The sequence below is a fragment of the Bombina bombina genome, chromosome 1, assembly GCF_027579735.1.
Source record: "Bombina bombina isolate aBomBom1 chromosome 1, aBomBom1.pri, whole genome shotgun sequence".
In the NCBI taxonomy this organism is placed as follows: domain Eukaryota; kingdom Metazoa; phylum Chordata; class Amphibia; order Anura; family Bombinatoridae; genus Bombina; species Bombina bombina.
Genome location: NC_069499.1, coordinates 705349247 through 705421335, shown reverse-complemented (window position 1 = coordinate 705421335; position 72089 = coordinate 705349247). Strand labels below are relative to the sequence as shown.

General features: G+C 38.0%; 1 non-coding gene across 1 annotated transcript; it reads right to left on the bottom strand.

Moving 5' to 3' along the window:
* Nucleotides 1-43156: 43156 nt before the first annotated feature.
* On the bottom strand, nt 43157-43297 carry LOC128646326 (U4 spliceosomal RNA). The gene has a single exon (XR_008400273.1). It is a non-coding gene; the product is annotated as a U4 spliceosomal RNA (small nuclear RNA).
* Between the last annotated feature and the right edge of the window lie 28792 nt (nt 43298-72089).

Genomic DNA, 72089 nt, shown 5'->3' with positions numbered 1-72089 from the left:
TATTATGCCCAGCAGTGAAGGGGTTAATTAGGGAGCTTGTATGGTTAATTTTACCTTTAGTGTAGAGATCAGCCTCCAACCTGACACATCCCACCCCCTGATCATTCCCAAACAGCTCTCTTCCCTCCCCCCAACCCACAATTGTCCCACAATCTTAAGTACTGGCAGAAAGTCTGCCAGTACTAAAATAAAAGGCTTTTTTTTTTTTAAATACATTCTGCTGTGTAGAATCCCCCCTTAGCCCCCAATCTCCCTGATTCCCCCCAAAGAGCTCTCTAACCCTCCCCCTCTCACTATTTCCTGCCATTTTGGGTACTGGCAGCTGTCTGCTAGTACCTGCTTTTAAATAAATTGTTTTATTGCTTTTCAATAAATTATATTTTTTTCTGTAGTGTAGCTGCCCCCCCGGCTCAATACCCTACCCCCCTCCCAGATCTCTTTCCCAACATTATTTCCTTCCTCCCTCTCCCACCACCCTCTCCCATCACCCTCTTCCATTACATTTTTATGCACATATGTGAAGATCGCACGCGCCCCCACCCACCGCGCGCACTCCTGCGCGCAACGGCAAGTCTTTCCACACAGCTGTTTGGAAGTTCTCCAGTGATGGGCTGCCCACCCGCCTCCCAGCAATTGCTCCCACCAACGTTCGGCAACACAGAGTGGACCTCTCTGCATCGACAACTCTGCACATCTTTTTCTGCAGTGCCCCACTCGTTGGGCATGCAGATATAGCGCAATCTTGCTCTTTTGAGCGAGATCGCGGCAAAGAGAAGTCCAGGACTGTAGCGATGTACAGGGTACGTCGCTGGCCTTAAGGCTACAACGTTGGTTGTTAAGGGGTTAAGCATTTGCACATATTTAGACTAAAAGAGCAGCACATACAGACCATCAGGTACACATTAGATACTTGTAAATCCATGCCCAGAATAAGCAGAGACTGCATAAACTTACAAAGTAAATACGCAATGTACATAGTTTATGAAAATGTTCATGAATAATGCTCAGTGTCTGCATGATAAATGTATGTGAATAAATATAAATCACTCATACTATGGTATACAAGAGATATCAATAGATCTTATCTCTAAAGGATCTCTACAAATAGTGAAAATATGACCAATGTTCAGTATCTGCATGAAATAACCATTGTGCATGTAAATTACACGTAACATAGGTATAAAGATACCAATAGATCTTATCTGTAAAGGATCTCCACTATTGTATTATAATACAGATAAATCCTGCAGGACTGCATTTGGCATTAAACATGTATATTACAGCAGATGAAAGGTATATACCTAGAAGGGCATATACTATAGAATTGTGGACACTAATAGCATAGAACATAAAGGGCTAAATTACAAGTGAGGCAAAAACTGTTTTGCGCAAGCGATATCATCTTTTCACAAGCCTTTTTCATTGCCCTGATATTACAAATTGAGTGAAATTACGCTTCAATCCTTACCGCAATCTCAGAGCTGTGGTTAACTGTTACCCGAAACAAAAAAAGTTGCGCAAAGCACATACAAAATACATTACAAAGTACAATTACACTCATATTAACACTTTCTAATAAAAAAATATTTTAAAAATAATATTGCACAAAAAGGTTATAAGGGCTCAAAGATATGAGATCTTGGGTGTTAGTGAATTTATATGTGCATATATGTATTTACAGTCATATTAACACATATAAAAACATTAATATATATGTACACACATATAGACATATATAAGTGCATTAGAGCCCTTTGCCATTTAAGGGACATCAAACACTAAATAAATGCTAGATAGAATAATGCATTCAAAGAAAAGATTATTCTGAGAATAAGATATAGACGTATTTTTTAAAGTCTCAGCTATTTAAATATTAACAAAATAAGTGTAAAGTTTTAGTGTCTATAAAACAATGGGAACTGCCATTTTGTAACCTAAGTTACCTTTTCTGCTGTGGCCAATTAGAGACTTTTATAAATAGGTCACTAGCGTGTGCAGTCTATGCAGAATATAACAGTGTTCTACACTTCCATTTCTAACAGTAAATGAAAAGCTCACAATTTCAGAATGGAATTAGAGGAAAGGGGGAACAAATAAATAATCAAAGTATATTGCAGAGTTTTTTTCATATACAATTTATCATTTTATACTATTAGACATGTGCAATTCGTTTTTTGGCTGATTCAGAGATTCGGATCAATCCGAATTTCTGAATCAGCACCATAACGAAAATACAGAAAAATACAGAAAACTAATAAATTAGTTTCAGAATTTTCAGATCCATTCTTTATTCATATTCATTCTAATCTAAACCGCTGTCCCCCCACATCGTCAACACTAAATAAAAACTATTAACCCCTAAACCGTCATTATTATTATTCCTATTCTAATACCCCCATTTAAAATAAAAACACCCCAAAATCAAAATAACCCTAATCTATAAATAAACTACCCAATAGCCCTTAAAAGGGCCTTTTGTAGGGCATTGCCCTAAAGTTATCAGCTCTTTTGCCAATAACATAAACCAAATACCCCCTAACATTATAACCCTCCACCCCCAACCCCCCAAAATAAAAAAAACCTAACTAAAAAAACTAATCTACCCATTGCCCCAAAGAGGGCATTTGAACAGCCTATAGGATTTAAGCAGCTCTTATCCTATTGGCTGATTTGAATTTTTTAGCTAATAGGAATGCAAGGATACCCCAATATAAAAGGGGTACCTTGCATTCAATCTTCAGTGTGCGGCAGACGATCGCATGAAGAGGACCTCCGTGTCGGACCGATAGACCTCCGCCTTTGCTCCTCCTACTCGCATCCACCGACTGCTCTGCCTCCGCCAAGAAGATAGAAGATGGAACCGTGATGGATGAAGATGGAGCCGCCTGGATGAAGATGTTTGGCCGCTAGGATGAAAATGGATCGCCGGACTTCATCAATGGTTAGTACCGATTTTGTGGTTACTGTTAGTTTTTTCATTTTTTTGGGGGTGTTTTTTTTAGATTAGGGCTTTTTTTATTTTTAATGGGCTGAAAAAGAGCTGAGTGTCCTTTTACGGGCAATGCCCATACAAATACCCTTTTCATTTTTGGTAAAGTAAAGAATATAACGAAAATGCCATTTATGTTGTTTTCTTTGATTCTTCCAAAAACGAATAAGCATGTCTAGTAAACACAGAAGTAAACAGTTCATTAATATAACAGTGTTGGTACTGAGAATAGCTATGTTGCATATAATTTTACACATGGAGATCAAATGACTGTCCAAAGAGGATGGTTGTATTTAGGGTTGCCAGGTGTCCAGAATCTGACCGGACAGTCCTGTTTTTCCACCAGCTGTCCGGTAAAAGTTGAAGAAAAAAATGGACACAGCAGACATTACAGATACATGCAGATGCAGTTCCAAAAGCTGACGATAGGTGTCACTCAAAGTAGAACAGATGCTAGTTCTGATTGCACTTAACACTGCCAGCCACTTGTAATAAAAAACAGATCAGGTTGTGTAGTGTGTAGTAGAGAGCGGCTGTGGAGCAGCATGTGAGGTATGTAAATAAAGAGCAACAAATTGTCAGTGGGGTTTTGCTGTTTTTTAATGGAAAAAAATCATATAAAGGTGAACTATTCCAACATTACTGTAAAGGCTGTTTAACAGTATGTCTAGCTGCATGTATGCTATTTGGTTCTAGTGACAGCCCTTTGTTTTTATTAAGGTAGATAAAAGAATCAAATTAAGAATCTGCATCCCAGTACTATTTTTAATTATTAGTCCTTTCCTTGCGGCTACAACTTTCAGAAGTACTTTTAGAAGAATGCTAGAGGATTACATATGAGTGTGTATAAAGTGCATTTAAAGATAATACTTTGATTTTAGACTTTACCAGACATCCCAACTCTCCCGCATTTAAATAGCGGCTCCATGACACCCGCAAATTAAACACTATATCCCGGAAAGAGCAGTGCAGGAGAAAATCCAATTTGTGCCTGCACTTTTCATTTCTACCTGTAAGTGTCACTGTTCCATTATAGCTCAATGTAAACAGTTTCTGCGTTGCTCTCTGGACTTTTCTCCCCCTTCCTGAACTCTAGTGTGGTGCGAGACATAGCAGACCTGATATAGGTGAGTTGTGTAGACTCCCATACCCTCTATATTGTGCAGACTCCAATACTTTATATTGTGCACACTCCCATACTGTATATTGTGCAGACTCCCATACTGTATATTGTGCAGACTCCCATACTTTATACAGGGGTCAAGTCCTACAAAAAAAAGTGTGGTAACTCGCCAATACTTTCATCCCCCTCACAATTAATATTGTTTTATATACACAAACACATATACACTGTATTTATATGTATATAATCTATACACTTTGGTTAATGAAAGCAAATTAAATCCAATAAAGGGTTGAATGGTTGCCTTTGGGCCTGAGAATCCTCCTCTGTCACAGAGTCTCACCCACTTAAGGTGTAATAGTCCTATTTATGCTGAGGGAAGCTAAATAACCCCAGAGCAAGCCACACACAAATGTAAGCACCACAGTGCAGTGATCACACAGAAGAACCGCATTTAGTGTATTGTAAGAAGTGTTACTGCCCATTACTAGAGGATCTCACAATCCCTTTAACCAGACTGTGCTCCAGCTTCTCCTACCAGCAGCAGCAGTGTTTACTGTAGCATTTCTGTTCTCTGTCCAGAGGGAATTTAGTTCCTCCTGCAAAAATAGTGCAAGAACTCTGTTTCCATGCATTCCCGCTCGACTTCACCAATGACTTTATAACTATAAAATGGTTTACATATATATTTATACATGCAAGGTTCATCTTGTCTTTTTTTTAATTATATGGGTATTTTTTTTCCTCACATACTTTTTGTGATAACATTTTATACTATTTCATAATCAGAGCAGTAAGGAATTCTGAATTGGGGCACGGGGTGTGGGGGGGGGGGGGGACCTCCCTGAAATGAGTTTTTGCAGGATGGGATGTCTGCTTTACAGATTAAATTAATAGACTGTAAGGTAGCTGCAACTGACAACAGTGCAAGATGATTCTTAATACATGATTTTATAAAGTATTGCAAGACTCTTTAGGGGTATTGAACACTGCTATCAATCCTATAAATAATAATTTTATACTCTCTACTATCAAGCTGCCAGCCTTCTATTTTACATCAAACAATATATAAAAATATAAATGAATAGTCACATTCTATAAGCAAAGTTAGCAGCTGCAAGCTACTGCTTTCATCCCAGTGTTCTGTACACTTGGTCACTCTATAAAACAAATCCAAAGCCATAAAAGGTAATGCATGTTGTATTTTTTTTTAAAGATATTCAGTTAAAATGGGTAATCATTTTAACTAAATATCCTTTAAAAAAAAAAAAATACATCATGCATTCCGCTTTATGGATTTGGATTTGTTTAATGAAATGTGTAAACCTTTGGAATGTTCTTTTATGATTTAATTTGACAGATTTTTCATGTAATTTAACTATTTTGCCTTCCCAATGACCCTGAGAGGCTGAAGGGTATACTTCAGAATCTAGAACTCTCACCCCACAACATTTTACTCAGTGATTTCTTGATCACTTTGGAAGCTTATTTATGTCTGTCAATAATTGGCCACAGAAAAATATTTCCGTTAGAAGTGAGGGGCAGTCAAGCGGGTCAATTCAATTCTGTTTGCATGTGTTCATGTCAGTCACTGGTAAAATTATTTATTTGTTTGTTACTGGTAGCCAAGGGGTAGAATGACTGCTCACTTTTGAATAAATATAGATGGCGGGATCAAGAGTAAGGGCTATGGTAGAGCTTTTTTTTTGGGGGGGGGGGGGGCGGGGATTGTGCCCAGTGACTGGCAGAGTGTCCCGTATTTTTGTGGAAGACAACTGGCAACCCTAGTTGTATTTAATATTAAAATAAATTACACTAGTCTGAGAATTCACCTTCTATAGTAGTTATGGGTCAACTGGAAATGTGCATACATATAGCAATTCATGTTCTTCTTAATAATATATAGATTTGTCAAACATTGAGATAAATATCATTGCTCTAATAACCAATGTAAATAAGATCACCATAATTTGTCAATGAGTGCTGTTATAACCATTGCCTGAGTGTCACATACTTAAAGGGACAGTAAAGTTAAAATTAAATGGTCTATCTACTTGTTTTCTCTGTATCCTTTGTTAAAAAGCATACTGCGACAGGCACAGGAGCAGCAATGAACTACTGGGAGCTAGCTGCTGATTGGTGGCTGCACATATATGTCTCTAGCTATTGGCTCACCCAAGGTGTTCATCTAGCTCCCAGTTTAAACTGATAGCAAAACTAACACAAAGTGAGTGTTTTGTGCAGGACCAGTTTCTAAGAAATAAGTTGATTGATCAGGAATCCCTCAGTTCTACTGATAGATGATGACATTGTATGCTTAGAAACAAACAAGGTTTACTTTCTGTCTCTCTCTTCTCCTCCTTTTTCTTTTAAAACAAAATAATTGTTAATGATTATACAGTATACCTTAATTTTGGATTCTTTATTATTCGAATTGTAAAATAAAATATATATTTAAATTTTTTTTATAAACTATTTCTGAGTTATAGATATTAATTATTATTAAGTGGTATTTGTAGTATTTAAGATTAATTTGATAGTTATGGATTTAAATAATTACTAATTGTTGTTTGATGTTAAGCCTCTTTTTTCGGTCATTCTTTTCCTATCTCTGTATTTTTTTTATATGTATATTTTTTTATAAGTATAAACATATGCATGATGCATTTATGTGCGATTTTTTTTAAAATTAAATAAAAAACCAGGGAAATTATTGGCAACAAACCTACATTAATGCCTATGGTTTAAGTCCTCAATCAAATGTTAAAAAGCAAGGAAATTCCGAACTTAAACTGCCGCTGCCCTGGGTGCTTTGCATGACATCATCACTAGTGACATTACCTATTACATCATCAATGGCATCACTAGTGTCATAACCCATGACATTATCCTACAAATCAGAGAAATTAAAATTTCTAAATCATCAGTGACCTCACTAGTGACATCAATATTAAGCCTTAAACACTGGGGCCCCCGAAGCTGCTTTTGCAGCTTGATATATGGGACCAAATGTCTTTATTTATTAATTGCCAGTATTTTATAAAACCATATAGAAAGCTGCAGAAAACAGGAAATATGTACCAGCTCATAATTTTTTTTTTATTAAAAATGATTTATTTCCCCTTCCTATAAGTCACAGTCTTCTCTGCTTGTGTCTTTGTTTTTTTTTTTTGTTCTAAAATGCAAATAATAGACTATATATATTTAAAACTATGATAGTACTGTGTATACAAAAGTATTAAAAATAATATAAAACTGCTTATGTTGCATGTATAAGCTGTTCTATGACACGTAAATATTGCCTAAATTACATCAGATATTGTTGTTTACACAAGTTTCCATCTCCTCTCCAAGATGTCCCATTTTATAGATGCAAATATTCCAAAATCCAAACTATTCCAAAATCCAAACCTTAGCAGTCTAGATAAAGGGTTTTCTACTTGTGTGTGTGTGTATATGTATATATATATATATATATATATATATATATATATATATATATATATATATACTGTATATACTGTATACGTATATATATATACTATATATATATATATATATATATATATATATATATATATATATATATATATATATTATATATAGGGTTTTATATATATATTATATATAGGGTTTTAATGATGCTGTGCAGCATATCACATAAAAACACATATATGACTTTAAGAAAAATGCCTTTAAGAAATGTTACACTTGTATTATTTCAATCTGCTGTTCTGTTCTCAAGAAGAGTTATTAACTAGAAAGAGTGGGATGTCACATTCCAAAAGATATAGTGCTACCGCATTAGTGTGAGAATATTCCATTATTATGAGAAAATTCTTAGACCTAGATTTGGAGTTTGGCGTTAGCCGTGAAAACCAGCGTTAGAGGCTCCTAACGCTGGTTTTAGGCTACCGCCGGTATTTGGAATCACTCAAAATAGGGTCTAACGCTCACTTTTCAGCCGCGACTTTTCCATACCGCAGATCCCCTTACGTCAATTGCGTATCCTATCTTTTCAATGGGATTTTTCTAACTCCGGTATTTAGAGTCGTTTCTGAAGTGAGCGTTAGACATCTAAAAGTCAGTAGTTAAGAGCTTTCTGGGCTAACTCCGGTTTCTAAAGCTCTTAACTACTGTACTCTAAAGTACACTAACACCCATAAACTACCTATGTACCCCTAAACAGAGGTCCCCCCACATCGCCGACACTCGAATAAAATTTTTTAACCCCTAATCTGCCGACCGCCACCTACGTTATCCTTATGTACCCCTAATCTGCTGCCCCTAACACCGCCGACCCCTGTATTATATTTATTAACCCCTAATCTGCCCCCCTCAATGTCGCCTCCATCTGCCTACACTTATTAACCCCTAATCTGCCGACCGCAAAGCGCCGCCACCTATGTTATCCTTATGTACCCCTAATCTGCTGCCCCTAACACCGCCGACCCCTATATTATATTTATTAACCCCTAATCTGCCCCCCTCAATGTCGCCTCCACCTGCCTACACTTATTAACCCCTAATCTGCCGAGCGGACCTGAGCGCTACTATAATAAAGTTATTAACCCCTAATCCGCCTCACTAACCCTAAAATAAATAGTATTAACCCCTAATCTGCCCTCCCTAACATCGCCGACACCTAACTTCAATTATTAACCCCTAATCTGCCGACCGGAGCTCACCGTTATTCTAATAAATGGATTAACCCCTAAAGCTAAGTCTAACCCTAACACTAACACCCCCCTAAATTAAATATAATTTTAATCTAACGAAATTAATTAACTCTTATTAAATAAATTATTCCTATTTAAAGCTAAATATTTACCTGTAAAATAAACCCTAATATAGCTACAATATAAATTATAATTACATTGTAGCTATTTTAGAATTAATATTTATTTTACAGGCAACTTTGTAATTATTTTAACCAGGTACAATAGCTATTAAATAGTTAAGAACTATTTAATCGTTACCTAGTTAAAATAATTACAAAATTACCTGTAAAATAAATCCTAACCTAAGTTACAATTAAACCTAACACTATACTATCATTAAATTAATTAAATAAACTACCTACAATTACCTACAATTAAACCTAACACTACACTATCAATACATTAATTAAATACAATATCTACAAATAACTACAATGAAATAAACTAACTAAAGTACAAAAAATAAAAAAGAACTAAGTTACAAAAAATAAAAAAATATCTACAAACATAAGAAAAATATTACAACAATTTTAAACTAATTACACCTACTCTAAGCCCCCTAATAAAACAACAAAGCCCCCCAAAATAAAAAATGCCCTACCCTATTCTAAATTACTAAAGTTAAAAGCTCTTTTACCTTACCAGCCCTGAACAGGGCCCTTTGCGGGGCATGCCCCAAGAAGTTCAGCTCTTTTGCCTGTAAAAAAAAACATACAATACCCCCCCCAACATTACAACCCACCACCCACATACCCCTAATCTAACCCAAACCCCCCTTAAATAAACCTAACACTAAGCCCCTGAAGATCATCCTACCTTGTCTTCACCTCACCAGGTATCACGATCCATCCTGGCTCCAAAATCTTCATCCAACCCAAGCGGGGGTTGGCGATCCATCATCCGGTGGCTGAAGAGGTCCAGAAGAGGCTCCAAAGTCTTCATCCTATCCGGGAAGAAGAGGCGATCCGGACCGGCAACCATCTTGACCCAAGCGGCATCTTCTATCTTCATCCGATGACGACCGGCTCCATCCTGAAGACCTCCACCACGGACCCATCTTCTTCCGGTGACGTCCAACTGAAGAATGACGGTTCCTTTAAGGGACGTCATCCAAGATGGCGACCCTCGAATTCCGATTGGCTGATAGGATTCTATCAGCCAATCGGAATTAAGGTAGGAATATTCTGATTGGCTGATGGAATCAGCCAATCAGAATCAAGTTCAATCCGATTGGCTGATCCAATCAGCCAATCAGATTGAGCTCGCATTCTATTGGCTGATCGGAACATTAAAACCCACCACCCACACAACCAACCCTACTCTAAAAGCCACCCAATCCCCCCTTAAAAAAAACCTAACACTACCCCCTTAAAGATCACCCTACCTTGAGACGTCTTCACCCGACCGGGCACAAGTGGACCTCCAGAGGGGCAGAAGTCTTCATCCGATCCCGGCAGAAGAGGTCATCAAAGCGGCAGAAGTCTTAAACCAGACGGCATCTTCTATCTTCATCCATCCGGAGCGGGTCCATCTTCAATCCAGCCGATGCGGAGCATCCTCTTCAAACGAAGTCCAAGCGAAGAATGACGGTTCCTTTAAATGACATCATCCAAGATGGCGTCCCTTGAATTCCGATTGGCTGATAGGATTCTATCAGCCAATCGGAATTAAGGTAGGAAAAATCCTATTGGCTGATCCAAACAGCCAATAGGATTGAAGTTCAATCCTATTGGCTGATCCAATAAGCCAATAGGATTGAGCTCGCATTCTATTGGCTTAATTTATTTAATTATAGTGTATTGTTAGGTGTTAGTGTAACTTAGGTTAGGTTTTATTTTACAGGTACTTTTGTATTTATTTTAGCTAGGTAATTATGAAATAGTTAATAACTATTTAATAACTATTCTACCTAGTTAAAATAAATACAAACTTGCCTGTAAAATAAAAATAAAACTTAAGCTAGCTACAATGTAACTATTAGTTATATTGTAGCTAGCTTAGGGTTTATTTTATAGGTAAGTATTTAGTTTTAAATAGGAATAATTTAGGTAATGATAGGAATTTTTATTTAGATTTATTGTAATTATATTTAAGTTAGGGGGTGTTAGGGTTAGGGTTAGACTTAGGTTTAGGGGTTAATAAATGTAGTATAGTGGCGGCGACATTGGGGGTGGCAGATTAGGGGTTAATAAGTGTAGGTAGGTGGCGCCGATGTTAGGGATGGCAGATTAGTGGTTAATAATATTTAACTAATTTTTTCGAGGCGGGAGTGCGGCTGTTTAGAGGTTAATATGTTTATTATAGTGGCGGCGACGTTGGGGGGCAACAGATTAGGGGTTAATAAGTGTAGGTAGGTTGCGGCAACATTGGGAGCGGCAGATTAGGGGTTAATAAATATAATGTAGGTGGCCGCGGTGTCCGGAGCGGCAGATTAGGGGTTACAAATTTAATTTTAGTGTTTGCGATGTGGGAGGGCCTCGGTTTAGGGGTTAACAGGTAGTTTATGGGTGTTAGTGTACTTTTTAGCACTTTAGTTATGAGTTTTATGTTACGGCGTTGTACCATAAAACTACTTACTTTTAATGCGTTAGGACTCTTGACAGGGTAGGGTGTACCGCTTACTTTTTTGCCTCCCAGAACAGACTCGTAATACCAGCGCTATGGAAGTCCCATAGAAAAAAGAATTTACAAAGTTTACGTAAGTCGTTTTGCGGTAAGGCCAAAGAAGTGTGCGGTACACCTATACCTGCAAGACTCGTAATAGCAGCGGGCGTAAAAAAGCAGCGTTAGGACCTCTTAACGCTGCTTTTTTACCTTAACGCACAACTAGTAATCTAGCTGATAATTTGCATAAAAAAAAAAAAAATACCATTGTAAGCCTGTTCTATGGCGATTTATCACCTGGGTGCAGCTTCTTTTTAGCCCAGTAATGCTTTTCACAGAGTAGAACTTTCCTGTAGTATATCAGTCTGATCCCGCCTATTATGGTCAGTCTAGCGCTGAAATAGCAGGCAATTCCTATCTTAACAAGGAACACAGCAACCCCAGATGATTGTTTCAGCCTTTGTTGGGCCTCCTCAGTAAGGAGAAGCCAAATTCCTCTAAGCACACTGAACAAGGAGTCCGCGTCTGGTTGCTCCTTTTTCCCATAGGGAGACTAAATACATACAGAGAGAAGCGCACTCACAGAAATGAACAACCAGCTCAATACCATTGTTAAGTGAAAAAGGTGAACTCCAAGGTAAGATAAATTCAAAGAGTAAAGAAGTATAAAGTGAAGATGAAAACGGCAAAAAAGCACACTTGAACTCCCAGCATAAAAATTCCAATTTTTTTTATTGTGGATCCTCGTAGGGTAAACATATGGGTCATGAAACATACAAAAAGTATTCCAGGATGATATGCAGGTACTCAGCGTAGCATACGCGTTCGTGCTCTTGCTCACTTGGTCACTGCTCACCTGTGTACCTGCATGTCATCTATTTAAAGAAAACAAGCATTTAAAGAGATATACCTTACATTTTTGAGTTCTCTATTATTCATCCTGGAGAATACAAAAAACTAAGGGAAGTAACTATCATATATTTATAAGGAAATCCCAAGCTAACCATATAATTTCAACGTTTCTCATATGTGGTTTGTTATTCATTCTCAAGTTACATATACTCAGTGATAATGTCAACGTGTTTACCACTCTTGTTATGTATTAGTGTCATTTAGATATTAGTAAATTGTTCTGAGATAGTATTAAATAATATTTACGATTAGCTCTAAGGTACAGAGCAAAATTTGTATGTTCCTATAAATACATATTTATGAAACAGAACAATATTTAATCTGACTATACATATATTGCTAGTTATACAAGGCCAATAAGAATTTTATATATGGCTCATCTCTGTATGTAATTAGATCTAATTTAAACAAAGAGATCAAAGTCCCTTCTTATGTTTATACCAAGCGGATGGCTGGTTTCTAAAGTGAACATCGAATAAATCTCTCTTTTGTTTAAAGTCACCTCCTCCTCAAATGCAAATGCTCTAAGAATCTGTCCTTCAGTGGTCTCTTGGTCTTACCTGTATATTGCAGTAAGCAAATAATTTTACAGGTAAGAAGATAGACCACATGTGTCGTAGCACAATTAATGAAGGAATTAATTTTATGTTCTTTCTGCGTTACCATAGACTTAAAACTGTCACCCTCAGTCAGAAAAACCACAAGTCTTGCATATCGGCCTCCTACATTTGTAGAATCCTTTCTATTTCTGAAGCCAACACTTGTTTATTTTCGGTTTCAGGTACAAGGGGGACAGGTAATTGGCTAATGTCTTGCCTTTTTTGGGGATGAAATCACATCCCTCCTGTATAATCTCCTTCAGTATTGGATCACAATATAATATAGGCAACGATTCTCGCACTATATTACAAATTTTGTGAAACTCTAGGTTATATGCTGTTAGAAACCTAGGTTTATCTGTACTTGATTTAACACTTTTTTTGTTCCTTTCTTTATTTTTATATTCGAGCAATTCTTCTCTGGTTAATTTATCAACTGTATTCTTTGCTTTGTCCAAAACTTCTTGTGTATAGCCTCAATCTTTTAGTCTAATCATAGTTTCTTGTGCTTGTCTTTGATAATCTTGTTCACTAGGGCAATTTCTTTTTATCCTAATCAATTCTCCTTTCGGAATTGCCTTCACTACATGCCTAGGATGACATGAGTATTGTAAGATTGTATTTCCAGCCATAGACTTTCTGTACATAACCGTATTAACTCTTTGTTTGCTCTCATCATCTGTGATTGGAACAGCCAATAGAATGCAAGCTCAATCCTATTGGCTGATTGGATCAGCAAATAGGATTGAACTTCAATCCTATTGGCTGATTGCATCAGCCAATAGGATTTTTTTCTACCTTAATTCCGATTGGCTGATAGAATTCTATTAGCCAATCGGAATCTAAGGGACGCCATCTTGGATGACGTCACTTAAAGGTACCTTCATTTGTCTTAAGTCGTTGGATGAAGAGGATGCTCTGCGTCGGATGTCTTGAAGATGGACCTGCTCCGCGCCGGTTGGATGAAGATAGAAGATGCCGTCTGGATGAAGACTTCTGCCCGTCTGGAGGACCACTTCGCCCGGCTTAGATGAAGACTTCTCCCGGCTTCGTTGAGGACTTCGGCACGGCTTGGATGAAGACTTCCCCCGGTAAGTCAATCTTCAGGGGGATAGTGTTAGTTTTTTTTAAGGGTGTATTGGGTGGGTTTTATTTTTAGGTTAGGGTTTGGGCTTGCAAAAGAGCTAACTGCCCTTTAAGGGGAATGCCCATCCAAATGCCCTTTTCAGGGCAATGGGGAGCTTAGTTTTTTTAGATAGTATTTTATTTGGGGGGTTGGTTGTGTGGGTGGTGGGTTTTACTGTTGGGGGGGTTGTTATTAATTTTTTTTACAGGTAAAAGAGCTGATTACTTTGGGGCAATGCCCTGCAAAAGGCCCTTTTAAGGGCTATTGGTAGTTTAGTTTAGGCTAGGGTTTTTTTATTTTGGGGGGGGGCTTTTTTATTAGTGTTTTTTTTTGTACTTTAGCTAATTTAATTTAATTGATTTAATTGTTGTTAATTTAGTTAATTTATTTAATTATAGTGTAGTGTTAGGTGTTAGTGTAGTTTAGGTTAGGTTTTATTTTACAGGTCAGCTTGTATTTATTTTAGCTAGGTAGTTATTAAATAGTTAATAACTATTTAATAACTATTGTACCTAGATAAAATAAATACAAACTTGCCTGTAAAATAGTTATTAAATAATTAATAACTATTTAATAACTATCGTACCTAGTTAAAATAAATACAAACTTGCCTGTAAAATAAAAATAAATCCTAAGATAGCTACAATGTAACTATTAGTTATATTGTAGCTAGCTTAGGGTTTATTTTATAGATACGTATTTAGTTTTAAATAGGAATAATGTTGTTAATGATAGTAATTTTCTTTAGATTTATTTAAATTATATTTAAGTTAGGGGGTGTTAGGGTTAGGCTTAGGTTTAGGGTTTAATACGTCGATGTTAGGGACGGCAGATTAGGGGTTAATAATATTTAACTAATGTTTGCTAGGCAGGAGTGAGGCGGTTTAGGGGTTAATATGTTTATTATAGTGGCGGCTACGTTGGGGGACGGCAGATTAGGGGTTAAAAAGTGTAGGTAGGTGGCGGCGACATTGGGGGCGGCAGATTAGGGGTTAATAAATATAATGTAGGTGGCGGCTATGTTGGGGGCACCAGATTAGGGGTTCATAACTATAATGTAGGTGGCGGCAGTGACCGGAGCGGCAGATTAGCGGTTAATCAGTATAATGTCGGTGTCGGCGATGTCGGGAGCGGCAGATTAGGGGTTAATAAGTGTAAGATTAGGGGTGTTTAGACTTGGGGTTCATGTTAGGGTGTAAGGTGTAAACATATCTTTTATTTCCCCATAGGAATCAATGGGGCTGCGGTAAGAAGCTTTACGCTGCATTTTGCAGGTGTTAGACTTTTTCTCAGCCGGCTCTCCCCGTTGATTCCTATGGGGAAATCATGCACGAGCACGTACGACCAGCTCAACGCTGACTTAAGCAGCGCTGGTATTGGAGTGCGGTAATGAGCAAAATTTCCGCTGCACATCAATAAATGCCGACAGCATACGCTGTCAGAATTTATCATTGCACATGCAGTTCACCAGAACTGCTTGTGCAATACCGCCCCCTGCAGATTCGTGGCCAATCGGCCGCTAGCAGAAGGTATCAATCAACCCGAGACAGCTGCTTCATAACTTCTGTTTCCGTCGAACCTGAAGGCTCGTGCGGAAACAGGGGCATCAAGCTCCATTCGGAGCTTGATAATTCGGCCCCAAAGAGTTGTATACTACATTAATAAATTTTACTTTTCAGTTATACAATATTTATCATTAAAATATGAGATACCATACTAGACTTTTAAAAAAAATATGGAGATGTAAAGGACAAAGAGAACATATTTTCCATAAAACACGTAAAAATATTTGTATTCTCTTCCTAATTTCCTGAGTCTTTCAGGACAACCAATTTACAGCTTTATCCTTCCTGAGTTTAAAAGGAACTGTAAAATGAAGTATTTTTTGCATGCTGATAACTGCATAGAGAAGTCACGCTATCTTCTAAACTGTGAAAATGCAAAATTATGGAGCTTAAAGGGACAGTGTATTGTAAATTTGTCTTCCCTTTGATATATTTCCAACTACTTGTGATGCCTGCAGCAGAGAATACAATCTACATGAAATTGTTCCTGTATGTTTGTTTTTGCATATGAAATAGCTGATTTTGATCTTTGCCACTACAACCCATTAAAATGTGCTAAGCTTGCAGAGAAATCAGATCTCCTAATTTTATCACTTTGTATACACACAAATGCTTCCTTATCTTATTCCTGTCTGTATAACAAAGTCCAGATGATAAAAGGATTGTCAAATCCATGAGGAATGGCTTTTTTTGTCTCGCCAGTCTCATAATCTGTGTGGTAATGTGCCTTCATCAGTAAACAGTATTGCTGTCTGAGAAAAAAAATCTGCCCTTGCCAGTGAGGAGAGGATGGGTATTCCAAGCATGCTTATACAACATATATTGTGCATTTACTAAAAGTAAAAATGGTTTCTGAGTTGTAAAAATAACAAATAATTTAACAAAGTTTCATTGTGCATTGAGAATATTTCTTACAATTGCAAATCACAGCACTGAAAGGCTGGCACGCCTATGATGATAGATAATCCTTTTAAAATTAGAAACGTCTGGGGATTTTTTCCCATTAAAATACAGGTTACTCTAATGGAACGCTCATGAATCTCCCATGGAAAGCCTATATACAGTATCAACTATGTATGCGATCACCATTGTTAATAAAGAAAAACAATTTTTAAAAAGAAACCTATACCAGTAGCGCATCCAAGAACACCCATGGCAAGCTCCAGGAGGAACCTTTCATTTTATCCAGAGAGACTACTCAAAATATAACAAAACAAATGTGCAAATATTTTACAATTACAGACGTTTATGTAACTTATTTTGCAAGGATACTTAATAAGTGCTGTAGATAAAATTATTTATTATATCAGTTTTTCAGCATTACTAGGGGTTCTCAATACTGTGTATTGGGCTCATCACACAACCATAGATATTAATAGCAGGAACACCCACTAATGTAATTCTGAAAAATAAATGTTAAGCGACCTGACAATGCCCTGTGATGACCTTTAACATGGTGAAACGCGCGTAGGGGGTGGCTTTCGTGTTATGCCGTCTGGATGATTGATAATGTGGAAAACCTGTTTATGAGCCTTAGCAGTACCAGAACCGTAATGTATAGTACGGCATACTGAGGAAGAGTGCCTTGATGGTACTGTATAACCAAACACAGAACTTTCCATTCTTTGTAGCCTTACCTTACTTGTTCTTTGGTTGTGCAGATGTGAAGACCAAGTTAGCGTAGAGGTGGAGTGTAAAAGGATATAGAACTGTTTCACTGCTTTCTTACTATTTGGGTGATGATGTGCACGGCCCTTTGTTTTGTCTCTCTGAAGTACAGACGACTTGCTCTCCATTTTCCTCTATGCTTTATATTCATATATGTTATGTAGGGGTTGTATGTGCCCTACAAACTTGCACAGCCTTGGAAATTATGCTATTTGCATGTGCCTGCTTTGCTTTCTTGTTTGCTGAACTCTTGCTGCTGCATGGCTTTTGGCTTTCCTTCAACGCTTACCTTGACCCACAGTGTGCATAGATTCCAGTAATATCCTGTACAGACCTTACCTGCTCAACAAGGTCTGGTGCAGCAGGGTGTTGCGGAAATCTCAAGTGTGTCAATAACTCTGTACTATCATCCATGGCATCTCAGTGTGTGTGTTCTTTATACTGTGTTTATGTAAATAATTTTTGTTGATGTTGAACATAACTAATTTTTTCACTTGTGGAGAACGCTGTTCAAACATAATATATACTTTAAATTAATAAAGATTTTTTTCTATATTTCTATATAAAGAGTGCTGATTTCCCTTTATTTTTAGCAAAGACTTATGTGTCTCTGCTATCTCTCCTTTGTTGTAATATAATATGATTTTAAGAGTCTGCACCATTTGCTGCAAGCAAGGCATTTAAATCAAGGTTTAGTAGCTGCTCCATTAACATTTGATGCTTAATGAATCTTACTTTATCAATAAGGTCCCTTGACAACATATGAGCATCTTTGTTTCTAGGCCATTATCTGAACCACAACTTTTAATATAATTACAGGATACTTGTCTCTCTCTCTCTCAAAAAAAAAATCAAATAAAAACCTGTTATTCTTCTCATTGTCCTGTTCTTGATTCTATGATGATCTTTTTTTGTCTAATGATTGGCAGCTAATTCTCCGAACCCTGCATACAATTTCTCCAAGCATGAATAAACCACCAACATTTTAGGGGTAAACACCATGGGCAAGATTACATATGAGGCGTAGGTTTCACCACAACTGCTGAAACCCGCATCGCCTGTAAGTTCACCTCGCACATTGGGTGAATCACATATACGGCGCCTTTAGATCATAAACTGCCATAAGTCAGATAAACTGGCGATGGTCAGAAATGTGCGGATTTCTGGCGTCACCAGTGACTTACGCCAGTTTATGAACTGCCGGTGCCTAAGTAAAAAAATAAATCACACGTAAAATTCTAACCTGTCTGAAAAAAGTAACCCGACACGTCAAACCCCTATAGTCGCCATCTCTCCATATCGTAACTACTAACAAAAGTATTAACCCCTAAACCACCAACCCCCCACATCGCAATCTACCTAATACAGTTATTAACCACTAAACCGCCAACCCTCCACATCGCAATCTACCTCATATAGTTATTAACCACTAAACCGCCAACACCCCACATAACAATCTACCTAATACAGTTATTAACCACTAAACCGCCAACCACCCACATCGCAATCTACCTAATACAGTTATTAACCACTAAACCGCCAACACCCCACATCGTGATCTTCCAAATTAACCTATTAACCGATTGTTTTTTTAGAGAGATAGTCTTTTTATTTTTGGTAATGGTAGTTTATTTGGTGTTAATTAGGGGTGTTAGGTTAGGGGGCTTAGTGATTAGATTGATACCTTGCCTTGTGGGGGGTTGACAGATTGGGGGTTAATAGTGGAATTAGGTATTTTGCGTTACGGGGGTTGACAGATTAGGGGTTAATAACTTTATTAGGTAGTTTGCATTGTGGGGGGTTGGCGGTTTAGGGGTTAATAGGTTAATTAGGTTATTTGTGCTGTGGGTGAATGGAGAATTAGGGGTTAATACTTTTATTTAGTTATTGCGGAAGGGGGAAGGTGATTGAGAGGTACATTATGTTTTTGTTTAGGGCTTCCAGGGAGTTATGGTGCACACATACTCAGCGCAAGGCTTGCTGCATCTGCCTATGTGTGGTGAGGTAAAAATGGAATAAAATTTCTTCGTTCTGTGCGCGTAAGTCCTTGCGCTGAATATGTGATACCAATTTGTAATGCCGGTCCTATGTTAGTTTATGAGAGTAAAAACAGCGGGCGACGTGTGAAATATACGCGCCACAATTATATGCGGCGCTCGTGTATTTGATTGCTACATTTGCAAAAAATTTGCGATGCCGGCTTTTGTGGGCGACGCCGCATGTGTAATCTTGCCCCATGACTGCTGTGACTAACACACTCATGTCATCATTTCAGTTAAGCAAACCTGCAAAAGAAAACACATTAAATGCAGATTGGAAGAGATGCTGTTTATAATGCGATTTACTAAAAAACAACACCACACTGGGTGCTTCTTGACTCTCCCTTGTTAACCCACTATACGTCTAACCCAATAAACTACACTAAATCATCTTCTTTATAAGGTAACATAACATTTTCCAAATCATCTTAGATATACTGAATTTAACTAATTAGCCTTTTTTAAGCAAGGTAATTATAAATTAATTGTATAATACAGAATAGAATGTATAGCATTGTAAGATAATCTGCAGCAAATGTTTGACAGCAGCAACGCCATAATTGAGATATCCCTTTCATCAGATGTTTTTGATCTGAGCATCTGTTTTAATTCTTAAATCTGCGTGGAGTAAAACTCCAGATGTTTTAGCATATGAGCTTTCAGAACCAAGAACTCATGAATCCACTTTTGCCAAAACTTGTTCCTGCTCCTAGTTTTAGAACTTTAGAACAAACTACCGGGACACTGCTATGTCTCTTCAGAGTCAAACATAAAATTACAGATCATCTTCTGAATTATACAAATCCCTTGATGGTTAGCGATAGGCTTTGACAAGGCTCCCTGTACTGTACGTCACTTTCCAAGGACTGAAACATGTTGGGGTAATGTTCTTATGGAACCACTAATAACACAAAATGGAATGTTATGGTCCACAGATCTGGGAAACACTGTATTGATCAAAACTGTTATTTAAAATAATAATAATAATAATAATACAAGGGATAGAAAGGACAACATTTTAGCAAAAATGCTTCTAGTAAAAGCTTTTTCTGTTTTTCAGCAGCATACACACGTATGCTGTGAGTACCTGTGCACCAGTATTCAAGCTCAGAGAGCTGGTTGTGATGTGTATTGTGCCTGTGAAGACTTCATGTGTGTCATACAAGTCATTGCTGACTCTCTGAGAAGATGTAGTGTTTGAATACTGTTGCACGGGCCCTTGCAGCATATGTGCGTATAACGCTGAGGAACAATAATCATTTTTACTAGAATTGGTAATGGAAGTATATTGCAAAAATGCTTCTATTTAATACTCATTTCAATTTTGACCTTTCTATCCCTTTAACTTTTATTTAGTAATGCAGTAAGGGAAATTCATGGTAAGATATTTAAATAACAATACACATTTTAAAATTAGTAGTTTTCATTGCATATCTTTTTTTTTTTTTTGTAAATCATACATTTAACTTTTTGGTCCTTTCACAAAGTTTTAATAGCACAAAATTGTTGTGCTATTGTAATTTACTTTAAATTTACTTTAAATAAAAAAAGACACTTAAAGGTTTGGTACAACAACACTTTGGAGCGAGGGAAACTAAACATATGTTGTAACTAAAGGAGGCTTTACTAATTACATTTATAAAACTGTTTAGATGTACACAACGATTTATTGATTTTCTACTATACTTCATTTTAGTTTATTAACAAGGTTTTTCTCTGTCCTTTTAACTGATAATTGCTACCAAAGTGAACATTTGTTAATCTCTAGAGATTCTACCTCCTCTGTTTGTAAGTCCAGTCATCATGGTACTTGATCCAATTAATTAAGATAAGAAACATCTTTAACTTGACCTAAATAAAGAAGCCTGGACAAAAAAAAAAAAAACAACAAAAAATGCTACTTAACCATATGAGTGCTAATGACGGCTCTGAGCCGTCACAGAGTTTCTCACTCTGGTGCTAATAACGGCTCAGAGCCGTCATGAGCACTCTTCCACCTTGAGGGAGATCTGGGGGCTGCCATCCGCTCCTACCCCAGCGATTGGGTCTGCATAGTGACAGGCATCGCCATGGCTGCACGTGATGTGCGGTGACGTCACACGCAATAACGTGATGACGTCACTGCGCAACATTATTTATACTTAACAATGTTAAGTATAAGAGCAGGGGGCATGCTGATTAGAAGCCTGTATCTCAGGCATCTAAGCAGCTACAGACCTCCAAGACCCACTGTTGGAACGGTAAACCTTTCCAACAGTGTAAGTCTTGGGGGTCTAAAAAAAAAAAAAATCTTAGCACCCAGGTGGGAAAGTGCTTAGCACTCAAAGGGACAGTCTAAACCCAATACATAATTTTGAATAATTATTGTTACATACCAGAGAAGCATCCTGCATCTGGTTCCACATCTATAAACTTGTAAGAAGTACATGAAACATTTAAATATTCATTTGTTAGGCACAGAAGTTGGCTGCCAAACTCCCCCCACCTACAGGGCCGGCCTGGGACCAAAACTAGACCCGGGCATTTTAAGTCAAAGCAGCCCACTCCACCCCCTTTTCTTATTTAACCGTATACCAAATATGACAAGTATAATATATAGTATAATATTAAAAAACAAACACAATATAAGTGCTCATTTGTAAACACAAGACATATTCAATAAGCTAACCATTAAGTGCACATAACTCTAAGTATATAATTGTCTATATACAGAACACAAATAGCTCAGAATAAGGCACACATCTCTCATTGTGTAAGGTACATGCAACTATTTTAAAATATCTGAGGTTAAGACTTTGGGATCAATTTAGCAAGCTCCATACAGAGCTTGATGCCCTGTCTTTCCAGCGACCCTGGAAACAGAAGTTATAACCTGTCCACCTGCTCTGAGGCGGCAGACAGAAATCAACCCAATCAAATACGATTGGGTTGATTGACACCCCCCTGCTAGCGGCCGCAAATCAGAAGGGGGAGGTATTGCACCAGCAGTTCGCAAAAACTGCTGGTGCAATAATAAATGCAGCGGACATGATACGCTACATTGTATCATGTCCGTTCGCAGAATAATAAATTGACCCGATAGACAGAAAGTTATCAACCATAAAATGAAGTACAGGTCACTATTTAATAAGGCCATCTTGAAATGAGTCACAAATCTTTATGTTGGGTTGTATGTAACAGACTTATAAATGCACTCAGTGGTGACACTGAATGGGGCTCTGTATAAATGCACACCAAACCTTTTATATAAATATTGTAACCAAATGTGAATACAATTGGAATATTTGTGAATAGTTATACCAATTATAATCACATTCAGTAATATTAGGGACCTGAAAAGCTGACTTAAAATATCTAAACATGAATTTGAATTTAAATACAAATCTTTAGAATGAAAAAGTAATAGTGAAAACTCAATAATAGTTAATAGTTTAAAATAAGTAGGAGTTAAGGTTAGGGTTATGGCTAGGGTTGGAATTAGGGTAAGAACCTGGTTTAGGATTAGTGTATGGGTATAGGGTTAGGTTTAGGGTTATATTTAGGGTTGGAATTAGGGTAAGAACCTGGGTTAGGTGTAGTGTATGGGGCTAGGTTATGGTTGGAATTAGGGTTAGAACCAGGGTTAGGTTTAGTGCATGGGGCTAGGGTTATGGTTAGGGTTGGAATTAAGGTAAGAACCAGGGTTAGGATTAGTGTATGGGGTAAGGGTTAGGTTTAGGGTTATGGCTAGGGTTGGAATTAGGGTAAATACCAGGGGATTAGTGTATGGGGTTAGGTTTAGGATTATGGTTGGAATAAGGGTAAGAACCAGGGTTAGGATTATTGTATGAGGTTAGGTTTAGGTTTATGGCTAGTCTTGGAATTAGGGTAAGACTCAGGATTAGGTTTAGGGTTAGGTTTAGGGTTAAAGCTAGGGATGGAATTAGTGCTTTCTTTGTGTTGCCAATGGGGAAAGGCGCAATGAAGGTAGTAAAATGGCCCAATATACACTGGTTACATTGTGGTTGTGCTAATTATTGACACATACCCACAAAATAAATACAGTGTAGTAAACAAAGTAATGTTAAACCCCAAATGTCAGGATAAATAGTAAAATAAAAGATTAAACAAACAAATAAAAATATTAAATAACATTTCCACTGAACTTTCATTGTAATTGTAATTTAATTTTGCCTACCTCCTCTTATTTACATTTCAAGTAACTAATGAGCCTCTGAAAATTGCGGTTCCTGAATCCCCAGTAAAGCTTGAGTGCAGGCTGCCTCTCTTCCCTCCTGCGCGTGCGGCTACACAGGGAGGAAGTGATGAGGAAGCGGGAGCTGGGAATCCAAACTTCTTCTACGCTTTAGCAGTAGATGTGCACTGGATATGAGATCCCTTTTCACCTAAGTGCTTTACATTGTGACCTTCCCCCAAGTCTGAATTAAAATTATTTTTAAATTAAATTACTCATAACCAATATGTCATCTGAAATAATACGGGGAGATGCCTATACCCCTCCCCCCTCCCCAATACAACACACTGGAGAAATGTTTAAACCATTAGCAAATCTAGGCTGCTGCTTGATCACCAAAATAAACAAACGTTGTCTGCTCTATCATTTTCACCTCCAGGAAAATTCTGATACCAATGTTACTAAAGCTCTCAGCTACAACATTAGAATTAGCCCTTATATAGCAACATAATATGGTTTTCTTAAGATATATCATAAAGTTGTAAATAAATACCAAAGTTACTAAAGCTCGACTCAGCTACAACAGCCCGCCGGGAGGTCACATGTTCTCCCATTTCATTTCCGATTCCCAGCCAGGCCAGCAAAGATCTCGGAGTCCCCTGCTGCTCTGCCTTCTCCCATCCTTGGCCACCCACATCAGCGGCCGTGAGACAAGTAACTTAAGCAGATGCTCAGTGTCACGGGTGTTGTATGTTAGTTTGTCTGTGTCCCCTGCTCACTCACGGCCGTGCCATCCATCCTCTTAAGGCGGTGCGGCCATTTCACAGTGCAAATATATTATTGGATTATATAAACAAATAAAATTTTAAAAAATTGGGGCATGAAGTATGCGTGGTAATGGTGGAAGGGGCCAAGATAACCAGCGGCAGACCCGGCATATGCCAGGATGCCCTACGGCCTGCCCACCTATGTGTATATTTTGGTATGTTAAATTTCTCCAATCCCAATCGACACCTGAATAAGACCCTGATTAGTGCATGTGCATTTTGAAATAGATAACTGAAAAAGGTTAATTAAATGTACACAGCTAAACTGCCAGACAAAAAGACAGCTAACTAAGCAAGAAGAAACCTGTGGGCAGAGCTTGGCGGACATTTTTGGCTGCTAACAAATTATGATTATTTAAAAGTTTTATGTACTTCTTACAAACTTATAGATTTGGAACCTGTTGCAAGATGTCTGTCTGGTAAAGGGATAGTAAAACCTTATACTTAAAATATGTTTCTGCAATCTCCCAGTAGATTAACAGATCAGATTAATTTGAATGTTATCAAAACTGATTAATCTTTTTTTTTCCTGATCTGCTACCATTTTTAAGCATAATGAAGCAGAATACTAAATATACTATATGTAATATAGGCAGATTTGTAAGGATTCACTGAATTTGACATAGGACTTGCAGTCTAAGACAATACACAGGACTTGGAGTCTGCAAAAGGAATCACTGTCTGGCAGGTCTGTGGCAGGTACCTCTGGCAGGTCTGTGACAGGTACCTCCATAGTGGGCAGGCTGGAGGCTGCTACCTCTGTACAATGGCAGGCAGGAGGCAGGTACCTCTGTAGCCAGCAGGCTGGAGGCTGCTACCTCTGTACAATGGCAGGCAGGAGGCAGGTACCTCTGTAGCCAGCAGGCTGGAGGCTGCTACCTCTGTATCTTGCAGGCTGGAGGCTGCTACCTCTGTAGCTGGCAGGCTGGAGGCTGCTACCTCTGTTGCTGGAGGCAGATAGAGTAGTCAGACAGGCTGGAGTCAGTATCCACAAAAGTCAAAACAAAGGCAAAAACAGAATCCACAAAGCGTAGTCAGAATTCAAGCAGAAGGTTAGCAGTATCTGGGCAGCAGAAAAATCTGTACTTTTCCATTAATGAACCACCACTCTGTTGGTGAATAAAGAATGCCAGTAGATGGCGCTATAGAGAAAGAGAGATGCGAGGACCAAAATCAGACACAAATATATATCCTGAATCTTATCCTAATATGACAGAAATCTAGATTTTTTTTAAGAATCGCACCACTTATAAGGCCCTACACAGTTCAATCATGGACTGTGTCTGTAGTGCTGGACAATAATGCACTGGGGTGATGGAACTTGTAAATGTGTTGCAATGCTTAGAGTGGGACTATTAGACCCAGGAATCATAGCATGCATTGGGTTTATTGGCTACTTGAAGTCTCTACCTGAAAGCAAATAGACAAAATGTTTGGATGATAAATGGGATGTGATCATAGTTACTTCAAAGCATCTGCTTTCATATTACACAGTGCTAGTCAGTGTAACAATAATGGAAGGAATCATGCTGCAAAATTATATCTGCAAGTGTCATATTAGATTTGCAAATAGGTGTTGTGTGTGGTATTGGAATTATTGAAGGAGTTTGAGTCTGTATATTTAGTGTTAGGGGGACTGGAATATTTAGATGGTCTAAGCAAGAATGGATAAGAAAGATGGCTATGTTGGAAGAGGGCAGTGGTGGAATTAAAGAAACACATTTGGGACCGTGGTATGGTTCTGAGGACCCTTAGATTTTTTTCATATTAGCGCAAGATTCAATATATACAGTTGTGTCTGATATTGATTCTCTTGTCTCTCTTTCCCTAGTACGATCTGCTGGCCCTCTGTATTGTATGTGTGGAAAAGTACCACAAAATCTCAATTCTAAACTCGTATACAAGGTCTGCAGAGGCTTAGATACAAGGTAATCACAGAGGTAAAACGTGTATTAATATAACTGTGTTAATTATGCAAAACTGGGGGATGGGTAATAAAGGGATTATCTATCTTTTAAATAAATAAAAAATAAATTTCAATATTATGCTTTAAATACAGGCACTGGCAAATCTGTTAGTGTGAACCATGCTTCATTCCCAACAATTTTCACTGGACCTTAGAAGATACATTTTAGAGATGCATGAAGCTGGAAAACATGGCAAAAGCGTTTTTAAAGACCTTGGTGTCTATCAATCTATTTAAGAGAGGTTTTAGTGAGTCTAAATTTGCCCAAAACTATGTTTCACAATGCTCCTAGGAAAATGTGGTGTGGACAGATTAAACAAAAGATTAAATTCTTGGCAAAAATGCACAACACTAAGGGCTACATTACAAGTGGAGCGCTAAATTATTGCGAGCCTGCAAACGGGCAAATTTGCGGGCATGCGATAATTAACTACCCATTACAAGTGGCTGTTTATTGATACCGCAAAGCTTGTGGTAGCAATTAGCTCTTCAAAAATTAACCAGAGATTAGAGGGCAATAAAGTTTAAAAAAAAAAAAAAAAAGAATGAGACTCCCATTTGAGTATATGAAAGCAACACCAACACCAAAACCTCATCCCAAATGTGAAGCCTGAGGAAACGGGGTTATCCCCGAGAAACGCGTCGCTATTATCTCTGCATATCAAAGGAGATTTGCTTTTAACACACCCAGCTGTAATCTGTTACACTGTTGGTATTTTTATTTTGTATAATAATAAATACTAGTTCTACTTTTTACAAGTCTGGTGTCAGTGTTGCAATCTCCTTGTAAGTAACCTAAGGGCTGTTTAGCCTTTCTCCCCTCCTTACTCCAGTTCCAATCCGCAGAAAGTAATCTAGGCAAGGGTTGCTGTTTGGAGACCTATAGCTACAGGATACTACGACGGGGATTCCTTTGTAAAGCCAGCTGGTTTGCTGCTAGAATACCAGCCTGCTCCTACAGGCACAAGAGAGTGCCTTCACGTTTGTGAGTACCCTGTATCTTGTCTCGCTTGGATATTGTGGTCCTTATTGATCTACACATGTGGCGCCTCTGTTTCTGTTTTTATTACAGTTATCCATCATGGAGGGAGCATATTAATCTCACAAGTCCAGAGAGCTTTAGATAATAAGGACCAAAGAGAAAAGAGTGAAAATAAATCAGGATATATGAGCCATAAGTATTTCCAGGGAATGCTGCATAAACAATTTTTCAACATTTGTTTGCATTGATTTAATAGGACATTGTATGGCACTTATTAAGTGTTGTTTGATCTTGGATTACCTAGAGCAACACAAAATATTTGGCTCCTAGGACATTTGTCATTCTTCCAAATGCAAAAAAGTCCCTTGTTGCACCAGAACTAAAGAAAACTACAGAAATGGTCATTCCACTAACTTCTAGGAGAACAGAAAACTACCATAGGCCATTAGTGTATGCAATAAAGCTGTTCAGCCAACACCTTTCAATTGTTTTCACATACCTAAATCTCTGAAGCTAAAAAATAAATTTTGAAAAGGTCAGTATCCAAGGTGCTCTTTGCTTCATTGCTTTGTCAACACTTACCTGCCTTGTTTCTACCCCAGGATGGAACTTCACCACATGTATATACAACCCACTTTCAAGACCGAAGCAAAACTAATACCACCCTCTTTATTGCCACTGGCTATGTTCCTCTCCCTCATTCTCTCAGTAGTCCAGCCCCTCTCAAAGGCTAATCCCTTCTTATTATGTACAACATTACATTTTAGTCTAGGGTAGCAGGGTCCATCTTATAATTGGCAGTCCTGTCCATATATGTGTTGTTCTTTGTAGTAAACTTTGTATGAGAATAACTGACAGATATGCAATTAACCCATTTACTTTCATAACATTACAACAATGTATTAAAATAGTTTTTGTAAAAGTGAATAAACATATGTGCTGGATTTAATATATATTTTTTATAATGTAGATAATGTAAAGACATATGTAATTTGTTAAAGGGACATGAAACCCAATTTATTTATTTTTTCATGATTCCGATTAAACAACTTTCCAATTTACTTCTATTACCTAATTTGTTTCTTTTCTTGGTATTCTAAGATATAAGGATACTTAGGTAGGCCCTGGAGATACTGATTGGTGCCTGCACATATATGGCTCATGTTATTGACTCATCAAGTGTTTAGTTAGCTCCCAGTAGTGCATTGCTGCTTCTTTAACAAAGGATACCAAGATAATGAAGCAAATTGGATAATAGGAGTACATTGGAAAGTTGGTAATAATTGTATTCCCTATCTGAATCATGAAAGAAAATTTTCAGATTTCATGTCCCTTTAAATGTGTTTTTAGACAAGACTTTAATACTGAAAAAGTACATGCAAAAAACCCGAGAGATATTCCATGTGAATGAAGGAAAACTTTATTTTCAAGTGGTCAAGGCTGTTAAAGTGAATGTAAATTTTCCCTTTTTTAGTAATCAATATTTGTTCATTATCAGTGTATTAGTTAAAACGCCTTTTTTTTAAACAAAATTCTCAAAATATCACATTATATTTTTAATGTAAACTTATCTCGGTTTTCGTTTATAACTCCTCCCATCCATTTCTTCCTGTATTTCTGCCGCATTACGTATAGAGCGGTTCCACCGCTCTATTACGTATTTGAAAAGCTCATTCACAATGTTTTGGTTTTTTTGCGCATGCGTTTAACATTCAGTGCCTAATATGCGCATGCGTTAGTAAATTATTAGGCAATCGCTATCGTAACTTCAATTTTAACCCCTTAACGACGAAGGACGTACGCCACACGTCCTCAAAAAAAATGCAGTTAATGACCGAGGACGTGTGGCATACGTCCTTGGTCTGGAAAGCAGCTGGAAGCGATCCTGCTCACTTCCAGCTGCTTTCCGGTTATTGCAGTGATGCCTCGATATGGAGGCATCCTGCAATAACCCCCCTTGGCCATCCAATGCAGAGAGAGCCACTCTGTGGCCCTCTCTGCACCGGACATCGATGGCCGGTATCGTTGGTGGGTGGGAGCCGACTTGGGAGGCGGGTGGGCGGCCATCGGTGAGATCTGGAAGGTGGAGGGGGGCGGGATCGGGGGCGGAGCCTTCGGGGGCACGCACGGGCGCGCGCGCATGCACGGGGGGTGGCGGGCGGGCGCGTGCACGGGGCGGGAACGGGTGGGAACCGCTACACTACAGAAATTTTTTTAAAAGTAAATTGTCACATAAAATTAAATACTTTTTTTCCAAAGCATCTAAGGGATCTGGAAGGGGTGGGGGGTTGGTATTGGGGGGGGGGGGAAGCTACACTACAGAAAAGGGACATTTTTTAATAAAAAAAAGCATATTATTCACTAAAAAGGGTACTGGAAGACAGCTGCCAGTACCCAAGATGGCGCACATTAAGTCAGAGGGGGAGGGTTAGAGAGCTGTTTGGTGGGGGATCAGTGAGGTTGGGGGCTAAGGGGGATCCTACACAGAAGCATATGTAAATATGCAAAAAAATGCACAAAAAAGCCCAAATTTTCCTTTTATTTTAGTACTGGCAGAGTTTCTGCCAGTACTTAAGATGGCGGGGACATTTGTGGGGTAGGGGAGGGAAGAGAGATGTTTGGGAGGGATCAGGGGGTCTGATGTTTCAGGTGGGAGGCTGATCTTTACACTAAAGCTAAAATTAACCCTGCAAGCTCCCTACAAGCTACCTAATTAACCCCTTCACTGCTAGCCATAATACACGTGTGATGCGCAGCGCCATTTAGCAGCATTCTAATTACCAAAAAGCAACGCCAAAGTCATATATGTCTGCTATTTCTGAACAAAGGGGATCCCAGAGAAGCATTTACAACCATTTGTGCCATAATTGCATAAGCTGTTTGTAAATGATTTCAGTGAGAAACCTAAAATTGTGAAAAATTTAACGTTTTTTTTAATTTGATCGCATTTGGCGGTGAAATGGTGGCATGAAATATACCAAAATGGGCCTAGATCAATACTTGGGGTTGTCTACTACACTACACTAAAGCTAAAATTAACCCTAGAAGCTCCCTACATGCTCCCTAATTAACCCCTTCACTGCTGGGCATAATACACGTGTGGTGCGCAGTGGCATTTAGCGGCCTTCTAATTACCAAAAAGCAATGCCAAAGCCATATATGTCTAATATTTCTGAACAAAGGGGATCCCAGAGAAGAATTTACAACCATTTATGCCATAATTGCACAAGCAGTTTGTAAATAATTTCAGTGAGAAACTGAAAGTTTGTGAAAAAAATTGTGAAAAAGTGAATGATTTTTTGTATTTGATCGCATTTGGCGGTGAAATGGTGGCATGAAATATACCAAAATGGGCCTAGAACAATACTTTGGGATGTCTTCTAAAAAAAAATATATACATGTCAATGGATATTCAGGGATTCCTGAAAGATATCAGTGTCCCAATGTAACTAGCGCTAATTTTGAAAAAAAATGGTTTGAAAATAGCAAAGTGCTACTTGTATTTATGGCCCTATAAGTTACAAAAAAAGCAAAGAACATGTTAACATTTGGTATTTCTAAATTCAGGACAAAATTTAGAAACTATTTAGCATGGGTGTTTTTTGGTGGTTGTAGATATGTAACAGATTTTGGGGTTCAAAGTTAGAAAAAGTGTGTTTTTTTCCATTTTTCCTCATATTTTATAATTTTTTTATAGTAAATGATAAGATATGATGAAAATAATGGTATTTTTAGAAAGTCCATTTAATGGCGAGAAAAACGGTATATAATATGTGTGGGTACAGTAAATGAGGAAGAGGAAAATTTCAGCTAAACACAAACACCGCAGAAATGTAAAAATAGCCTTGGTCCCAAACGGACAGAAAATGGAAAAGTGCTCTGGTCACTAAGGGGTTAAATGCACATGCGTACTGACTGCGTATCTTGTAAAAGCTTCTAAATCAATCAGCAGTTGGTGAGCGCATGCGCATAAAGAAATTGTGACATCTCCGAAAAGGGGCTGGATGCCACGGGGTATGAAAGATTATTAGTTGAATACAGTGTCAATCAACGTTAGAAATGCGGTCCAAAATGGCGGGCGGAGGAAGCGAGCAAGACGATTCACAGTAAATAAGTATATATATCGATAAAATTGTACATTTGAAAAAAACGATGAATTAAAGTTAACTTTATTTTGATTGCTAAACAAGATGAGACTGTGCAATAGCATTGACTTTACATCCACTTTAAAACAGAAAAGTACAAAAATCCATATATGTTCAATTTTTTTCTGTTGGATTCAATTATTGTCAGCAAACTGTGTCCATTCAAACTTTTAAAATGGTGCAAAAACTCCAGCCATATGTTTGTAGTGGAGAAGGACATTTTTTATATAATAAATTTAAGGGTGTTCACCTTTTTAAACTGTGATACATTCTTCTTTTCTCCTATGCTAGAAGGAAACTGGATCAATTTGCATATATATCTTGTATTATACATAATGGTCATAAAAGTGCATTCATATTTGACACATAACTGGCTTCTCAAAAATCAAGGCTTTTATATATAACATAATGAGGTTTTCAGTAGGGATAAGCTACAAACTTTCATTTTTAAAAAGTTTTTGAATGGTTGCTTCATTAAAATAGGATCAGTGGCTGCTAGTGAAAATGAGTCTCAAGTAAGTGGCAAAAATGTAACATAACTTTGCACTGTTGTTTTAAAATGTGTGATGAAATGCAAATGAATAAATGACCAGTTTCTTGTCTTTCCATATGAATATGTTTGACATACACACAAAGTCACTTACTATACACTTCCATGGAAGGTTAGCAAGAACAGTTAATATTGAAAGAAATATTCCCAATGGCAAACTGAGACATTTTGAAATGTTGAAAAAAAATAATCAATTTTCTATTTCACAAACAGATTTATTTTTGCTTTAGAAAATCAGTATATAGCTTCAACCAAATGACTTTAAGATTAATAGCTCGAGACAACTGACACTGTTTGAAAAACTGTATTTAAATTCATATTGGAACAAGAGGATTCTTTAGAAAACATATATAACATCAAAACAATAGGGCTTTTGGGAAAAACAAGCCCTGAAGGAGCAGAATGAGGATTTTCTGCTTAAACTGATTGAGTGGAAGAGGAAAAATACTCAAATAGTGACCATTCTATAACCACAAGGGGACCCAATAAAATAGCTAATAGATGCAAGTAAAAGTAATACCAATGCAAAAAATATTATCACAAGCACTTGGGGTTTTTGTATTTTATATATATATATATATATTTTTAAAAAGCTTTATTGAAATTAAAGTAAATAGCTTACAAACATAATGAAACACAATGTCTCTTTAGATACAGTAACTCTTAAGAACATCAAGATATACAGAGAGTATCTTTTTTATGAAAGAGGTACAGCTATAAGAAAAACACCAATAAGAGAAAAAACACCCTACTGGCCTATGCCCAGTATTTAGACTACCAATCTTAGTCCTATCTAGAGTCATTGGGCGCTTCAATGTAGTTTGGTGTAAGTATGTGGACCCAAACCATGTCGCATGGGTAAACTACCCAGCTAGGAGGCACCCAACAGAACTAAATCAGTTTGTTTCGAGTCTCCTCTTCAATCCAGTTGGACCCCTCTATTCCATCTAGGCTAGATCTCCTCATTAAAAATCTAATTGAACTTTTCCAGTCCCTCGAGGCACAGGGACTGCATTCTTAGCTATGATGGATTCTAAGTGGGATGCACTATATCAGTATTACATGCTGGTAAGAGGAGTAGGAAACGGCTCCGTACATATGTCCATAAGTCGGCAATTCCAATAATATCTCATGTTTTCTCAGGCAGTGGAGCAGAAAAAAGAGTAGGGGGGGAAAGAGGTATGGGGGGAAGGTCAGTTAGAGTAAAGGTAGAGGGGGGTAGACATACAGAGGGGAGGGGAAAGGGTGGGATAGCATCCCCGAAAGCACTGACGCCAGTTTGTTAACCGGTTAAGTAGACCCAACATCTCCCATGGGAATTCACTTACTACCCATGGGCGCTTGTCTGTGCACCCATATGTCCCATAACCTCCAGTATGCCTCCATCTTGTCCAAGTGGAGGTAAAATCCCTTTTCCATTAGAGCATAGTTTCCATTATCTGTTGGACGCTAGTAAGGGAGGGTGAACTTGCTTGTCTCCACATCCTGGTTATCGATAACTTTGCAGCAGCAAACAAGAAGATAGCCAATTGTTTATGGGCTTTGGGCAATCTACAAGGGAAAATGTTCAAGAGGGCCGTGTATTTTATATTTTTTAATAGAAGCACATGAGGTTGCTAAAGCTTCCCACCCAAAGAATGCCTTATTAATTTAATTTGACTTTGGACATTTTAGATGCGCTGCTTTTACTGAGAGTGTCTGTGTGTCAGGTGAATTCAGCAAAGCTTCCTTTCATCATAGTTATAGGTTTCTAGTTATCCCTTAAAATTCTCATTTGTTTGAGGAATGAAGAGTGTTAAATGTTTCAGTGGTGCATCATACCCCTCTCTGTAAACCAAAAAGGGTTTACATTTTCCCATTACAGCCTAGCAAATGAACACTGTGAGTATGCTCACAGTTCATAGCATAATGTAAATTAAATATCAAAATAAATAAACAGTTCTGTCACTAAAATCATAGCTCTACAAATCTGCCCATGGAATCCTTAATCTTTATAACACTACCACTTGAGCGCTAACTTCGCTAGAAGTACGTTTTATGCATGCATTGGTTTCACTTGTGTGCTAGCCCAATGCACATAAAAAGCCGAACTTTGAAAGTTGTGCACATTTTAACGTATTCCCCCAAAGAAGTCAATGAAGAAAAAAAAGTGGGGAAAAATCTTGAACACCCTACTCCTGAGCAAACTCAATCGCATAGTCTTATCACATTCCAATGTTCTTCACATAGCAGAATATGTTCTATTTATTCATAAATACACATTTCTACATATATCTAATGGTATCTTTGTACAATATGTATATCTCTACCTATATATATATATATATATATATATATATATATATATAAATAAATATATATATATATATATATATATAATTATATATAGGTATAGATATATACAGATATATACAGAGATATATATAGGAATATCTATTAAGAAATACTTAGAACATTGTAATAATCAATCCTGCTTAGTTTGATTACTAGTATAGGTATGTAGCACAATATCAATTGAGAGTACTATTACTTGGTAAACCCATATGGATATATGTGCAGTTAATATAGATTAATGTTTCCCTACAAAAAGTACACACTAAAGTATTATCTGTATTATAGGAATCAAAATCAAATGCAATCTTAGAAATAAGCAGGCTTGTAATAATACAAAAGGATATAGGAATAGGTGAAACTTTCTTAAGAATAAGTAAGGAATAATTATATTATATTGCGTAACATGAGATATTGAACACACTGCAAGTAAGTCTTATCCAATGTAGTATTGATAGATTGTTATAATGGAGAACTTCTGCAGATATGATTATAGTTGCAAACGTAGTAATGTACCTTGAAATCTGTGAATGCGGTAAGTAAGGACAAACACTTCCGGGTTCTGTGGGCTGCGGCTGCAGCAGCAGCAGAGACACGCTGAAGCCAGCTAACAGTCAGCGTGTGACGTCACGATTCTCCGGTGCAGCAGAAATCAACATAAGGATAATATAACAGAACAAATAAGATTAACAGATAAGAGCTTCAATAACCGGTTATTCTTTATGGCAGCCACAGACTTGGTTGATAAATAATAAGAGCTGATAAGTTGAAACAGGTAACGTAACTTCCCAAAATAAAGACAGTCTTGAATAAATGAAAAGTACTTGCCAAAGTAAGATGTTGCAACAGGCTGGAAATAAATATTAAATCCGTAGTAGGTAGATCTTGAATGAGGTAACTTGAATTGCTGAAAAGTTTAGATACAATATTAACCTTCCAGAGGTATCAGAGGCTCAGTGTTACTCTGAGGAAAATAACAAAATACTAAGCAAGGTGTGTTCAGTGAACAGGTGTTTTATGAGAGTAAGTAAGATATGATTGGTTGAATTCTAATTAAGGAAACAGTACACCCAAAAGCCTGACATGACTCCCCCCTCAAACAAGCTGATCCTCAGCTTGAAGTCTGGGGCGATCTGGATATCTCCTGTGGAATTGGGAAACAAGTCGAGGAGCATTAAGATTAGATGCGGGTTCCCAAGAGTCATCTTCCTCCGAGTACCCCTTCCACCTAATTAAATATTCCAGAATACCCTTGGAAAACCTTGAGTCAAGTACTTCTTTAACTTCATAGATTTCTGAGTCTTGGATGGAAGTGGTTGGTAGTAATTGGGGTGTGTTATTTCTAGTAGGAACGTATGGTTTGAGGAGGGAAACATGGAAAGTCGGATGTATTCTCATAGATGAAGGTAAATCCAGAGTGACTGCATTCTGATTTATTACCCTAGTGATAGGGAATGGTCCACAGAATTTTTGTGTCATTTTCCTACTAGGAAGATGTAGCTTTAGGTTTTTAGTTGACAACCATACCTGGTCTCCAATTTGATATGAAGGTGGTTGTCTGTGTCTCAAATCATAATAGTGCTTTTGGGAAGTCTGAGCTTTTGAAATGTTTTCCTTGATAACCCGAAAATTGTCTAGAAGTGCATTATTCCATTCATCTACAAGAGGAGAATTGGAAGGAGAAGTACTAACTGAAGTGATGGTTGGATGGTACCCATAATTTGCGAAGAATGGAGATAATTTTGTGGATGAATTGGTTAGATTATTGTAGGAAAATTCAGCGAAGGGTAAGTATGTTATCCAATTGTCTTGCTGGTAGGAACAAAAACATCTTAGGTACTCATCTAACCATTGATTGATTCTCTCAACCTGTCCGTTTGCTTGTGGATGAAATGCAGTGGTGTATTGATGGGTTATGTTAAGAGATTGACAGAGACTTTTCCAGAATTTAGATGTGAACTGGGAACCCCTGTCAGATATCAAAACTGTTGGTACCCCATGAAGCCGAATCACATGTTGTATAAATAAGTTAGCTGTTTCTGCTGAAGTGGGAAGCTTATGAAATGGAATAAAATGCGACATTTTGGTGAAACTATCAACAACTACCATGATGGTGGTATAATTCTTTGATGGAGGTAAATCCACAATGAAGTCAACTCCTACTTGTTTCCAAGGTCTGTCAGATGTTGGAATTGATATTAAAAGTCCATAAGGTAATTTCCGCTCAGTTTTGCATACTTGACAAGTAACACAAGTCTTAATATAATCTGAAACAGTTTCCTTCAAATGAGGCCACCAATATGTCCTTGTTATAAGTTCGATGGTGCGTGATTCCCCTGGATGTCCCGCTAAGGGTGAATCATGGTGATGTTGTAAAATTTGTTGTCTCAATTCTTTAGGAATATAAATCATATTCTTGTAGTAGTATAATCCGTCCTTCAATTCCAAAGGAACCTTAGTCTCAGTAGGTGAATTTTTTGAAGAGTTCTTTATATCAGTTAGAAAGTCTGAAGTTAATCCGATGAATCGTTCAGGAGGAATTATAGCAGTAGGATTTTCGTTAGGAATAGGTTCGGATAGTTGTCGAGAGAGTGCATCCGCTTTTCCATTTTTGTTTGCTGGGCGGTATTGGATTTGAAAGTCGAATCTTGCAAAGTAGAGACTCCACCGTACCTGTCTAGCTGATAGAGTCTTGTTATTTTGCAGGTATTGGAGGTTTTTGTGGTCAGTGTAAATTATGAAGGGCATTTTTGCACCTTCTAGTAGGTGTCTCCAAAATTCTAAAGATTTACGGATGGCGAGTAATTCTTTGTCTCCTATTGCGTAATTCCTCTCTGCTGATGTCATACTTTTTGAAAAGTAGGAGATTGGATGTAGAGGATCTTTAGGTGTTTTCTGTTGAGAAAGTACTGCCCCAATCGCAAAGTCTGAGGAATCAACTTCCAATACGTATTGTAAATCAACATTAGGAAATTTGAGTATGGGTGCTTCTGTGAAAGTTTGTTTCAAGAAGTCAAATACTTTGGAATGACTTTGATTCCAATGGAATTGTTGGGTTGAACCAGTAAGTTGTGTGAGTGGTCTCACTATTGATGAAAAATTCTTTATAAATTTTCTGTAATAATTGGCAAACCCCAAAAACCTTTGGAGAGACTTCTTATCTTTAGGAGTTGGCCAATTTTTTACTGAATCAACCTTCTCAGTTTGCATTTGGATACCAGCAGGAGATATAGTGTAACCTAAGAATGAGATAGTGGTATTGTGGAATGAACACTTTTCTAATTTGGCATATAGTTTATGTGTTTGTAACCGAGCTAATACCCAACGTACATGTTTTATATGTTCTGGCAAATTGTTGGAGTAAATTAGGATGTCGTCTAAGTATACTACTAGACATATGTCTAATAAATCCCGGAAGATATCATTAATAAAGTGTTGGAACGTTGCGGGGGCATTACAGAGACCGAATGGCATCACTAGGTACTCATAGAGTCCATAGCGAGTTCTGAATGCTGTGAGCCATTCGTCTCCTTCTCTTATACGTATGAGATTGTATGCCCCACGCAAGTCCAACTTAGTAAAGATGGTAGCATTACTTAATCTTTCAATTAATTCTGGTATGAGAGGTAACGGATATCGGTTTTTTACCGTCCGTTTATTAAGCTCTCGGTAATCTATTATCGGCCTGAGGGAAGTGTCTTTGTTGGTTACAAAGAACATTCCAGCTGCTGTGGGTGAAGAAGAGGGTCTGATGAAACCCTTTCTAAGATTATCTTGTAAGTATTGTTTAAGATGTAATAACTCAGGGTGACTCAATGGATACAAATGACCAACCGGTAATGTTGCACCTGGAATTAATTCAATTGGGCAATCATAAACCCGATGAGGTGGAAGAGTTTCTGCCTCAACTTTACTAAAGACCTCTATGAAGTCCTGGTATGGTTCCGGTATTTGAATCTGTTCTAATTCTGTGTGTAGTATTTTATGATGTGGGAAGCATGTATTTTCACAGAATTTTGATTGGAAGGCAACAGTTAAAGTAGACCAATCAATATAGGGGTTATGTGTCTGAAGCCAGTATAACCCTAATACAATAGGGAAATGAGGTGATGGAATTACATCGAATGTTATATATTCAGTGTGGCCATCTTCAGTAATAACTAATATAGGTACTGTGTTGTGAGTTATAGGACTATTAGCAATTACAGAGCCATCAATAACTTTGATTGAAACTGGTGTTTTCTTTAATACAATAGGTATTTTATTTTTCAATACAGTAGATTTGTCTATAAAGTTTCCAAAGGCTCCAGAGTCAACGATGGCAGAAGTAGCCAATCTATTAAGGTCCCACTGCAAAAGGAGAGTTAGTTTGCAATAAGAAATTTGTTTATCTAGACTTTGAGTATTGTTAATATGAACAAACTTACTCTTTTTATTTTTTTGTAATGTTGGACAATTCATAACTGTATGACTGGGATTTGCACAATACATACAGAGGTGATTAGTTCTTCTTCTTATCCTTTCTTCAGGGGTTAATGGTCCACGAATAACTCCTATTTCCATGGGGGTGACATGCTCCATTGGAGGTGATTTTATGTGTGCAGAGGTGGACATAGTGGCTTTAAATGTTGGATCTGAATAACCACGTTCAGCTTTCCGTTCCCTGAGCCTCCGGTCAATTTGGGTTGAGACTTTTATTAATGCATCCAGGGTACTTGGAAGCTCTATACGTGCTAGCTCATCCTTGACAGGATCAGACAGTCCCAATCTAAATTGGTTTCTGAGCGAAACCAAACTCCATGCTGAGTCTGATGCGTACAGCTTAAATTCAGTGGTATATTCCTCCACTGTCTTTTTTCCTTGTTTTAAACTCCTCATCTTTTGTTCAGCCGTTAGTTGAATATCAGTATCTCTATATAGCTCATCCATGGCTTGGAAAAAATTTGTTAGTGAATCTAGTAGAGGGTCATTTGTTTCACACAAATGATCTGCCCAAATTCTGGGTTCAGATCTTAGAAAAGATATTGTAGACAAAACCCTTACCCTGTCAGTGGGGTAAGTTTTTGGTTTTAAATTGAAGAGCAGGTAGCAGGCATTTTTAAACTGCCTATAGGTTTTCCTATTACCATTATATAATTCTGGCAAGCTTATCTGTGGTTCAGAACTGGGGGTTTGTTGTTCTTTTACCTCCTTTATAAGCTCTCTGAGAACCTGATTTTCTAGTTGTAAGTCCAAGATAGCCTGTCCCATTTTGTCTACCTTTTGACTCAGGTTATAGACTACTTGGGGAATTTCAGCAGGTTCCATTTTCTTTTAAGGCTTAGTATTATGTAATAATCAATCCTGCTTAGTTTGATTACTAGTATAGGTATGTAGCACAATATCAATTGAGAGTACTATTACTTGGTAAACCCATATGGATATATGTGCAGTTAATATAGATTAATGTTTCCCTACAAAAAGTACACACTAAAGTATTATCTGTATTATAGGAATCAAAATCAAATGCAATCTTAGAAATAAGCAGGCTTGTAATAATACAAAAGGATATAGGAATAGGTGAAACTTTCTTAAGAATAAGTAAGGAATAATTATATTATATTGCGTAACATGAGATATTGAACACACAGCAAGTAAGTCTTATCCAATGTAGTATTGATAGATTGTTATAATGGAGAACTTCTGCAGATATGATTATAGTTGCAAACGTAGTAATGTACCTTGAAATCTGTGAATGCGGTAAGTAAGGACAAACACTTCCGGGTTCTGTGGGCTGCGGCTGCAGCAGCAGCAGAGACACGCTGAAGCCAGCTAACAGTCAGCGTGTGACGTCACGATTCTCCGGTGCAGCAGAAATCAACATAAGGATAATATAACAGAACAAATAAGATTAACAGATAAGAGCTTCAATAACCGGTTATTCTTTATGGCAGCCACAGACTTGGTTGATAAATAATAAGAGCTGATAAGTTGAAACAGGTAACGTAACTTCCCAAAATAAAGACAGTCTTGAATAAATGAAAAGTACTTGCCAAAGTAAGATGTTGCAACAGGCTGGAAATAAATATTAAATCCGTAGTAGGTAGATCTTGAATGAGGTAACTTGAATTGCTGAAAAGTTTAGATACAATATTAACCTTCCAGAGGTATCAGAGGCTCAGTGTTACTCTGAGGAAAATAACAAAATACTAAGCAAGGTGTGTTCAGTGAACAGGTGTTTTATGAGAGTAAGTAAGATATGATTGGTTGAATTCTAATTAAGGAAACAGTACACCCAAAAGCCTGACAAACATATTCTGCTATATGAAGAGCATTCAAATGTGAAATATTTACAGTAAATACACATTACAACACTTTATTAAATATGAATATTGCATAAATATGCTTTTTCATGTTTTCATCTACTTGACTGCAAATGGCCCCAATGCACTTGTATATATATTTATGTCTCTATATGTGTATATATGTCTGTAAATATACAAATACACACATAAATACATAAATATGTACATATATACATACATATAAACATATATATAGACAAACTGAATACCTAAATATTTTCTGGATTTAGCACTCACCTTTGAAAGTTAAACATTAAAGGGATGCACATGCTGTGATATGTCCCAAATCTTACCCGTCCATCCTATACTGTGATTTGGAGCCATCCTGCTCAAACCAGGAAAAACAAGCTTCACCTATTCATTTGATTTAGCAGCAGCAGAGAGGATTTTGTACACAGAGGAGATGCTGCACATAAAAGAAAAAGTGAAAGATGTGTACCATGAATTGCTAAGGCTAACAAAAAAAGAGACGGACCTGTATCTACATGCTATCTCACTTTCTGAATATCACAGGGAAGGCAGAATACCCAAAGGATTCAGGATAAAAAATATCCGTATGTTGGGACGTAATAACCCCGAATTTTGTGAGAGGTGGTGCCGAATTTTGAACCGGTGCTCATTAGACCTTATTCTGTTAGTAGTGGAGAAATTATGACGTTTGCTAACAGAAATTAAACAAGAAAGGGTTAAGTTTTAAACTGAATACCGCCCCATACTCACGGGAGATAGATCCGAAGACTGGCTGACGAATTTGGGAGAACAAGCGGAGAAGTATAAAGAAGATCTTGTCACATACAAGCACAGTAAGCGCAGATGCATCATCAAGGATTACCGCCTGAACCTTATCTATCCGTGGCAATATGGTATAATTGACACCGGAGGAGGAGAGGGTCCTTGATCGTGGGCTTAATTTTGTCCCTAAAACTAGGGGTAACAGGCTAAGGAATAGTATTGATATCTTCAGATTTGCGTGCACCTTGAGATTAAAGGACTTTTTTCTTGATAAGAGAGACACTTCTCATAGGACCCAAATGGATCTTAGAAGTAAAAGTGAATTTGATCCACCACCCAGAAACCCACATATAATAACATTTTTGAATATGGTTGAAGAAGACCTTGAGCATTTGTACAAAGATCCATCTAAGTTCAGCCCCAATTTGGATAAAGAGGAATGGGGAGCATTACACACTTTACAGAACAACAAAAACATCATAGTGAAGCCCGCTGATAAAGGTGGAAGTATAGTCCTGATTGATTATAAGGACTATAAGACTGAAGTAATGAGATAGTTGAATGATGTTAAAAATTATATCAAACTTAGCAGAAACCCTACCCTCAAGTATAAAAAGGAGCTTGACAGCATTTTGCAAATACTGAGAACAAAAAGGGTTTTATGAGGACAGAATACCCAAAGACACCGGTGTTCTACGTGCTTCAAAAAATACTTAAGTCCCTCACAGCACCCTCGGGGAGGCCTATTATTTCTGCCATGGACTCATTGAATCAACCAGTAGCTAAATATCTGGAAGACTATTTGCAGAACTGTGTAAATAAAGGTTTCATCCTATATCAGGGACTCCAATCACTTTATAGAGCTATTGGAAGAAGTGAGGGACTGTGGTAAAGATACTTTGTTTGTTATGATGGATGTATCCAATTTGTATACATGTATCCCCCATGAGGAGGGAATCCAAGCGGTCAAAGACCTATTACAGGGAAACACCGAGTTCAATGGACCCCCAGTAGAGTACACTGCCTTATTACTGAACTTTGTGCTACATAAGAATAATTTTAAGTTTGAAAATTATATATATTTGCAGTGCATTGGAACAGCAATGGGATCACTTTATGAACAAAAGTATATTCTTAAGAATCCTTTGTTCATACAGCATGGCAGGAAATACTGTAGATTCATTGACAATTTATGGGGAGGAGAGGTTTCTGGTTGAACTGGTAGAAAATTTAAATAGTTTGGCTAACACTATTAGGTTTGTACCTAAGTGGGATTTAATTACTAAACCCCCTAACCTAACACCCCCTAAATTAACATCAATTACCTAAAATTTAAAATACTAAATTACAATTTAAATAAAAAACCTAACATTACTTTAAAAATAAAAAAACTAAGTTTAAATAAATCTAAAATTACAAAAAATTTAAAAGTCTAACATTACAGAAAATAATAAACCAAATTATCAAAAATAAAAAAAGTAAACCTAATCCCTATGAAAATAAAAAAGCCCCCCAAAATAAAAACACTCACTAATCTAAACTAAACTACCAATAGCCCTTAAAAAGGACTTTTGTAGAGCATTGCCCTAAGTTAAACAGCTCTTTTTTTATTTTTACTAAAAATGCACAGGGAGATCTCCCGCAATGGTTTGTGGGAATAAAAATATGCTAATTAAACAATTGCCAGAAAAGCGCACTATTTTCCGAATTGAAGAGAGTGCTGATAAAAAATAATCTGTTTTCAGACAAACAAAATCAGCCTCCTGAGAGACTGTCAAAAATGGTCAATGCTGACTATATTTCAAGTCATCATGATGGGGTATTGGTAAAAGTTTTCAATTAGCAATAATCACGCCTCGGTTGAACCTCATAGGCTACGATACTGCCACTGCGCAAAGCTAAAACAGCTCTTTTACATTAAATAAATACAAAGTCCACCCATAACAGTAAACCCCCCCCAGCCACCAAACCCCCCAAAATAAAAAATCTAACACTAAAAAAACAAAGCTACCCATTGCCCTTAAAGGGGCATTTGTATGGGCATTGCCCTTAAAAGGGCATTCAGCTCTTTTACTGCCCTTGAAAGGGCATCCAGTTCTTTTACAAGCCCATTAAAACCCTAATCTAAAAATAAACCCACAAAAAAATCCTAACTCTAACCTCCAAATAGGTACTCACCATTCCAGCAGAGAAGGTCTTCTTCCAAGCGGAGAAGTCTTCTTGGAGGCGGCAATATCTTCTTCCAGCACGCCAACCTCATCCAGGACAAAGGCGACACAGAGCGGAGGTGACCACAGAACAAGACTGGCGACCATGGAGCCATCAAGCATGGAGATCCTCTTCATACGATCGTTGTTGCTAACTGAAGATGGAATGCAAGGTACCCGTTTAAATATGGGGTACCTTGCATTCCTATTGGTTAAAAAAATTAAAATCAGTCAATAAGATTAGAGCTACTGAAATCCTATTGGCTGATTTGAATTAGCCAATAGGATCAGAGCTACCGAAATCATATTGGCTAATTTAAATCAGCCAATAGGATTTTAGTAGCTTTAATCCTATTGGCTGATTTTATTTTTTTCAGCCAATAGGAATGCAAGTTACCCCATATTTAAATGGGTACCTTGCATTCCATCTTCAGTGTGCGGCAACGATCGTACAAAGAGGATCCCCACGCTCGATGGCTCTGCGGTCTCCGGTCTTGTTTCGCAGTTAACTCTGCGTCGCCTTGGTCTTGGATGAAGATAGAAGAGGTTGTTGTGCTGGAAGAAGATACTGCCGCCTCCAAGAAGACTTCACCGCTTGGAAGAAGACCTTCTGCACTGGACTTTAGGAACTATGAGTACCTATTTAGGGGTTAGATTTAGGATTTTTTTTAATTTTTTTTTTTTAGATTAGGGTTTTTTGGGCACTGTTAAAGAACTAAATGCCCTTTTAAGGGCAATAAAATAGCTGAAGACCCTTTTAAGGGAAATGCCCATACAAATGCCCCATCAGGGTTAATGTGTAGCTAAGGGTTTTTTAGTGTTAGTTTTTTTATTTTGGGGGGTTTGGTGGTTGGGGGGTTTTACTGTTAGGGGGGACATAGTATTTTTTTAATGTAAAAGAGCTGTTTAACTTAGGGCAATTACCTACAATAGGCCCTTTTAAGGGATATTGGTAGTTTAGTTTAGATAAGGGGGTGTTTTTATTTGGGGGGCTTTTTATTTTCTTAGGGATTTGGTTTATTTTTTTATTTTTGATAATTTTGTTTATTATTTTCTGTAATGTTAGAATTTTTTAATTTTTGTAATTTTAGAGTAATTGAAATTTTTATTTTTTTAATTTTTTTAAGTAATGTTAGTGTTTTTATTTTAATTGTAATTTAGCATTTTTTAATTTTAGGTTATTGGGGTTAATTTAGGGGGTGTTAGGTAAGGGGGTTTAGAAATAATTTTTTTTTGCGTTGTGGAGGTTTGGCGGTTAATAGTGTAATTAGCTTTATTGCGTTGTTGGGGGTTGGCGGATTAGGGGTTAATATGTTAATTAGATACTTTGCAATGTGGGGGGAAGGTGGATTAGGGGTTAATAGATTTATTAGGTAGTTTGCGATGTTTGGATTGGTGGATTTAGGGGTTAATACATTTATTAGGTATTTTGCGATGTTGGGGTTGGCGAATTAGGGGTTAATATATTTTAATAGTTATTGCAGTGGGGGAGATGGTGGTTGACAGGAAGATATTGCGCATGCATTAGGTGTTAGTTAGAACTTTCAGGGAGTTATGATTCTTATATACTCAGCGTAAGGCTTGCTGTGCCTGCCTATGTGTGGCGAGGTAAAAATGGAGTAAGATTTCTCAATATTTGCTGCCTAAATCCTTGCGCTGAATATGTGATACCTATCTGCAATGTGGTTCTATGTTAGTTTATGGGAGTAAAAACTGCGGGCAACGGGTGAAATATACGCGCCGCATTTATTTGCGGGGTCATATGTGAAAGCAATACCCGATTAAAAAACGGCGACACCAGCTTTTGCGGGCCACGTTGCATATGTAATCGCGCCCCATGTGTCTGGTCGTATGGAATGAATGGGGAGAGAGCCTTCCAAAATAAATAATAAAAAAAACGAATTTGATAAGGGGACAATAAATTGAAGTTGAGCTGTTATTGGCCAAGCTAAAATAATTATTTTCCATTTAGAGAAAAAAATCTGAAATGTGGCTTTGAAAATAGTTTTATGTCATACAACTCTATTGCCTTTTTCAAATGTAGTTTATTGACTAATTCACTGATGCTAGGAACGTCAGGGGCATTCCACCGTTTAAGGAGTACATTTCTTCCCACCAAGATAGTGGTGTTTATCAGAGATTGCTCTCCTCTTTTGGACCTATCATGACATTGACTAGAAAAAATATAGAAAGACATTATAAAACATTTACTGTTGAAAAACTTATTTAACCAAAAATTTACTTTACTCAAATAATGCGTTATTTTTGGGCAAGACCACATATAGTGCAAAATATCAGCTTTATCTGTCCTGCATTTAAAACATCCACTTTGATGATTATTTTTAGCCCATTTACTAATTCTATATGGTGTGTAATAAAAATTATTAATCAATTTAAGTTGTGATTCACTCCAACTTATTGAAGTTGTGGCTTTCTCAGAATATTCCAGGAAAATATTTCCATAGATTATCATTAAATTTGTACCTGTCCTAATCTAGTAAGTAAGGATTTGTACCAAAATGATATGGAGAGAACACCAGCATTATATATCTTGATCCCCATATTAATATTGTGTAAACCCCATTCCAATCCGTATGTATGGAGTAATTGCAAAAAGTAGCTCTGAACCTGTAAGTAAGCAAAAAAATGTTTTGCTGTGAGCGAGTATTTAATAGATAACTCCTCGAACAACTGAATTATCTGAATATTTTCATGTGTAAGTTGAGACATAAATAAAACTCCTGCCCTCCGCCAATCTTTGAATACCGAATTATATAATCCGGGAACAAAATCAGGGTTCAAAAGAATAGGTAAGAAAATTGAAACACTAACATCCTAACCCATTAACATACAGAATTTCTGCCATGCTGAAATGATATTGAAAAAAGTCAAAAGATTACAAACATTCACCCAGATTACAAGTTTTGCGCTAAACCCGGTGCATAAATAATGCAAATAATTTAGCGGTACCGCACTTTCCATAACTCTGCCATTACAAATTACAAAGAAACATTCTTGTGTTGTGCGTTATGGTGCATTAAGCTCCATACCGCACAAAAGCCAAGTCCTGATTTGACATGCTCGTGCACGTTTTCCCCCATAGACATCAATGGACAAAAAGTGTTAGAAAAAAACATCTTCGATTGCGGAATGACGATCGCTATAACGCATTCCTTATTGATTATGGGGTTAATAAAGCTATTAACCCCTAATCCTCCCCCCACCCACATCACCAACACTAAATAAACCTATTAACCCCTAATCCGCCACCCCCAACATCGCCGACACTAAATAAAGTTATTAACCCCTAATCCACTGTCCACCCGCATCGCTAAAACCTAAATAAAGTTATTAACCCCTAAACCGCCACCTCCGACATCGCCAACACTAATTAAAGTGATTAACCCCTTAAACCTCGCCCCAACATCGGCAACAATAAAGATATTAACCCCTAATCCACTGCACCCCAACATCACCGACACTAAGTAAACCTATTAACCCCTAAACCGCCGACCCCCCCATATCGCCAACACTACAATAAACCTATTAACCCCTAATCCACCACCTCTTGCATTGCAAATACTAAAACTACACCTATTAACCCCTAAACCGCCAGCCCTCCACATCACGACACACTGAATTAAACTATTAACCCCTGAACCTAACACCCCTAACTTAGAATATTAGAATATAGCTACCTTTAAATAAATAAAAACTTACCTGTAAAATAAAAAAACCTAAGCTTAAGCTATAAATAAACCTAACATAACTATTTTAAAAAACTAAAATAAAATTAAAATAAAAAACCTAAATTATAAAATTTAAAAATCCTAACACTACGAAAAACAAAAACAAACTATCATTACAAGTCTAAAATTACAAAAAAATAAAACAAAACTAAGATTACAAATATAATAAAGAAATTATCCAAAATAATAAAATTTAAACCTAATCTAATAACTCTATAAAAACAAAAAAGCCACCCCAAAATAAAAATCTAACAATAAACTATAATATCCCTTAAAAGGTCCTTTTGTAGGGCATTGCCCTGAAGCAATCAGCTCTTTTACATTAAAAAATTACAAAGTACCCCCTAACAATACAACCCCCTACCCAACCAACTACCCAAAATAAAAATAAAACTAACTCTAAAAAACAGAAGCTACCCATTGCCCCTAAAGCTCTTTAGGGGCAATGGGTAGCTTAGGTTTTTTTAGTTATTTTATTTTTATTTTGGGAAGTTAGGTGGGTGGGGGGGTTGTATTGTTAGGGGGTACTTTGTAATATTTTTTTCTTATTGAGGATAAAACATATTTCCATATATATAGTGCAAGATAAATAGACAGTGAATCTTACAGTACATAAATATATAGATGAAATCAATATGAACTAAAATAATAGTATAGAACTAAAATGATACAAAAACCAACACCATCAGCATTAGTAAGATAGTAAACTTTGATTAAACAACTACAATTAGCAAAGGGCATAGATCCATGTAGCTGCCGTCTACAGGGAAATTATGTTTTAAGTAAAAAAATATTATTGTATAGTCTGGCCACCTATTTAGAATTTTGTACTATCTTACATTTTGTATTAGCTTTAGAATAAACTTGGATTTTCCAAACAATAACTTTATTCAGTGTTGCAGCACTCATGAGCATTAACAGAACATATATAGCAAACTGAACCTATGCTGTTCCTGAAATCAAGTTGGACTAACTATTTTACAAATTAGATAGAGTCCATAAACTCCTAGGATATATAATCAAAATTGTCTATGTGATAATTTAACATGTCATCTCCCTGAACACTTCGGCAGTTAATATAAGACCAGGCAGTCCTTAGCTAAACACTGTTAAAGTATTATTAACCTAAATGACTAGTAGGGGAAGTTAAAATCAAGCCAGACTAATATGCAACTGGCAATGGTATTGAGAATGGTGTATACGTTACTAGCAGAATGTCCCACTATCTCGGCTGCAGACAACGGGGCAAAGCAAGCATGTATACTACTTTGTCATTTTTTAATGAAAAAGAGCTGATTGCTTCAGGACAATGCCCTACAAAAGGTTTTTTTTTTCTTTTGGGGTGGCTTTCTTCTGTTAAGTGTGATCAGTCCACGGGTCATCATTACTTGTGGGATATTAACTGCTTCCCTACAGGAAGTGCAAGAGGATTCACCCAGCAGAGTTGCTATATAGCTCCTCCCCTCTACGTCACCCCCAGTCATTCTCTTGCACCCAACGACTAGATAGGATGTGTGAGAGGACTATGGTGATATATTTAGTTTTTATATCTTCAATCAAAAGTTTGTTATTTTATAATAGCACCGGAGTGTGTTATTCCTTCTCTGGTAGAATTTGAAGAAGAATCTACCTGAGTTTTTCTATGATTTTAGCCGGAGTAGTTAAGATCATATTGCTGTTTCTCGGCCATCTGAGGAGAGGTAAACTTCAGATCAGGGTACAGCAGGCAGATTAATCTGCAAAGAGGTATGTAGCAGTTTATTATTTTCTGACATGGAATTGATGAGAAAATCCTGCCATACCGTTATAATGTAAACTCAGCCTTGAATGCAGTAGATGTAGCTGATATCAGGCTGTCATGTATGTATATTTTACACTTCAGTTTTCTGGGAAATGGTACTTCTCTGGCTTTTAAACTGTATACATAGACTTAACCTATTTTGCAGGGACTTGCAATAGGTTTTAAATGACAATTAATTATTGAGGTAAAACGTTTTTTTGCTGGCATGTAAAAACGTTTTTTTCTCTGAGGTACTGGGTGAAAAAATGTTTTGGGCACTTTTTTTCCACTTGGCAATAGTTTTGATTTAAATTAGAGCAGTTCACTGATCCCTCTCACTGTTATGTGTGTGGGGGAGGGGCCATTTTGGTGCTTTCACTATGCATCAGAAAAACTCAGTCAGAGGTTCATTTTCTTCCTGCATGATCCGGTTCATCTCTACAGAGTTCAGGGATCTCAAGAGTCTTTTTTGAGGGAAGTAATCATTCACAGCAGAGCTGTGCTGATTGTATTGACTGTGATATAAAAAACGTTTATTTGTGTATTTTTTTTCTGCTGCCTGGGTTAGTTATCATTTGCTGAGGGGAACAATCCTTTGCTAAAACTGTATATTCTGACAAAGATTGATGCTATAACTTAATTATTTTATCTGTTATAATATTTTCTGTGCTTCTTAAAGGCACAGTTCGTTTTCATATTATTTGTAAATTACTTTGAAAAGTATTTCCAAGTTGCTGTTTATTTGCTAGTGTGTTAAACATGTCTGATTCAGAGGAATATCTCTGTGCTATATGTGTTAATGCCAAAGTGGAGCCCAATAGAAATTTATGTACTAAATGTATTGATGCTACTTTAAAAAATAGTCAATCTGTACAAATTGAACATATTTCACCAAACAACGAGGGGAGAGTTATGCCGACTAACTCGCCTCACGTGTCAGTACCTGCATCTCCCGCTCAGGAGGTGCGTGATATTGTAGCGCTGAGTGCATCTGGGCGGCCATTACAAATCACATTGCAAGATATGGCTACTGTTATGACTGAAGTTTTGGCTAAACTACCAGAACTAAGAGGTAAACGTGATCACTCTGGGATGAGAACAGAGTGCGCTGATAATGCAAGGGCCATGTCTGATACTGCGTCACAGTTTGCAGAACGTGAAGACGGAGAGCTTCATTCTGTGGGTGACGGTTCTGATCCAAATAAACTGGACTCAGACATTTCAAATTTTAAATTTAAGCTTGAGAACCTCCGTGTGTTACTAGGGGAGGTATTAGCGGCTCTGAATGATTGTAACACAGTTGCAATCCCAGAAAAAATGTGTAGGTTGGATAAATATTTTGCGGTACCGACGAGTACTGACGTTTTTCCTATACCTAAGAGACTTACTGACATTGTTACTAAGGAGTGGGATAGACCCGGTGTGCCTTTCTCACCCCCTCCTATATTCAGAAAAATGTTTCCAATAGACGCCGCCACACGGGACTTATGGCAAATGGTCCCTAAGGTGGAGGGAGCAGTTTCTACTTTAGCTAAGCATACCACTATCCCAGTGGAGGATAGCTGTGCTTTTTCAGATCCAATGGATAAAAAATTAGAGGGTTACCTTAAGAAAATGTTTGTTCAACAAGGGTTTATATTGTAACCTCTTGCATGTATTGCGCCTGTCACGGCTGCAGCAGCATTTTGGTTTGAGTCTCTGGAAGAGACACTTCAATCATCCACACTAGATGACATCACACACAAACTTAAATTCCTTAAGTTAGCTAATTCATTTATTTCAGATGCCGTAGTACATTTAACTAAACTTGCGGCTAAAAATTCAGGATTCGCCATTCAGGCACGCAGAGCTCTGTGGCTAAAATCCTGGTCAGCTGATGTTACGTCTAAATCTAAATTGCTTAATATTCCTTTCAAAGGGCAGACCTTATTCGGGCCCGGCTTGAAAGAGATTATTGATGACATTACAGGAGGTAAAGGTCATGCCCTGCCTCAGGACAAGGCCAAAGCCAAGGCTAGACAGTCCAATTTTCGTTCCTTTCGTAATTTCAAAGCAGGAGCAGCATCAACTTCCTCTGCACCAAAACAGGAAGGAGCTGTTGCTCGCTACAGACAAGGCTGGAAACCTAACCAGTCCTGGAACAGGGGCAAACAGGCCAGAAAACCTGCTGCTGCCCCTAAGACGGCATGAATTGAGGGCCCCCGATCCGGGACCGGATCTAGTGGGGGGCAGACTTTCCCTCTTCGCCCAGGCTTGGGCAAGAGATGTTCAGGATCCCTGGGCGTTAGAGATCATATCTCAGGGATACCTTCTGGACTTCAAATCCTCTCCCCCAAGAGGGAGATTTCATCTGTCAAGGTTGTCAACAAACCTAACAAAGAAGGAAGCGTTTCTACGCTGCGTACAAGATCTTTTATTAATGGGAGTGATCCATCCAGTTCCGCGGTTGGAACAAGGACAAGGGTTTTACTCAAATCTGTTTGTAGTTCCCAAAAAGAGGGAACCTTCAGGCCAATCTTGGATTTAAAGATCCTAAACAAATTCCTAAGAGTTCCATCGTTCAAGATGGAAACTATTCGAACAATTTTGCCCATGATCCAAGAGGGTCAGTACTTGACCACAGTGGATTTAAAGGATGCTTACCTTCACATACCGATTCACAGAAGTCATTACCGGTATCTAAGGTTTGCCTTTTTAGACAGGCATTACCAGTTTGTAGCTCTTCCATTCGGACTGGCTACGGCTCCAAGAATCTTCACAAAGGTTCTGGGCACTCTTCTGGCGGTACTAAGACCGCGAGGAATTTCAGTAGCTCCGTACTTAGACGACATACTGATACAAGCTTCAAGCTTTCAAACTGCCAAATCTCATACAGAGATAGTACTGGCATTTCTAAGGTCGCATGGATGGAAAGTGAACGAAGAGAAAAGTTCTCTCTTTCCACTCACAAGAGTTCCCTTCCTGGGGACTCTGATAGATTCTGTAGAAATGAAGATTTACCTGACAGAGGACAGGTTAACAAAACTTCAAAATGCATGCCGTGTCCTTCATTCCATTCAAGAGACCAGAAATTCTCTTCTATGGTGGCTTTATCGGCCACATCTGTCCAGGGGAATGCCATTCAGCAGGCCAGACTGGTCAATTGTAACAACAGACGCCAGCCTACTAGGTTGGGGCGCTGTCTGGAATTCTCTGAAGGCTCAGGGACTATGGAATCAGGAGGAGAGTCTTCTTCCAATAAACATTCTGGAATTGAGAGCAGTCCTCAATGCTCTTCTGGCTTGGCCCCAGTTAGCAACTCGGGGGTTCATCAGGTTCCAGTCGGACAACATCACGACTGTAGCTTATATCAACCATCAGGGAGGGACAAGAAGCTCCCTAGCAATGATGGAAGTATCGAAGATAATTCGCTGGGCAGAGTCTCACTCTTGCCACCTGTCTGCAATCCACATCCCGGGAGTGGAGAACTGGGAGGCGGATTTCTTAAGTCGTCAGACTTTTCATCCGGGGGAGTGGGAACTTCATCCAGAGGTCTTTGCCCAAATACTTCCACGTTGGGGCAAACCAGAGATAGATCTCATGGCGTCTCGACAGAACGCCAAGCTTCCGCGCTACGGGTCCAGATCCAGGGATCCGGGAGCGGTCCTGATAGATGCCTTGACAGCACCATGGACCTTCAGGATGGCTTATGTGTTTCCACCTTTCCCGATGCTTCCTCGATTGATTGCCAGAATCAAACAGGAGAAAGCATCAGTGATTCTAATAGCGCCTGCATGGCCACGCAGGACTTGGTATACAGATCTGGTGGACATGTCATTCTGTCCACCTTGGTCGTTACCTCTGAAACAGGACCTTCTGATTCAGGGTCCTTTCAAACATCAAAATCTAACTTCTCTGAAGCTGACTGCTTGGAAATTGAACGCTTGATCTTATCAAAGCGTGGTTTTTCTGAGTCAGTTATTGATACCTTAATACAGGCTAGGAAGCCTGTCACCAGAAAGATTTACCATAAAATATGGCGTAAATACCTATATTGGTGCGAATCCAAAGGTTACTCTTGGAGTAAGGTTAGGATTCCTAGGATATTGTCTTTTCTACAAGAAGGTTTAGAAAAGGGGTTATCCGCTAGTTCCTTAAAGGGACAGATCTCAGCTCTGTCCATTCTGTTACACAAGCGTCTGTCAGAAGTTCCAGACGTTCAGGCTTTTTGTCAGGCTTTGGCCAGGATTAAACCTGTGTTTAAAGCTGTGGCTCCACCATGGAGTTTAAACCTTGTTCTTAACGTTTTACAGGGTGTTCCGTTTGAACCCCTTCATTCCATTGATATAAAGTTGTTATCTTGGAAAGTTCTATTTTTAATGGCTATTTCCTCGGCTCGAAGAGTCTCTGAGTTATCAGCCTTACATTGTGATTCTCCTTATTTGATTTTTCACTCGGATAAGGTAGTTCTGCGTACTAAGCCTGGGTTCTTACCTAAGGTAGTCACTAACAGGAATATCAATCAGGAGATTGTTGTTCCATCCTTGTGCCCAAATCCTTCTTCGAGGAAGGAACGTCTTTTGCACAATCTGGATGTAGTTCGTGCCCTTAAATTTTATTTACAGGCAACTAAAGATTTTCGACAAACGTCTTCCCTGTTTGTCGTTTACTCTGGTCAGAGGAGAGGTCAAAAAGCTTCTGCTACCTCTCTCTCTTTTTGGCTTCGTAGCATAATTCGTTTAGCTTATGAGACTGCTGGACAGCAGCCTCCTGAAAGAATTACAGCTCATTCCACTAGAGCTGTGGCTTCCACTTGGGCCTTTAAGAATGAGGCCTCTGTTGAACAGATTTGCAAGGCTGCAACTTGGTCTTCGCTTCATACTTTTTCCAAATTTTACAAATTTGACACTTTTGCTTCCTCGGAGGCTATTTTTGGGAGAAAGGTTCTTCAGGCAGTGGTTCCTTCTGTATAAAGAGCCTGCCTATCCCTCCCGTCATCCGTGTACTTTTGCTTTGGTATTGGTATCCCACAAGTAATGATGACCCGTGGACTGATCACACTTAACAGAAGAAAACATAATTTATGCTTACCTGATAAATTCCTTTCTTCTGTAGTGTGATCAGTCCACGGCCCGCCCTGTTTTTTAAGGCAGGTAAATATTTTTTAAATTATACTCCAGTCACCACTACACCCTTGGCTTCTCCTTTCTCGTTGGTCCTTGGTCGAATGACTGGAGGTGACGTAGAGGGGAGGAGCTATATAGCAACTCTGCTGGGTGAATCCTCTTGCACTTCCTGTAGGGGAGCAGTTAATATCCCACAAGTAATGATGACCCGTGGACTGATCACACTACAGAAGAAAGGAATTTATCAGGTAAGCATAAATTATGTTTTTTTGTTTTTATAGGAGGAATTAGATTAGGTTTAATTTTTATTATTTTGGATAATTAATTTATAATTTTTTTGTAATCTTAGATTTTTTTATTTTTCAAAATTTTAGACTGTTTTTTTTTTCATTGTGTTAGGATTTTTTGATTTTGTAATTTATGATTTTTTTTTACCTTTAGTTTATTTTAGTTTTTTAAAATAGTTAGGTTTATTTATAGTTTAAGCTTAGGTTTTTTTATTTCACATGTAAGTTTTTATTTATTTGAAGGTAGTTATATTGGAACTTTAATTTAAAGTTAGAGGGTGTTAGGTTTAGGGGTTAATAGTTTAATTTAGTGTGTTGGGATGTGGGGGGCTGGTGGTTTAGGGGTTAATAGTTTTTTTATTAACAATGTGGGGAGTCGGTAGATTATGGGTTAATAGGTTTATTTAATGTTGGCGATGTGGGGGGTTGGTGGATTATGGGTTAATAGGTTTATTTTAGTATTAGCAGCAATGTGGGGGGCCAGTGGTTTAGGGATTAATAGGTTTATTTTAGTATTAGTGATGTTGGGAGGCTGGCGGTTAAGGGGTAAATAGGTTTATTTTAGTATTAGTGATGTGGGGGGGTCGGTGGATTAGGGGTTAATAGGTTTATTATGGCCAATTTTTCAGCGATACAGCCTCACCGCAAAACTTGTAACCTAGCTGATTGCTAGGTAGTCTAGCAGGCAAGTAATGTAGTAATGCTTTTAAGTTTAACGGGGCTATTAAATGTGCCTCAGAATTGTAATGGGTTACATAATCAGCTTCAGTAAGCCGATCAATACAAAATCTAGCCATTGAAAAATATTTATAATATTTTATACTTGGCAGGGAAAACCCACCACATTTTTTTTAATTGGATTAATCTATCCATTGCAATATGAGGTTTCGTTTTACCCCAAATAAACAGTGTACATGCATTGCTGAACCTAATAATATCCTATTTTGAAATAAACAGTGGTAAACTTTGTAACAAAAACAATAAACATGGAAAAAAATTGTTTTTAACATCATAATTTTGGCCAAGAGTGATAAGAAATGTAAAGACCATCTATTCATCTCATTGGGTATAATGAGGAAAAACTCTTCATTGTTAAGGGAATATCAATCTTTGGGGTTTCTACCTAATTTGATTCCCAAGTATTTAATGTATTCTATTTCCTTAAATGAATGTAATGAGTAACTATCTGAGGTTTTATGGATCCAAAGAATTTCAGATTTATTAGAATTATTATATATCCTGAGAAGGAACTATAACAGTTTATTATCTCTAAGGCCTAGATTTAGAGTTGGGCGGTAGCCGTCAAAACCAGCGTTAGAGGCTCCTAACGCTGGTTTTAGGCTACCGCCGGTATTTGGAGTCAGTCATTAAAGGGTCTAAAGCTCACTTTTCAGACGCAATTTTTCCATACCGCAGATCCCCTTACGTCATTTGCGTATCCTATCTTTTCAATGGGATCTTTCTAACGCCGGTATTTAGAGTCGTGGCTGAACGACAAAACTCCAGCCGCAGAAAAAAGTCAGTAGTTAAGAGCTTTCTGGGCTAACGCCGGTTTATAAAGCTCTTAACTACTGTGCTCTAAAGTACACTAACACCCATAAACTACCTATGTACCCCTAGACCAAGGTCCCCCCACATCGCCGCCACTATATATAGTGGCGGCGAGCTCAATCTGATTGGCTGATCGGATCGGCCAATCGGATTGAACTTGATTCTGATTGGCTGATTCCATCCAATCAGAATTTTCCTACCTTAATTCCGATTGGCTGATAGAATCCTATCAGCCAATCGGAATTTGAGGGACGCCATCTTGGATGACGTCCCTAAAAGGGTTGTAATGTTGGGGGGGGGTATTGTATGTGTTTTTTTACAGGCAAAAGAGCTGAATTTCTTGGGGCATGCCCCGCAAAGGGCCCTGTTCAGGGCTGGTAAGGTAAAAGAGCTTTGAACTTTTTCAATTTAGAATAGGGTAGGGCATTTTTTTATTTTGGGGGGCTTTGTTATTTTATTAGGGGGCTTAGAGTAGGTGTAATTAGTTTAAAATTGTTGTAATATTTTTCTAATGTTTGTAAATATTTTTTTATTTTTTGTAACTTAGTTCTTTTTTATTTTTTGTACTTTAGTTAGTTTATTTAATTGTAATTATTTGTAGGTATTGTATTTAATTCATTTATTGATAGTGTAGTGTTAGGTTTAATTGTAGGTAATTGTAGGTATTTTATTTAATTTATTTATTGATAGTGTAGTGTTAGGTTTAATTGTAACTTAGGTTAGGATTTATTTTACAGGTAAATTTGTAATTATTTTAACTATTTTAGCTATTAAATAGTTCTTAACTATTTAATAGCTATTGTACCTGGTTAAAATAAATACAAAGTTACCTGTAAAATAAATATAAATCCTAAAATAGCTATAATATAATTATAATTTATATTGTAGCTATATTAGGGTTTATTTTACAGGTAAGTATTTAGCTTTAAATAGGAATAATTTATTTAATAAGAGTTAATTTATTTCGTTAGATTTAAATTATATTTAAGTTAGGGGGGTGTTAGTGTTAGGGTTAGACTTAGCTTTAGGGGTTAATACATTTATTAGAATAGCGGTGAGCTCCAGTCGGCAGATTAGGGGTTAATGTTTGAAGTTAGGTGTCGGCGATGTTAGGGAGGGCAGATTAGGGGTTAATACTATTTATTATAGGGTTATTGAGGCGGGAGTGAGGCGGATTAGGGGTTAATAACTTTATTATAATAGCGGTGCGGTCCGCTCGGCAGATTAGGGGTTAATAAGTGTAGGCAGGTGGAGGCGACGTTGTGGGGGGCAGATTAGGGGTTAATAAATATAATATAGGGGTCGGCGGTGTTAGGGGCAGCAGATTAGGGGTACATAGGGATAATGTAAGTAGCGGCAGTTTACGGAGCGGCAGATTAGGGGTTAAAAAAAATATGCAGGTGTCAGCGATAGCGGGGGTGGCAGAATAGGGGTTAATAAGTGTAAGGTTAGGGGTGTTTAGACTCGGGGTACATGTTAGAGTGTTAGGTGCAGACGTAGGAAGTGTTTCCCCATAGCAAACAATGGGGCTGCGTTAGGAGCTGAACGCAGCTTTTTTGCAGGTGTTAGGTTTTTTTTCAGCTCAAACAGCCCCATTGTTTTCTATGGGAGAATCGTGCACGAGCACGTTTTTGAAGCTGGCCGCGTCCGTAAGCACCGCTGGTATCGAGAGTTGAAGTTGCGGTAAATATGCTATACGCTCTTTTTTTGGAGCCTAACGCAGCCATTCTGTGAACTCTAAATACCAGCGGTATTTATGTTAAAATAGTTTTTATTGAATTAACATTTTCAAACAGGATACATGTCTTATGCAGTCAATTACAAAATCTTATCTATAGGCACTTTTATACAGTTACTAGAAAAATGCATTATCAATTCCATAATCTTGTCCCTGGTCTTTTTCCATATATCCTGAATTGTCAATGCTTGTATATCATATCTGTTGTGCTTCTCATCAAGGACTGCCAATACATAACTTATATTCTTGTTACAAAGAAAAAAGAAAAGAAATAAAAATGGTAAACCCTAAAAATAACAAAATGAACTGGCAAACATAACATTTGGTCCGATATGATCTATCGATCGTACATTACTGCAGTTTCTTGTAAACAGGTCCTCCTATTCTTCCCTTGTGATCAGAATCTCTATCTGCGTGTATAGTGTTTGGTGGGGCTTTTCATGTTGAATGTAGTATCCAGTAAAACCAGATCTTGTGGAATGTGTCAGTCGTGCCTAACATCATCGCTGCCGCTTCGTGTAAGGAGTATGTTAGTTTAAATCTCTCTAGTATTTCATTCCATGTTGGTACTCCCTCCTTCCAATATTTGGCAATACTTAGTCTCGTTATTGTGCAGAGTATTCTTATGAGAGTGTTAATATGTTTGTTAAGATTTGGTATAGGGGCATTCAGGAGTCCCTGAGATATAGATAACACCACCTGCTCCTCTAAGAGGAAGCTGAGATGGGACGAGAGTTTGGACCAGATGTGAGCCACTCTAGGGCACTCCCACCACATATGCATTAAGGTACCAACCGAATTACAACCCCTATAACAGTTTCTACTTCTGCCCTCTGTGTAATGTGAAGTTTTGATAGGCATCAAATACCATCGAAAGATGGTCTTTAAGCTGTTTTCTCGTAGGTCCGCACTAATTAATCCCTTGCATGAAGAATAAAAAAGATCCTGCCATTCTGGCAGCTCTAGTGTAGAGTTAGTGTCTGTTTCCCATCTAATCATAATAGGTGTTTTAGTGCTATCTTCTGGAGCTTGTAAAGCCAAGTATAATTGAGAGATGGATTGTCTAGGTCTCATTTGTGCACTACACAGTCTTTCTAGTATGGTGCTGGGTTGTTTACACATATTTGGGATAAACTTATTTAGGGCAGAGAGTATTTGTAAGTATAGATACCATTTGGGTGATAGAGGTGTTAATTTCTCTTGTATCTGGTTGAAAGTTAGTGGTTTGTTGTTCATTAGAAGGTCACCTACCCTGTAAAGACCCTTATTTTCCCATTTATCTAGCTGTTTGCGATATTCCCCTGGGATAAGGTATTTAATTGGCATTTTGGAGGAGAATCTGGGCATCTTCCCCTTACCATGTGCCTTTGTCCTCCAGTTGTCAAGGGATAATATCGTAACAGGAGAGTATTTTTTAGTTTGATGTTGTAATGTTGTTTTATCCCAGATCAGATCACCGGATTATTCTAGATCTGCTATCCCCGTCTCTATTTCCTTCCATACCAAATTTCCCAATGAAGAGCCCAGGAGAGCATCTTGTGCCAATCTAGCTGCCTCATAGTAATTAAGCAAGTTGGGGACCCCCACCCCCCCAGCTGTCTATGTTTATTTAATATTGAGTGGGGAATTCTTGCCTGTTTCTTACCATTAATGAAGAGGTTAATGTCTGATTGTAGGGTTTTGAGATCGTTTTTTGGGATTGGGACGGGCAAGGTCCTAAATAGATATAGGATCCTCGGTAATAGATTCATTTTTATGGCAGATATTCTACCATACCAGGAGAAGTTTAGTAGTTTCCATTTAGCAATGTCTGATCTTAGCTCTTTAAATAGGGGGAGATAATTTACCTTATATAAATCTGACAATTGAGTCGGTATCTTTGTACCTAAGTATTTAAAGTGTGTCTTAACCCAAGAAAATGAAAAGTTTAACTCAATTAGTTTTTTTGTGTGAGCCGGTAGGGCTATGGCCAATGCTTCGCTTTTGTCCATGTTGATCTTATAGCCAGAAACCTGGGAGAACCTTTGCAATATGTCATATAACCCCGTGAGGGATATCAAGGGTTTGGTGAGTGTCAAGAGGACATCGTCCGCAAATAGGGAGATCTTATAGTCTGTGTGTTTGATTTTGAGTCCAGTCACCTCAGTTGAGTGTCTGATATTGGCCGCTAATGGTTCCATACATAGGACGAACAGCAATGGGGAGAGCGGGCAACCCTGTCTCGTTCCATTTTTTATGTGTATAGTTTTGGAATGATGTCCCATGGCCCTAACTGTAGCCGTAGGCTTAGAGTATATACCTCGCAAGACGTCTACAAATGGACCTTTAAATCCCATTTTATCCAGGACCTTGAACATGTATGTCCAGTCGATTCTATCAAACGCCTTCTCCGCGTCCAATGAGAGGACCAGAGAAGGCATTTTCGTCCGGTCAAGTTGGGCTATTGTTGTTATGATCCGTCTTACGTTGTCAGGTGCTTCCCTACCCGCTATAAATCCCACCTGGTCCGGGTGTACTATGTTCGGTAATATGTGTTTTAATCTATTGGCTAGAATTTTGGTAAAGATCTTTAGATCTTGGTTTATAAGGGAGATGGGTCTGTAGTTGGGACATCTTTGTGGATCTCTGCCTGGTTTGGGTATCACCACTATCCTGGCTCCAAGTAAGTCGCGTGGGATCTCATACCCTTGCATAATATAATTCGAAAATTTAACTAGATGTGATGTCAGGGAATTTTTAAATAATTTATAGTATTCACCAGGTAGTCCGTCTGGACCCGGGGCTTTGCCCAGTTTCAAATCTTTAATGGCCCCTAATACCTCGTTGGCAGTTATCACCTGATTTAAACTATCTCTGTCTGTTTCTGTGATAGAGGGTAAATGGGCGTCATCTAGTAATTTTGTTAAGATGGATTCCGTGTTGGGGGAGTGGGCGACATGAGTTCCCTCATATAAGGTGCTATAGTATTGGGCAAAGCTATCCACAATTTCCTGTGGGTGGGAGGTTGTGGTGCCGTCTTGTTTTTGGATCTGTGTTATGGAGGCTATTTTCGCCCGTTCACGTATTCTGTTTGCTAAGTACCTGTCTGGCTTGTTTGCATATATATAGTAGTTTGTCTTGAGCCGGAAGGCTGCTTTGACTGCTTGATCATTTAGAATAGTTGCTAGTTCTGTTCTTTTACCCTGAAGCTGTGTCAGTGTAGCTCTAGATTGTGTCAGTTTATGGTGTCTCTCCAATGTATCTATTTCTTTCTGTAGAGCTAACTTCTGTACATTCCGTTTTTTAAGAAGGATAGATTTTTCTTTTATCAGTAGGCCCCTTAGGTAGGTCTTGTGTGCTGCCCAAGTCATGATAGGGTTAACCGTTGTCTCTGTGTTTATGCCCCAATACTCTAACATGTTACGTTCTACCGTCTCTCGGACCGTAGGATCTCTTAGACAGATGGGGTCATATGTCCATGATCTGGTCCTCCCCGGTATGTCGCCCAAGGTAAGCTGTACTATGGAGTGGTCTGACCACACACAGGAATGGATATTTGAGTTTATTAGGATGGGCCGTAGAAACTGACTGACAAATATATAGTCTAGTTTTCTGTATGTTTTGTGTGCCGCTGAGAAAAAAGTAGAGTCGTTTGTGTGACCATATAGTGTTTTCCAGGAGTCTATTAGTGAGTTGGTAGCGAGATAGTCTTGTATTACCTTGATTATCTTACATTGTTTGTGTTGCTTGGTGGTATGTGGGGGGTTGTGTTTTTGGGATTGCCGTGTGAGATCTACATTAAAATCTCCAGCAAAGATTGTCCTAGTCTGAGACCACCCTGTCAAGAGATGTGTAATTTGTCTGAAAAAGGCATCTTGTTTATCGTTTGGTGCATATATATTGCAAAATATTATATCAGAATTTTGGATCTGGCCTTTTACAATGAGGAATCTGCCCTCCCTGTCTTTAACTGTTTCCTGATGTGTAAAGGGTAGGGAGGAGTGTATCAATATGTATGGATACCCCACGTTTTTTAGAGTCAGAGGTTGAGTGATAGTGGTGGCAGAAATCTTTAGTCCAGTATTTGGGTATTTGGGAGTGTATAAAATGTGTTTCCTGGAGAAAGATCACATTTGCTTTAAGAGATTTATATTGCGTGAGTGCCATTCTGCGTTTAATGTCTGAGTTCAGTCCCCTGACATTATGTAAAATTAAGTTAATAGACCAGTAATCCATCTATCTCTGTGGGAAGGTGTTTGTTTTGATTTTTGAGGTTTTCTGTGAGTGGTGCACGAATAGAGTACAGGATGTCGTGATCTCCAGTTTGGAAACTATAAAATGTGTTGCATAGTAAAACTTATTATCCCTCACCTTGGATCTCCTTCCCCGTTCCCTGCATACCTTTGAGGAGGTCAAGAAAATGCAGTAAGGTTGCGACCAAATGGACATAGCTGTTGTATTACATGAGTATTCCCATACCGGATCCTTAACAGCAACTAAAAAAAGAAAAAGATTAGAACAATAGAAATAACAAAACATAATAACTGAGATGTGTATAGTATACATTACATCTATGAACATTCTAGGATTGCACACTGGGGTAAATGTGCATTACAAAACTGTGTACATCATAAAAGATAACTATATCATTAATAAGAGTAATTAAATTGTTTTTGGTTGACTTAAATCTAGCCATTAACTTGTGGATGTTCAACCATCCCTGGACAGTCCCAGTTCATCCCCCATGATGGGGGTTAGTAGGAATTAACATCTTAGTCACTGCCTGTTTACTTATCTCTAAATGGGTAGAGTCTCATAGGCAGGACAAAGTGATCTTACATATAATAGCATACTTATCTGTTAACCGTCTGAGGGGGTTAGGGTCTCTCCTTCCGGAGTACCTCCGTTTTTTAATAATCCCGATTAGCCTGTTCTCGTAGGGAAAAAACAGGAGAGAATTTTGTTCGACGTGTGAAATCAGAGTCCCGAGTCCCTCAAGTTTTCTGCTTCTTTTTTACAACCTTGGTCCATCTGTCCCTGGCGGGGATTGGCTGACGAGAGGTTTGGTGATTTGATTCCTGTTCCAAGGATGGAGACGGCAGATCAGGGCATTCAAGTTTCAATATTTTGCATGTAGTTGGTATTTCTGCAGGGTCTTTGAGTGATATCGTTTTCCCTTCATATAAGATATTAAGTGAGAATGGGAAACCCCACCTGTATGGTACTTGAGTCTTTCATAAAAGCTGTGTAAGGGGCCGCTTAGTGCTGCGTCTTTGGAGAGTTCTCAGGCATAAATCTTGAAAAAACTGAACAACCGAGCCTTTGAATTTGAAGGTGGGATTGTGTCTTGCTACTGATAGGACTTCTTCTTTATCGCGGAAGCGAAGCATTTTGATTATAATGTCCCTAGGTGGGTCTCCCTTTTTGGGTTTTGCTCTTAAGGCTCTGTGTGCTCTGTCCATCTCAAATTTACCTTCTTCTTTGTTATCTGTGATGGCTTGAAACAGCAGGAGATACTCAGGTAGCTCTGGTGTTGTTACTGTTTCAGGGACCCCTTTTAATCTTAGATTGCACCTGCGGCTCCGGTTTTCCAGATCCTCCATTTTGTGTTGTATTTTGGCTAGTTCCTGCTGCTGTGAGGTCATATGTTGGGAAAGAATAGTTATATCTTCGGAAGTGGTTTCCTCTCTTTCCTCCAGAGAATCAACTCTGGTGCCTAAGTCCAGCATATCTTGCTTGATCTCTGTTAAGCTATTGGTGACCGTGGCCTGTAATGTGTCCATCTTCTCCCACATTTTGTTGAAAATAGCGTTGATATCTTGCTTAGACATAAGATTTTTAAGGTCAGCCTTGGTTGCAGGTGTTTGATCCATGTTAGTATCTAGAGATTCAGTATCAGATTCAATTTCTTCCTCCGTTAGCGGCGTTTCTGTATTTTGATTTTTGTCTCCTTTGGAGGACTTAAAAAAAGGGTGCTGTGTGGGTAGTTTTGTTCCCTCTCCTGTCTTATTCTGTTTCCTGGCAGACATGTCTGTGTTAGAGTTCGTTTAGTTTAGTAAGCACGTGATAGAACAAAACAGCCTATTTACTTCCAGCTATGGTGTATATACTGGGGCAGCAATGGCTAGCAGCATAGGTCAGCAAATGATCAATATATTTCTGCAACCTGGTGTTGCTTACTGTGTATAATGTCTCGTTTATAGCGTTAGATTTCTTATGTTTAACTGCTCCTCAAAAGTTTTATTTTTCTTGAATCTCTATATCCCTGCTGTATTTTTGAACATATCTCTCCTTTAGAGCAGCATGCCACTTATCTGTCTCTTTAGTGCTGTAATAGTATTATCCCCTCACAGGACTCATCTTTTGTTTTCTGTTGCAATTCCCTGATCATTCAATCAATGTGTCGTATAGGGTTCACAAGATGACCAAGATCTCTCATTTTAAGGCCCCTTCTTGTCGCTATAAAGGTTACTATCCCTTCTTGCTCTGCAGACAGCTCAAGTGTAAATCTAACTGTTTAACGCTGTTTCTGTGAGGCCTGTATCTGCGTCAGAGCGATATCATAATGGCGGCCCCCACTACCGTGGAACTCCTCCTTCCTCCTCCCTGTCAAATGTTAAATGTGCATCGTTTTTTTTTTTTTAAACCGCCTTACCTAAATCGGAGCCGTGTGCGGTAGTTACTTTTCGGAATTCTTCCCTCTTGCAAGCGTTGTAGTAGCTTGCTATCGCTCCCATTCAGTTTTCTCCTCATAAGCTGCAGCCATGTTTCTGTGCGGGCTGGACAGAGGAGCAATACTCTGAAAAATGTCCCTTGTTTTGATAAACTGACAGCTCACTTATGCCCTTTAGTCAGAGGGAGATGTTTCTTAAGCTGTCAACCAATTTTGGGTCTTGTATTGGCTATTTAGCACTCTTAGTAGGCTTAGTACACTCGGAGCTCAGTGACTAGGCAGCCATCACCTTGCTCCACCATACCAGCAGTATTTAAAAGGTGCGGCCAGAAAAAAGCCAGCGTAGCTAACGCACCCCTTTGGCCGCAGAACTCTAAATCTAGGCGTAAGCATTTAGGGATAGAGACATCAGTATAACAGAGAAACAAAATAATGTCATCTGCATATAGGGAAAGTACCAGATTTTTTATTCCCCTTTATTTCCTGTCTTAACCATATAGCTAAAGGTTCCAACAATAAATTAAAGAGCAACTGCGTTAAGGGACACCCCTGACGTGTTCCCTTATTGAGTATAATTTGCTGAGATAATTCGCCATTGACAAATAGCTGGGATAAAGGTTTATTATATATAAGTCTGATAAAATTACCCAAATTACCATAAACAAATAAAATAATTGAATATAACGCTTTCTCTGCTTCTATAGTAAGTAGAGCTAGGTCCCCCCTTCATGCTCTTATCATAATTCTGAGTTCTATTATAATGTAATCAGTACCTTTCTCATGTTGCACTCTGGGTTTCTTCCTGGCATGAACCCCATATGATCATTATGTATTAGCGCCCCTACTATTCTTTTAAGTCTTTCAGCGACTATTAACATGAGGATTTTATAATCATTGTTTAAAAAGTGATATTGGCCTATAAGATCCCAAATCTTATAGGTCTTTCCCTTTCTTATGTATAAGTGATATTATTGAATCTGCAAAATACTTTGACTGCATTTTATTCTTAGTATAGTAGTAATTAAATTGTTTACCTAAAGTATCCATAATTTATTTTTGTAATATTACTGCTATCTCTTTGGGGCAGTGGGATTAATTGAGCGGGGCACTAATAGGTGGAAGGGGGGCACTGGGATTACCATAAGGGGCACTAGTTGGAAATGAAGAGGAAGAGGATGCATGTATGCCCTACAAGTATGGTTATCAAAATTTATTGTGTTTGATCCTAGATGCTGAAAGCAAAACAACTTTCTCACTTTGTATTTGAAGTTTTACTGCTCTTTGTCAAGACTTTGTCAAGGAATTACTTATTCTATGATAGTTCAGGTTTATCAGTAAAGTAGACTTTCTCTCACTATGATAAATTACAGCCACTTGTACTGTAGGCTTTGTTTTTCCAGCTCTGTACGTTAACATGGATTATGAACATCAACTGCACAACTTAGAATCAATGTAGTAGCAGGAAACACAGTAAAGGTGCTTGTTATGGCAAGATTTTTTTCACAAATGGGTTTTAGTTAATCTAGGTCAATAAATGTGTTATGTTTAGAGTTTAACTGAAATGCTTGCTGGAAAATTAATTTAATAGCAGTTAGCCTTGTCTGTTTGCTAGGCTGACAGTTGTAGCTGTCATTCACTAGTTTTATGTAGCTTCTAGAAGCATAATAACTAAGGGCTAGATCACAAAATGCATGCTAACTGTTGCATGCATCGGAAGTAGCCCACTATTATGAGTTGAATGTAAATGGGTTTGTTTGAGCGCCAGTGACATGCCATCATAGGAGGCAGGTGTGAATTACAACCTTTTAAAAATGTTTATTAAAAAAAATATATAATTTTTTAAATATATGTTTTTATACTCTAATGGTACCCCCTAAGCCCCCCACCCCCCGCCGCAGACTCCGCCACCATGAATTTACAACAATATAAGACTGCCGCAGTGCCTTAATGAATAATAATGGCATCCATCCAGTATTTATATTGCGCAAAGAAGGAGAGGCTGTGACCTGTTCAGTTTCCCCTCATTTGTGCAATATGGATATGTACAGCACATTTTCGTATGATAGAGACTGCCACCCAGTGGCGCCCAAAGTCTCTGTTGAATTCGCAGCCCATAATGGCTCCCATCAAGGCTGCTCTCTAAGAAGCCTCAGAGCCAATCAGATCTCTTTATCATGCAGGAGTGAGGTCTGGGTTCTGGGCAGGAAGAAGATAGAGCAGACTCAAGGTGCGGACTAAGCGAGCAGCAGTCACGTGTTGGTGAGCCGGCGAGGTGTTGCCAGATGGAGTGGAACTCATCACCAGTGTGACCGGCATGACTGAGCCTGAAGCGAAGCCCTCATGCACTCCCTGGTTAGTGCCAGGCCTGCCTGCCAGATCATCTGATTGATTGATTCCAGTCCAGATGTCTCAGAGTGCCTGGTGCCAGTGGTTGTTATTACGGGTAACTGTACTGCAGTACAGGAAACTAAAGTGTTTTTTGAAGAGATGGCAGATGCCCATTGCCCACTTTATATTTGAATAAATCACTCACGCTGTTTTTTAAAAAAGGCTATATCAGACCTTTCAAATACACTTTAGTTTCCTGCACTGCACTGATAATTAGAGGCTTTGAGCAAGTAAGTCTCCCCCACAGGGTAATAGAAAATACTTGGGACAAATGGGACTGGAGTTTGAGGTAAAGATAGGACCCAGACCCAGCCTGGTTCTGTAATAAAAATGTCCTATGGACTGGAGTCTCTGTCTGTATTTAGTGCAGCTATCCTTATTATTTTAAACATTTTGTCCTGTTCATGTAGGAAAGTACTTAGATGTTATTTGATTTTGATTTTTTTCATAATTATAGTGATCAATTTATGTGCCAGATATCTTTGTTTGCAACTTTGCAATGCATCACCTGTAAGGGGTATTTTCTTGTTATAAATCTGACTCACTATATCATTATGCAAGGAGAAATTGCTGTTCAACTCTTATCAAGCTAAGAATTAAAAAAACAATTTCTCCTTACATAATTATATAGTGAGTCAGCTTTATAACAAAAAATACCCCTTACAGGTGATGCATTGCAAAGTTGCAAACAAAGATATCTGGCACATAAATTAATCACTATAATTATGATATAAATTCAAAATCAAATAACATCTAAGTACTTTCCTACATGGACAGAACAAATCAGTCATTTTCACGTGACATGTGTTTTACCTATGTTGTGAATGTGCCCTATAGTCTAATTTTATGAAATTCTGCTGTCAGGCCTTAGATCCCATCTGTCCTATTGGAACGAGCCATTCCAATTTTTTGCAGAAATTAAAGGGACATGAAAAACCCAAAATATTTATTTCATGATTCAGATAGAGAATACAATTTTTAAACAACATTCCCATTTACTTTTATTATCTAACTTGCTTCATTCTTTAGAAATTTAGAAATTCTTTGAAGAAATATCAATGCACAAAAATGAGCCAATCACATGAGGCAATTATGTGATTGTGCATCCACCAATTAGCAGCTACTGAGTCTATTTAAATATGCTTTTCAACAAAGGATATGAAGAGAATTAAGCAAAATAGATAGCAGGAATACATTGGAAATTTGATTAAGATTGCATGATATTTCTAAATCATGAAAGAAAAAAATTGGTTGGTTTCTTACCTGTATGCATGTGTTGTAAAGAATTCAAATAGTCATTGTGCAACCTGCTAATATAGTTGTAAATTTAAAATACCTCTATTGGGTTCATATATGTGCTACTCGTGCATATCCTGGCCAGTGCCTCACCAGACTCTGACTTCACCGCACATCACTGTTGAGCGCAATTGGATATAATGCATGTTGGGTAAGCACGGCTTCAGAGGTCTGGTTAACTGTTACGCTTGTCAAAGGGCTCAAAGATTTGAGGAGGAGATCTCAGGAGTTAGAAAAAAAAGGCATGCAAAGGATTTTAATATAGAGATACATACATATACATGCCTACATTTGCATATATATATATATATATATATATATATATATATATATGTGTGTTTGTGTGTGTGTGTGTGTGTGTATATATTATTTATATATGTGTGTGTTTGTGTGTACATATGTATTAATGTATTTATATGTGTATATATGTATTTAAAGACATTTATACACATAAAAACTAGACATGTGCGGTTCATTTCGGATTAATTCGGAAATTCGGTAAATTCGGTAAATTCGGAGATTCGGATCGATTCGGATTTCCGAATTAAAATACTTCCAAATCTATCGAATGAATCCGAAATAGCTGCCGTATCTCCGAATAAATCCGAATTAGCTCGGTAAAATTCGGCATTTCCCCATAGGAAACAATGGGAGTTTCGGCTGAAAAAAAAATAACATCGCAGCCCCATTGTTTCCTATGGGGAAACACTCAGGCCTAGATTTGGAGTTCGGCGGTAAAAGGGCTGTTAACGCTCCGCGGGTTTTTTTCTGGCCGCACCATAAATTTAACTCTGGTATCGAGAGTTCAAACAAATGCTGCGTTAGGCTCCAAAAAAGGAGCGTAGAGCATATTTACCGCAAATGCAACTCTCGATACCAGAGTTGCTTACGGACGCGGCCGGCATCAAAAACGTGCTCGTGCACGATTCTCCCATAGGAAACAATGGGGCAGTTTGAGCTGAAAAAAAACCTAACACCTGCAAAAAAGCAGCGTTCAGCTCTTAACGCAGCCCCATTGTTTCCTATGGGAAAACACTTCCTACGTCTGCACCTAACACTCTAACATGTACCCCGAGTCTAAACACCCCTAACCTTACACTTATTAACCCCTAATCTGCCGCCCCCGCTATCGCTGACCCCTGCATTACACTTTTAACCCCTAATCTGTCGCTCCGTAAACCGCCGCCACCTACGTTATCCCTATGTACCCCTAATCTGCTGCCCTAACATCGCCGACCCCTATGTTATATTTATTAACCCCTAATCTGCCCCCCACAACGTCGCCGACACCTGCCTACACTTATTAACCCCTAATCTGCCGAGCGGACCTGAGCGCTACTATAATAAAGTTATTAACCCCTAATCCGCCTCACTAACCCTATCATAAATAGTATTAACCCCTAATCTGCCCTCCCTAACATCGCCGACACCTACCTTCAATTATTAACCCCTAATCTGCCGACCGGAGCTCACCGCTATTCTAATAAATGTATTAACCCCTAAAGCTAAGTCTAACCCTAACACTAACACCCCCCTAAGTTAAATATAATTTTTATCTAACGAAATAAATTAACTCTTATTAAATAAATAATTCCTATTTAAAGCTAAATACTTACCTGTAAAATACATCCTAATATAGCTACAATATAAATTATAATTATATTATAGCTATTTTAGGATTAATATTTATTTTACAGGCAACTTTGTAATTATTTTAACCAGGTACAATAGCTATTAAATAGTTAAGAACTATTTTTTAATAGTTACCTAGTTAAAATAATAACAAATTTACCTGTAAAATAAATCCTAACCTAAGATATAATTAAACCTAACACTACCCTATCAATAAAATAATTAAATAAACTACCTACAATTACCTACAATTAACCTAACACTACACTATCAATAAATTAATTAAACACAATTGCTACAAATAAATACAATTAAATAAACTATCTAAAGTACAAAAAATAAAAAAGAACTAAGTTACAGAAAATAATAAAATATTTACAAACATAAGAAAAATATTACAACAATTTTAAACTAATTACACCTACTCTAAGCCCCCTAATAAAATAACAAAGCCCCCCAAAATAAAAAATTCCCTACCCTATTCTAAAATACAAATATTACAAGCTCTTTTACCTTACCAGCCCTGAACAGGGCCCTTTGCGGGGCATGCCCCAAGAATTTCAGCTCTTTTGCCTGTAAAAAAAAACATACAATACCCCCCCCCCAACATTACAACCCACCACCCACAAACCCCGAATCTAACCCAAACCCCCCTTAAATAAACCTAACACTAATCCCCTGAAGATCTTCCTACCTTGTCTTCACCATACCAGGTTCACCGATCCGTCCTGGCTCCAAGATCTTCATCCAACCCAAGCGGGGGTTGGCGATCCATAATCCGGTGCTCCAAAGTCTTCCTCCTATCCGGCAAGAAGAGGACATCCGGACCGGCAAACATCTTCTCCAAGCGGCATCTTCTATCTTCTTCCATCCGATGACGACCGGCTCCATCTTGAAGACCTCCAGCGCGGATCCATCCTCTTCTTCCGACGACTAGACGACGAATGACGGTTCCTTTAAGGGACGTCATCCAAGATGGCGTCCCTCGAATTCCGATTGGCTGATAGGATTCTATCAGCCAATCGGAATTAAGGTAGGAATTTTCTGATTGGCTGATGGAATCAGCCAATCAGAATATAGTTCAATCCGATTGGCTGATCCAATCAGCCAATCAGATTGAGCTCGCATTCTATTGGCTGTTCCGATCAGCCAATAGAATGCGAGCTCAATCTGATTGGCTGATTGGATCAGCCAATCGGATTGAACTATATTCTGATTGGCTGATTCCATCAGCCAATCAGAAAATTCCTACCTTAATTCCGATTGGCTGATAGAATCCTATCAGCCAATCGGAATTCGAGGGACGCCATCTTGGATGACGTCCCTTAAAGGAACCGTCATTCGTCGTCTAGTCGTCGGAAGAAGAGGATGGATCCGCGCTGGAGGTCTTCAAGATGGAGCCGGTCGTCATCGGATGGAAGAAGATAGAAGATGCCGCTTGGAGAAGATGTTTGCCGGTCCGGATGTCCTCTTCTTGCCGGATAGGAGGAAGACTTTGGAGCACCGGATTATGGATCGCCAACCCCCGCTTGGGTTGGATGAAGATCTTGGAGCCAGGACGGATCGGTGAACCTGGTATGGTGAAGACAAGGTAGGAAGATCTTCAGGGGATTAGTGTTAGGTTTATTTAAGGGGGGTTTGGGTTAGATTAGGGGTATGTGGGTGGTGGGTTGTAATGTTGGGGGGGGGGTATTGTATGTTTTTTTTTACAGGCAAAAGAGCTGAAATTCTTGGGGCATGCCCCGCAAAGGGCCCTGTTCAGGGCTGGTAAGGTAAAAGAGCTTGTAATATTTGTATTTTAGAATAGGGTAGGGAATTTTTTATTTTGGGGGGCTTTGTTATTTTATTAGGGGGCTTAGAGTAGGTGTAATTAGTTTAAAATTGTTGTAATATTTTTCTTATGTTTGTAAATATTTTATTATTTTCTGTAACTTAGTTCTTTTTTATTTTTTGTACTTTAGATAGTTTATTTAATTGTATTTATTTGTAGCAATTGTGTTTAATTAATTTATTGATAGTGTAGTGTTAGGTTAATTGTAGGTAATTGTAGGTAGTTTATTTAATTATTTTATTGATAGGGTAGTGTTAGGTTTAATTATATCTTAGGTTAGGATTTATTTTACAGGTAAATTTGTAATTATTTTAACTAGGTAACTATTAAATAGTTCTTAACTATTTAATAGCTATTGTACCTGGTTAAAATAATTACAAAGTTGCCTGTAAAATAAATATTAATCCTAAAATAGCTATAATATAATTATAATTTATATTGTAGCTATATTAGGATGTATTTTACAGGTAAGTATT